At 37.8% G+C, this 72089-nt stretch overlaps 2 protein-coding genes across 2 annotated transcripts; both read left to right on the top strand.

Annotated features, from left to right (window-relative positions):
* The first annotated feature begins 39631 nt into the window (after nt 1-39631).
* On the top strand, nt 39632-42502 carry LOC127102811 (uncharacterized). Its single transcript, XM_051040142.1, has 5 exons — nt 39632-40272; nt 40649-40775; nt 40878-41123; nt 41263-41364; nt 42014-42502. The coding sequence occupies exons 1-5, from the start codon at nt 39632-39634 to the stop codon at nt 42500-42502; spliced, it is 1605 nt and encodes a 534-aa protein (XP_050896099.1).
* Nucleotides 42503-43492: 990 nt separating this feature from the next.
* On the top strand, nt 43493-46509 carry LOC127102810 (berberine bridge enzyme-like 4). The gene is made up of 2 exons (XM_051040141.1): nt 43493-43547; nt 44759-46509. The coding sequence occupies exons 1-2, from the start codon at nt 43493-43495 to the stop codon at nt 46408-46410; spliced, it is 1707 nt and encodes a 568-aa protein (XP_050896098.1). The 3' UTR covers nt 46411-46509.
* The last annotated feature ends 25580 nt before the right edge of the window (nt 46510-72089 follow it).

Here is a 72089-nt window from a genome sequence, read left to right as displayed (position 1 = left end):
ACTCTATGCGAGGACAAAATTAAACAATCACAAACATTGCCTCTTAAGGAGGACTTCAGACAGTTGCCTGGCCAAGTAACAGGCCAGGTCTTCCAGACTACATGAAGTAAAAGAGACATACCTCAATGCAAATTGCTTATATAAGCAAAGCAAAGCAAAAAGTTCACAAGGAACTAAGCAACTAAAGTACCTGAAACAGTCAAGCAGATGTTAGTATGCAACTTCAAACAAAACAAACAGAAACAGACACCAATAGTCAATTAGAGGCACATGGATATGCAAGGCACAAAGCTTAAGGCATGTGAGCCAAGCAACCTACAAAACAAAGAGGTTAGACAATGATATTTAGGCAAGCTTAATCAAAAGAATTGGTCTCAATGGCCATTTGATGGTCAACCTGAAAACACAAGCTCAAAGGTGAGTAACAGGACCACTAGGGCAAGCCTAGGGTCAAAAATGAATGAGAAAGTCAAAACAGCAAGGGGCAAGCATCCAAAATCATGTTCAAATAATTAGGAAACAAAACCAATTGGGTTCACATTCATATCAATCATCATCATCATTTCATGAACCATTTAGGTCAAAGTATGGCAAATAGAAGCTCACAGAAGTCAACAGCAAGACTTAACTCAAAAGCAATCTTAAACATTTCCAAAAATCACCAAATAAATCATGGTCAATCCTAACACCTAGCATGGTAAGCATGTCAAATTTCATCTCATTTGGACAAGTGGAAGGCAGTCAATGAAAATCAGAAAGTCAAAGCAATTTTGAACATGCTTAAGGAAGTCAACCAAACATGCATCAACTTAGAAAACTCATAAGTCAAGAATGGTGTATGATAAATGAATGGGATCAAAGCCATGGCAAAGATGAGGATGTCTAGTTATCTCATGTAAAATTTCATGTCCATCTAATAAAGTATGAGAATTTCACAAATGAAATGGGAACATGTGTCACACAAAGTCAACATTTGACCAACCAGGGGAGAAAATCTCAAACAATTAGGAAATGCCACAAATAATTCCAAGAAAATTCACACGTAAACTAGACATACAAGAGTAGGTTCATGCAAAATCTGGGATCAATTGGAGGTCAAGAAGCATGGTAATGAAAATCATGAAGTTGGACATCAATGGTGTGACACAAATTGTCACACCCTAATTCAAAAATTCATAACTCACAAACCAGCAATGATAAATTCACAAACTCTACACCAAAATCACCATGAGTGTGTCTAGTTTAAGCACAAAACATTTGGGAGCCATTGGATAAAGTATCATCATTTCACAATTGATTTGGCAAAGTGTACAAAATTTGGTCACATGTCACAAACCCTAGCAACATTTAAAAACCATCCATCAAAAATTCTGGAAAAATAATGATAAAAAAGTAGAGATCATGATGAACACAACACAAAAAATCCCATTAAATTTGGATTAAAAATGAACAAGTTATGATTTTTGTAAGTTAGGCATGGCAAATGAAACAAACATTACAAAACAAAATGATTAATGGAATAAATAAAGAAACAATGGGGGGTCAACGCCCCGGTCAACGCGCCAACATGGCCAATAGCAGGACGGCATGGCAGCGCTCTTTTTTTAATATATATTTTAGAAGGCGTTAAATAAATGAATTGGCATTGCGCCCCAGTGGTAAAACACTTGGTATTTGAAGCAAGGGTCTGGGGTTCGAATCCCCCTCACCCCAGGCCTTTTGGCATTTATTTGGAAACAAGGCAAGGCATATACAGTAGCAACATTTGCAGAAAAAATACTTACAGTAACAATGTGTTCATCACTACAAATCCAAGAAATTTTTTTTTTTTTCCAAATTCAAAAACAGATATATCAATACGTGCATCTTCCCTCACACATTCACAATCCAACAACCATTTACGTTAATTCGAACTCATATGGAAGAATCAAACAAAACATCATTCACATGTGAAACTTTAAAACAACATAACTTGCTAAATACTAAACCATTTTCAACCATTCAAAGCTCATAATGATCAGGGAAAGGAGATCTACAAAGTGTATATCATGATTTTGGGAAAGGTGAGAGTCGAAATTTTACCGAGTTGGAAGAGCAGTGCTGATTCGGTTGTTATTCGGCCATGTTAACGCGAAACAGGTGCTTTAAAACCCTCCTAATGATGAATGGTGAAGATGCTTTGGCTTGTAATAGCTTGGAATGGCTTCAAACTTGGACTGCCATGGATGATGCTTGAAGAAAAACAGTCGTGGAAATGGCCTTCCAGCTGGAGAATGATGGTTGAAACAGGTCCACAATGTTGTATGGATGTTGTTTTTGGCAAGGCAATGCTCAGTCCTTTGAGAGTTTTTGACAGGTTTTGGAAAAAATGCAAAAATGTAGTTTTTTGAGAGAATGAGTGAGCCAAGTTTTTTCTGTGATATCTTGTGGCTGCTACTGAGGTTTTTTTGACAGAAAAATGATGAAAAAAGTCTGTTATGTTGTCTTACAAATCCAAGTCCATGAAAAGGTGGGATAGAGTTAGTAGAAAGTTGTACTTTTTTGCCAAATTTCAAGCAACTAGGGCATGGGCTATGTACTTCATGGGAATGGGCTTGCAAACACATTTCAAATGACATTCCAAACACTTCCCAATTGGCCAAATGTGCTGAAAACTTTTAATTCAAAAAGTCAAACTTGAGTCAAACTTGAATTTAAATGGAACAAGTCAAAAAATGCCATTTTGATTGGCAAGGTTTTGGTGTATGAAATTTATATTTTTGGAAAGAGGGGATCAAATGTGACTTGTAGGAAAAAACCCCACCAAAATTGGCCAAACGGTTTGAGAGATATGGCCTTTTGAAGTTCAAGATTTTCTGAAATCGATTCGATCATAACTTGCCAACCACACATGGGAATTGAGAGTTCTTGGACTTTTTGGAAATGGGAGAACAAGATCTTCAACTTTCATGTTGGGCGAAAATTCATTTGAAGCTTGTATCATGATGTAAGTTTGAGGATCAAGACTTTCCATTTTTGGTAAGTTTCAATTACAGGTCCAGTTTCCATTTTTGGAAATTTTTGATCTGGCTTCAAATTCTTCCATGATGGTGTTTGACATGATATATGAGGCCTATTTGGACATGAATAAGATCTCTCAAACCATTTTCATTCATCAAATCACTGATTAAATGGACAGTTGACCAACAGTTGACTTTTAGGGTTTCCGGCTGACTGTGCATTGACTGATGACTTCCAAACCCTAATTCCTTGAGACCTTGACTTCAAATGATGTCCCAAGTTGTATGGACTCTTGATTATTGATCATGGTGCCCAAATTCCACAAGAATGGCCACCATCCACTGCTTTGACTGACTGTTGACTGTCTAGGGTTTTTGACTGTTTGTGCATGAACTGATGATCTCCAAGCCTTCAACCCTTGACTTGAACACTTCAAATGGACCTCCTAGTCATGTGAACTTGCTGGACAAACCCTAGGGCCTTGGCTCCTTGAGAATTGTGCCTGCTTGCTTGGTTGACTGATCTCCTGATCAGTTTGTCCTAATTTCTTGACTGGCTTGCACTTGAGGCAAATGGGACAATGCAATGCTATGCAATGGACCATGATATGCTATGACCTAATATGAAAATGTATGTACAATGATGGGTGCAAATTTGAGGTGCTACAGCTGCCCCTATTCAATCAGCTGGGAACCCGAATGGATGAGAGCAACGGCTGTCAGACTTTCAGGGTAAACAGGGATTGAATACCAAGAACCGTAGAATTTGCACAATACAGGGATCCACCAATGGAAACGTCCACTGGGACTTAATATTTATTGCTGGGTATATATTTTTTGGTTTTTGTTTTCAAGGGGTACGATCACATCCAGACATCGCAACGACGGTGAATGGGAACAACAATCACAACTAGATGCCAACGGACAACTAGGAAAAACTCGACGTTTATCAAGACCAACGGAGAGGTAACCAGACATTAATGAATGACTGGGAGGGATACAACCATACGTCAACGGACGAAATGGGAAAAACTCAACGTTTACCAAGACCAACAGAGAGGTAACCAGACATTAATGAATGACTGGGAGGGATACAACCATACGTCAACGGACGAAATGGGAAAAACTCATCGTTTACCAAGACCAACGGAGAGGTAAATCCACATGGGGACAGGTACAACTAAACATCATCGGATGACTAGGAAAAACTCGACGTTTATCGACACCAACGGAGAGGAGGATACTTCACTTGGGAAGGAGGACACAACCAAATCATCAACGGATGATCGGGAAAAACTCGACGTTTATCGACACCAACGGAGAGGAGGAAACCCTACTGGGGAGAGTGAACACAACCAAATCATCAACGGATGATTGGGAAAAACTCGACGTTTATCGACACCAACGGAGAGGAGGATACTTCACTTGGGAAGGAGGACACAACCAAATCATCAATGGATGATCGGGAAAAACTCGACGTTTATCGACACCAACGGAGAGGAGAATACTTCTTCGGTCTGAACACCGGAAAATTGGCCTTGTGCCATGAGTATATCGACCTGATCGTCGGAAACTCCTTCGGTCTGAATACCGGAAAATTGGCCTTGTGCCATGAGTACATCGACCTGATCGTCGGAAACTCCTTCGGTCTGAATACCGGGAAATCATAAGTACATATTATCTATAGCCGTCAAAACGTAGATAATACACTCGCATGGAAGATTATCCATAACCGGGTTGTAGGTTGTCAAATGGATAACGACCGAAAGGAAGGCATCTGGGTACCAGACTAGGTATGCAAAAGATGACCAATCAACAGGGGATAAAGCTGCTAACTCGGAGCAAGTATCCAAAAGGAAGGGGAAGACCCAATGGGGACAATACTGCTTGATCAAGGCAAGTATCCAAAGGGGAAAGAATATCAATATCACAAACCGGATATTGATGACTGCAAAGAGGGGATTACATCTACCGGTTTGTGGGCAGAAAACCACGGAAAAGTAGCCAGTCATCGATAGGATGAGCACAAAGGGTTAACTCCAACAAGGGGATGAAAGTGGGATTTTACAACTACCAGCTAGTAGGTAGAAAACCACAAAGATAGGACTTACAACTACCAGTTCGTAGGTAGAAGCCAACAAATTCCGCTGAGGATGAAATGAATGAATGCCGGTTAGTGAGCGACTATTCATTCATGCCCCAGGGCAGCACAAGAGACAGTCAACAAGAAGCCAATTTAGGATCGATCCAAAAAGGCAGACTGAATCAAGACTCATCCTAGTGAGGAAAGAACTCAATAGGGAAAACCCATCCCATTAGGGAGGGAACGGAAGCAACCGTCATCCACGAGGATGTATCTCAGTGGGGAAATGGCAGGAAAAGATTGACACTTTCTGCTTAAGGGGTAGACTCTACATGGAGAGATCAGACACACCCATATCTGCTTAAGGAAAAAAGACCCAAGCTGGCAAGACGCTAACAATTGGGGAGTAACACTGCTGGGGATACTCACTCGACTGAGGAATCACTTGTTGGGAAAACACCAACCTCTCAACCATGCTGATGAACCCAATCCTGAAGCCGATCCAATGGCGCGATGCTAAACTCTTTCCAACAACCCAACCTCGGCTGGTCGCCACGGCCTAGGGCTAATGGATATGCTTGCAATGTTGATGCATGAGTTTTTTTCTTGCTTTACACAATGCCCCATGATTATGGAAATGCTATGCACTAATGATGCGATATGCTATGCTTATCTAAACGATGAATGCATAAACACACGTCTCCTTCAGAGACAACATCGGGGAACTCCAGGAACTGTGCTGGGGATCCTATAACCATGTCAGCTTCCATTCTGCTGGGGAAAGACAAACCTTGCTGGGGAAAAACCAATCAACACAACCTCTGCTGGGAAGACAGCTTCAGACTTGGAAAACAGTCATAACTCCGCTGGGGATACGGCCACCTGTAGGCTTGCTGAGGAGACACTGATCTCGAATCTGTTATGGAGGTAACGCTCTCACACCTGCTGGGGAAATACAACTTATTAGACACGGAACACCTGTCGAGTCGCCGAACAGCGGCATCCATCGTCCACCCACGGTGTCGGCCTTCCTCTCTTACGAACTCCCAGGCGCTTCTGGACTTTTCTGCTCCATCATCTTGTATTCCAAATCTCGTCCGTACTCCACGGAGGTTGAACTCTTGGGATTCATACATACTTTCCAATCATCAGACTTTGAAGAGTCTTCTTGATTAACTTTCCAGGATCATTGTCGTAATCCTTCACCGTCTTCTCACGGTTCATCTATCCCTTGCCCCTGGTTGGACTCTGAGGGGATCTCTTTGTCAAAAGGGTTTATGTTACAACTTGGCAAGTGAATGAAGATGTCTAACATCACCTGCACAAGAGATCGTCAGATAAAAACGTGCCCCAGGTATGCCCCAGGTGTTCTGATATTTCAACACTTAGGTCACTCAGACTTCCAAGTAAGATTTCCAGATTTCAATCTCACAAGCATGCATCAGAAGGGACCTCTATGTTTCAAAATGCAAATATTCTTATCAAAATGAATAGATGTTTTCGTAATCAAAACAGTAATGACACAAAAACAAAATTTGTTTGATCGAACACACGCTTTATTTGACTGGAATAAAAGATGGCTCACAATTGAGCAACACACAAAAAGCAAACCCTGGAAAGAGGTGATTGCACGTAAAAGAAAAAATTTATCCTAATGGCAACGTGAAACTGCGATCTCATCGGGTTCCAACTCAGTTACACCTCATATGTCCTTAGGACTTTCCGCACCTTCTATCTTCTGAACAAGACGCTTCCGATTGGTCTCTGTCGGGGATTATCCAAGTCATCATGAGCACAAATGATCATGCTAGACGCAGTTGTTCGTTTCATTCCCTCTTTTGCCTGGACCGCCCTTTCGGGTTTCAGTCCACCGGGATACCCTTTTTTGCCCAAGTCGCCCTTACGGGTTTTCAACTTGCCGGGTGTACAGTTCTTTTCTTTTATTTTTATCCCTAACTTTTGCCCGAACCTTTCTCTTTTTCTTGGTTCGCCGGGATGCCCATTTTTTGCCTGGACTCTTTATTCTTTTTTTTTGTCCAGCGGGTTTCTTTCACGAAGTATTTTCTAACTGCGTCCGCATTCACAGGGAATGGAAAATCGTCGTCATCCGTGGTCATTAACAACAAGGTTCTGTCAGATGGGACCCTCTTGACCACGAACGGACATTCATAACTGTTTGTCCATTTGCCCCACCATCGTCTTGAGGAGGAAGGATCCTTTTCAACCAATTCTTCCACGTGGTACGCGCGAGGTCATACTTCTTGGTTAACAACATGCTTCGTTTACCGGGTACAACTCCCCCATGCCAGGTAACTGTCAGCCCCTTCCTTCAGCTGGGCTCAACGTGTCATTCCGAGTCTTTATCCATTCAGTCTTCACTGATTTCTCATATTTCTGTGAGGTAGACACTGCCCCAGGTAGACGCACATCCCTAGGTCCAATATCCAGGATACAAACTTTATGTTCAGCCACCATTGTTGGTGCAACCAACTGTGATCCGGGAAGCACCACCTTATTCACCTCGTCTCTTTCCCCCTCAGACATCGGAATCCGTTCGGATTCGGGGTCAGACCCCTCCTCCGGGATCAGTCACTCTTCAATCTTTCGATTTGAGTACCTCGAGATGTCCTCATCAGGGACCTCAAACTTCCTTGGTTGAGAACCTTCCATGGGTTGCTTTTAGCTTCTCAAACACTTATCTGATCAGATCCATTTTGGACATCCACAAAGTGGTATGAATCAACATACACTGTCTCAGTCGGCGAGCAGCCTATGCCGAAGTACATCAAGTTTTTTCGAACAGTGAGTGTATTGTTTCACAGTCGATGAACTTTTTGCTTAGGTAAATTGCATACTCTTTTCGACAAGACTAGTCATGCTGACTCAGTACGCACCTCATAGACCCCTCGAGGGCTGCCGGGTACCAGATTAACCATCATCCCCCTGGGAAGCATCGGAATCAGAAGTTCCTGCAATTTATCTCTTTTTTTTTTTTTTTTTTTTTTTTTTTAGCAGGATCGACCTCGATTCCTCTGATTCGCTCATAACAAGCCTCGGTAGCTTGATGGACAACACTCCATAAGTGCACTGATTCAGACTCAAAAGTATGAGTTATCTCAAACGGTCAAACAACTTGCCCTAAGTCTACCGGATGCCCCTGTTCTGCTTGGGACTTTGCCATCATGTCATCAACATGGAATTTGCTTTCACGATGAATCATATCACGGAACAAAGTCACCGTAGACCTCTGATACGTGGCACCGGCCTCACGTGACGGAACGACATCAACTTAGAACAAGAAGGTGCCCCTTGTGTGATGGACCTGGTTTACTTCATATCATCTGGAAACAATTCAATCTGGTCTTGGCCAAGAAGCCATCCATGAAGATAAACACTGAGACCTGAGCCATATGATCAACCAATACCTCATTGTGATGTACCGGGAATCCATCTTTCTGATTAGCTCTGCTCGCATCTTGATAGTCTATTCACACCTTCTCTCCTTCTCATCCTTTGTCGGCCTCAGCTTTTGCTTTCTAACCTCGGCGGAGCTTGGAGTAACAATCTTGAATCGCTCCTCGTGCGGTTGAATCACCTTCTCCTCTTGTTTCAATGACCTGGCTAATTCCAACAAATCACAATCTTCTTCGCCTTTTTCTCTGGCATGATAGATCGAATTGTCGAAGTCATACAGAGGTGTAACCAAATCGTTATCGGTGAGATCAGGAGGGTAATCACTTTGGAACGAGACAAAATCAAAAGGAAAGAGAATGAAAAACGTTGCCATTTTTATTTGTTTTTTTCCTTTTTAAAATTGCAAAATTAAATGAAAAACAGGGAACACCGCTTTTAACTACAAAAACATCCATTCATTACTGATGCAAAAATGTTGCATAATGAAACACATGAGATGGCCCTTACAATGGACCATTACGTGTCGGGCAACACGTATGGCTTTCATGCAAACAAAATTAAAACACAGAAATACTACTCTTCAGAATGAGTGACAGTGATGCTTTTGGAGTCCTTCCAATTTCCTGGTACGCACGACTCTATCCACAACTCGAGTTCGCGGTCGCTGTCAACATCTTCAACCACTGAACGGGCATGACCAGGATCCAACATCCCTGCACTGACGAAGGTGTATGGTGGGCGACATCCTCTATTTGGTCTAGACAACTCTAAATCCGGCTGATATCCGACCCCAAACATGTCTGCTTTTATTACGATGTCAATGATCCTTCCCCAGCCTTGCGCCTCTTTGTTTCTCACCACTTCCAGAGCTTGTTTATAAGAAGAAATGGATAGCTTCTTCTTTTTCTCAGCAACAAAGGCCTTCTCTACCTGGACGGTTTCAACTGCCAGACGGGGTGCTCCACACCTTACATCGTCCATTTCTACTTCCTTCATCTTCTGGGTCGTGTCTTTCATCAATACACTTCCCTCTATGGTGACGATCGCACAAGAATTATCACTAACAGGGAAAACTCCATCCTGCTCCAGAGGTTTTGGGACCACAGCCATTGGAACCTTTAGCTGATCCTCCTCAGTCATCTCCAATCCTTTCTTGGCCTTCTTCACCATCTTGACTTTTACAGGACCCTTTCTGGGCACAGGATTGACATCTCCCTTCATAATCTGGGCCAAGTTAATGGTCTCGGAGTCCACCATGTCCTGGACGACATGCTTAAAAGCTCTACAGCCCTCAATGTTGTGTCCGGGTGCCCCAGAGTGAAACTCGCACTTGGCATTCTCATCATAGTTTGGTGGCCTCTTCTGCCGTTCTATGGGAATCAATATCCTTGGCCGTACTAAAGCAAGATCCATCAACCTTTGGAACAGAAGGGCGTAAGTCACGGGTGGTTCCTCAAACTGACGATCCTCTTTCTTCTTCTTCACCTGGCTTTCAGCTCTCGGTGTCTTCTGTTGAGGTGGCAGTTGTTGCTGTTGAGCAGGTGGATTACTGACAGGAGTGGTTACAGTGGCAGCATAAGGATGATAACGATCTTTGCTACGTTCTTTCTTTGCGGGCACACCAACTGGCTCAAACTTCTTCTTAAATGGACCACTGTCGGAGGGTTTCTCTGCTACAGTACCAGAAGGTTTGTTCACTTCAGAGGACGGAGCCTTCTCCTGAACTTTCTCCACTATCAGCCATTTCTCAATCCTTTCCAATCTTTCAGACATGGCTTTCTGTCCTAAGGCAAGCCCTTGCACAACACTGAACAACTCCCTCATCATCTCTTTCAGTTCAAGGGTATCGGCGTTGAGAAGATCCATCAGCTTGGATTTGTTGACTCTCAGCAGGTTATCTGAACAGACGAGCTATGCGTACCGGTTGAATACTGAAACCTACAAAACAGCAAATGGGTTAGTATGACTCACACATGCAATGTTTGTCCGTACCAGGAATATTCAGTCCTCTTTTTTTCTGGTTTCATCGAGACAGATAAAATTTCATCAACAACATTTTGACATCTGGATGTCTCTCAACCGGGGTTTTTAATTTAAAAATAATGGACCCTGAGTACGGACAGACATGAGTTGGATGCAGATGAATGCGAGATGATATGATGCAAATGCATGAACGCAGGCCTTTGTGCCACCAAGTCAACTGTAGACCCTCTGCTTTTCTGAATCAGTCAATCTGTGGGATCAAGTCACCATAAATCCAACTTGGGGGGGGGGGATTCCGAAATAAACGGAACCGGAGATTATATCACTTATCTTTACAGGAACAACCACTAAACGGGTGACAAACGGACCCTCTGAACAAGTACTCTCAACTCAGCCCGGGGATCCGAAATAAACGGAACCCGCTGATAACCCATGGACAGAACTCTGGCGTCCCAGAAATAAATGCCCCATAATTCACAGTCACCATCAGTACCAAGAGTCACCAACAAATCAACAATCAATCAGCAACTGTACCTGTAATGATCAAACCCTCCCCACTCACGGGTGTTATCTAGGCCAGGGTAAAGTCGAAGAGAAACGCAGCATAAATAACCTTTCGCAGAATACCATCATATACACACCTGAAGTATGTAACGACAATATCCCACCAGGGTCTGAACTGCTCGTGATATCAATGTTCTGCTAAGTGGCGCCATACCACCCGCTTCCCATGAATCACTCTATTCCTAGGTTTCCTAGATTTCACTCATAGCCTGGGTATTGGGCCTTTTACCTCAAGTAACTCCCACCCCTCAAACAGAGAAACACAGACAGCACAGCAGATGAATATGAATGAAATGCAAACATTAATGCAAATAATAAATGCAAACAATAAATGTACATATATACAATGAATGCAATAAATACAACAGCAAACAGCAACCAAAATCCTAACCTAGGGAGCGCTAGGAGAGACTCGCTCAGGGAAGATGGACCAGCAGAGGTCAACTTCTCTATATCCCCAGCAGAGTCGCCAGCTGTCGCATCACGCGAAAAACCGGCGGGAAAACAAGAACAACAGAGCCGCCACCGTGCGTTATTTATCCCAAAAGAGGGAAAGGAAACGCTCAGAGTAAACCTAGGAAAGAACATGGTCTCGCGACCAAAGAGAATGGGTTCGGGAGTCGGTTATGCGAAGGGAAGGTATTAGCACCCCTACGCATCCGTAGTACTCTACGGGATCCACGCACACTAGAAAGGAAATTGGTTGCTAAACACTGCTCAAATACTCACACACACTGGCTGAAAGAAACGAAAGAGACTGACTGAAACTGAACTCGGCAGGATGTCGCATCCTGGGCCTACTTAGTCTATCAGGCATAGACATCAGAGTCCAAGTAGTTCGGACTGGGGAGACGACACATGCTCGCTAGGATGTCGCATCCTATGCATACGTATCTTCTCGGACGAGAGAAGAATCAGAGCATTCGTAGCTCGGCTGACACACACACAAACAAAACACAGGCAAAGGCAAACGTGGAGCCTGAATGCCAATCACTGGACTTATATCAGCATCCGAACCAAAACACACACAAAGAGGCAAACGTGGAGCCTGAATGCCAATAGCTGGGCTTACATCAGCATCCGAACCAAAACACACACAAAGAGGCAAACGGGGAGCCTGAATGCCAATAGCTGGGCTTACATCAGCATCCGAACCAAACACACGCACATTGGAACCTAACTGCCACTCGATGGTCTTACATCAGCTTCCAAGCACACAACAACACAACAAGTTAATAGGGAGTCGGGGACTCGAGCCTATAACTGTCAAGCACACACTCAAACAGACAGGCAACAAATTGCTAAGGAGTCAGGCACTCGAGCCTAGCAAATGTCAGACAACACACACAAAAAGGAAAAAGGCGAACAAACAAACTAAAAGGGAGACTAGAGCTCGAGCCTAATAGTTGCCACGCAAACAAAAAGAAAAAGGGCGCCCGGAGAGATCAGCTCAATCTCCTGCCTACATACTTCATCTGGTATGAAGATCAGGGCGATGTAGCTCCCCTACGGAGGGATAAAGGACTAGCCTAACCAGATAACAGAGGGAGACACAACTAGGGAGACTACGACTCGAGCCTAGATGTTATCATGCAAATTCGTCCCTAAGTTAAGGTTTCTAGCTAACTGGCACAGGGAGCCAACCTATCCTAGTCATGACTTGCACAGGGAGCAAGCCACACACACACTTAACTTGCACAGGAAGCAAGCCAAGCAAAACCTACTTGCACAGGAAGCAAGTCTAAACTAAACCTAACTTGCACAGGAAGCAAGTCAAACAATCCTAACTTGCACAGGAAGCAAGTCAAACAATCCTAAAAGCACAGATAGCACACACTATACACAAGCAAGTGGCTCAAACAAGGGTTAGGTTTTAGTCGAGGGGTCATATCAACCTCAACAAACAAACCTCTGGAACTGGGTGAATGTTGCTCTTAACCTTGCCATTGAGGGGCTAAGGTGAAGCAGATGAAAGGATGAAGTGAGGATGAGACCTCACAGCTCTTATCCCTGGCCTGGGAGAGCTCAAGACAAGAATGTGTGGGTTCAGAAAGTGGGAACCCTTCTACACATTTAAAACTGACTCGACTGTGCGATTGCACAAGATCTTGGGTTGGTATCTGCAATGCATCAACACAGTGGTGTGAGCAAAGCAGATGACACACTGAATAGTGGGGGATAGATTGCATATCCCTACCTTCCACCAATTGCCTCTTCACTTAGGAGGTCTTTGACTCTATGCGAGGACAAAATTAAACAATCACAAACATTGCCTCTTAAGGAGGACTTCAGACAGTTGCCTGGCCAAGTAACAGGCCAGGTCTTCCAGACTACATGAAGTAAAAGAGACATACCTCAATGCAAATTGCTTATATAAGCAAAGCAAAGCAAAAAGTTCACAAGGAACTAAGCAACTAAAGTACCTGAAACAGTCAAGCAGATGTTAGTATGCAACTTCAAACAAAACAAACAGAAACAGACACCAATAGTCAATTAGAGGCACATGGATATGCAAGGCACAAAGCTTAAGGCATGTGAGCCAAGCAACCTACAAAACAAAGAGGTTAGACAATGATATTTAGGCAAGCTTAATCAAAAGAATTGGTCTCAATGGCCATTTGATGGTCAACCTGAAAACACAAGCTCAAAGGTGAGTAACAGGACCACTAGGGCAAGCCTAGGGTCAAAAATGAATGAGAAAGTCAAAACAGCAAGGGGCAAGCATCCAAAATCATGTTCAAATAATTAGGAAACAAAACCAATTGGGTTCACATTCATATCAATCATCATCATCATTTCATGAACCATTTAGGTCAAAGTATGGCAAATAGAAGCTCACAGAAGTCAACAGCAAGACTTAACTCAAAAGCAATCTTAAACATTTCCAAAAATCACCAAATAAATCATGGTCAATCCTAACACCTAGCATGGTAAGCATGTCAAATTTCATCTCATTTGGACAAGTGGAAGGCAGTCAATGAAAATCAGAAAGTCAAAGCAATTTTGAACATGCTTAAGGAAGTCAACCAAACATGCATCAACTTAGAAAACTCATAAGTGAAGAATGGTGTATGATAAATGAATGGGATCAAAGCCATGGCAAAGATGAGGATGTCTAGTTATCTCATGTAAAATTTCATGTCCATCTAATAAAGTATGAGAATTTCACAAATGAAATGGGAACATGTGTCACACAAAGTCAACATTTGACCAACCAGGGGAGAAAATCTCAAACAATTAGGAAATGCCACAAATAATTCCAAGAAAATTCACACGTAAACTAGACATACAAGAGTAGGTTCATGCAAAATCTGGGATCAATTGGAGGTCAAGAAGCATGGTAATGAAAATCATGAGGTTGGACATCAATGGTGTGACACAAATTGTCACACCCTAATTCAAAAATTCATAACTCACAAACCAGCAATGATAAATTCACAAACTCTACACCAAAATCACCATGAGTGTGTCTAGTTTAAGCACAAAACATTTGGGAGCCATTGGATAAAGTATCATCATTTCACAATTGATTTGGCAAAGTGTACAAAATTTGGTCACATGTCACAAACCCTAGCAACATTTAAAAACCATCCATCAAAAAATTCTGGAAAAATAATGATAAAAAAGTAGAGATCATGATGAACACAACACAAAAAATCCCATTAAATTTGGATTAAAAATGAACAAGTTATGATTTTTGTAAGTTAGGCATGGCAAATGAAACAAACATTACAAAACAAAATGATTAATGGAATAAATAAAGAAACAATGGGGGGTCAACGCCCCGGTCAACGCGCCAACATGGCCAATAGCAGGACGGCATGGCAGCGCTCTTTTTTTAATATATATTTTAGAAGGCGTTAAATAAATGAATTGGCATTGCGCCCCAGTGGTAAAACACTTGGTATTTGAAGCAAGGGTCTGGGGTTCGAATCCCCCTCGCCCCAGGCTTTTTGGCATTTATTTGGAAACAAGGCAAGGCATATAACAATGTGTTCATCACTACAAATCCAAGAATTTTTTTTTTTTCCAAATTCAAAAACAGATATATCAATACGTGCATCTTCCCTCACACATTCACAATCCAACAACCATTTACGTTAATTCGAACTCATATGGAAGAATCAAACAAAACATCATTCACATGTGAAACTTTAAAACAACATAACTTGCTAAATACTAAACCATTTTCAACCATTCAAAGCTCATAATGATCAGGGAAAGGAGATCTACAAAGTGTATATCATGATTTTGGGAAAGGTGAGAGTCGAAATTTTACCGAGTTGGAAGAGCAGTGCTGATTCGGTTGTTATTCGGCCATGTTAACGCGAAACAGGTGCTTTAAAACCCTCCTAATGATGAATGGTGAAGATGCTTTGGCTTGTAATAGCTTGGAATGGCTTCAAACTTGGACTGCCATGGATGATGCTTGAAGAAAAACAGTCGTGGAAATGGCCTTCCAGCTGGAGAATGATGGTTGAAACAGGTCCACAATGTTGTATGGATGTTGTTTTTGGCAAGGCAATGCTCAGTCCTTTGAGAGTTTTTGACAGGTTTTGGAAAAATGCAAAAATGTAGTTTTTTGAGAGAATGAGTGAGCCAAGTTTTTTCTGTGATATCTTGTGGCTGCTACTGAGGTTTTTTTGACAGAAAAATGATGAAAAAAGTCTGTTATGTTGTCTTACAAATCCAAGTCCATGAAAAGGTGGGATAGAGTTAGTAGAAAGTTGTACTTTTTTGCCAAATTTCAAGCAACTAGGGCATGGGCTATGTACTTCATGGGAATGGGCTTGCAAACACATTTCAAATGACATTCCAAACACTTCCCAATTGGCCAAATGTGCTGAAAACTTTTAATTCAAAAAGTCAAACTTGAGTCAAACTTGAATTTAAATGGAACAAGTCAAAAAATTCCATTTTGATTGGCAAGGTTTTGGTGTATGAAATTTATATTTTTGGAAAGAGGGGATCAAATGTGACTTGTAGGAAAAAACCCCACCAAAATTGGCCAAACGGTTTGAGAGATATGGCCTTTTGAAGTTCAAGATTTTCTGAAATCGATTCGATCATAACTTGCCAACCACACATGGGAATTGAGAGTTCTTGGACTTTTTGGAAATGGGAGAACAAGATCTTCAACTTTCATGTTGGGCGAAAATTCATTTGAAGCTTGTATCATGATGTAAGTTTGAGGATCAAGACTTTCCATTTTTGGTAAGTTTCAATTACAGGTCCAGTTTCCATTTTTGGAAATTTTTGATCTGGCTTCAAATTATTCCATGATGGTGTTTGACATGATATATGAGGCCTATTTGGACATGAATAAGATCTCTCAAACCATTTTCATTCATCAAATCACTGATTAAATGGACAGTTGACCAACAGTTGACTTTTAGGGTTTCCGGCTGACTGTGCATTGACTGATGACTTCCAAACCCTAATTCCTTGAGACCTTGACTTCAAATGATGTCCCAAGTTGTATGGACTCTTGATTATTGATCATGGTGCCCAAATTCCACAAGAATGGCCACCATCCACTGCTTTGACTGACTGTTGACTGTCTAGGGTTTTTGACTGTTTGTGCATGAACTGATGATCTCCAAGCCTTCAACCCTTGACTTGAACACTTCAAATGGACCTCCTAGTCATGTGAACTTGCTGGACAAACCCTAGGGCCTTGGCTCCTTGAGAATTGTGCCTGCTTGCTTGGTTGACTGATCTCCTGATCAGTTTGTCCTAATTTCTTGACTGGCTTGCACTTGAGGCAAATGGGACAATGCAATGCTATGCAATGGACCATGATATGCTATGACCTAATATGAAAATGTATGTACAATGATGGGTGCAAATTTGAGGTGCTACACCTCTCCCTCCTTCTTCTTCGCAAATCCCCCATATCGCTTTGTAGAAGAGCCTTCATCTCTAGTCAGACGTCCTTCACGGACTCCTTCCTCTAGCCTCATTCCCATATTCACCATTTAGGTGAAGTCCGAGGGAGCACTAGCAATCATCCTCTCATAATAGAAAGAACTCAAGGTCTTCAAAAAGATCTTGGTCATTTCTTTCTCCTCGAGGGGTGGCACGATCTAAACGGCCAAGTCACGCCACCTCTGGGCGTACTCCTTGAAAGTCACCTTCTCTTTCTAGGACATCGCCCTCAGCTGGTCCCTATCGGGAGCCATATCCATATTGTACTTATATTGCTTGACGAAAGCTTCACCAAGATCATTGAAGGAGCGGATGTTCGCAATATCCAGACCCATGTACCATCTGAGTGCAGCACCAGATAGGCTGTCCTAGAAGTAGTGGATAAGGAGTTGATCGTTGTCTGTTTGCGTTGACATCTTGCGAGCATACATCACAAGATGGCTGAGAGGACAAGTGTTTCCCTTGTATTTCTCAAAGTCAGGCTCTTTGAATTTTACAGGGATTTTGACATTAGGCACGAGGCACAACTCAACAGCAGTCTTACCAAAGAGGTCTTTACCCCTCAGAGTTTTCAGTTCCTTGTGCAGCTCAAGGAATTGGTCGTTCATCACGTCTATCTTCTCATAAACATCCGGGCCCTCAGACGGCTCAGAATGATAGATGGTGTCTTCTACTCTTGGCAAGGTGTGCAAAACGGGAGGTGGCACAGCAAGGACCGGGCTAGATGCCGGCAGAGAAGCGAAGGTTGGAGCAATACCCTCAGGCACAAAATTGGCGGGCATTCCCCAAGGGAACCCGGCTGACATAGCAGGCGCAAAGTGAGCTGTTGCGGCAGGCACAATTGAAGAAGCGACCTCTGATATAACCGTCCTCTGGGGAGGAGTTGCAGGAGTTGGAGACGATTGGCTCTGGGAAGCCAACACTTACTCCATCATGGCAGTCAGCCTAGCTACCTCCTCTTCCAGTTCCCGGTTCTCTTGCTCTAGATGATCCATCAGCTTGGGAAGATTTGCTTTGGTGTTATACCGGTGCGTCAGCTTGTCTTCAAAATAAATGAAGAGCAAAGAGTTAGACCACTGATCAGAGCTGAACAAAACCTACTTATGCATATGATGCATGCAATGTTTGTGCGTATGATTTATTTTTAATCAGAGGAACTTTATAGAGATCTATTTGCAAATATTTGAAAATATTACTCTTTTAAGACATATATGGAATACTCATAGCAATAATATTTGGAATTTTTTTTACACCAAAGAAGAAATACAGTCTTGGTAACCAAATACAATACAAGAGAAAAGGAGAAATGACATCCTATGGAGCCCTAGAAACAATCGTCCAAAGCTCTCGAGACCAGAAGATAAGCTGCACGAAGCCTCTTCACCTCTCTCTCATAAGCTGCTTCCATATCAGCTTTCTCCTTGGCGAGTCGATCATACTTCCTCTTCAAGAACGTGGATGACTGAGGAAGAAGATAAGTAACCATGTCATCAGGCTCATCAATAACCGGATGCTCCAGAAATTCTATCACAACATCCTTATCTCTAAGCTGCTGAAGTAGTTCCTCTCGCTCACGAACCCATGCACGCGAACAGTCTCCATCTCTCAACTCCTCTACTCCTTGGTTAGAGAGGGTTGAAGGCCTAACCATAACCATAGGGGTAGGTGTCGGATAATCGTAGGGCATGCGGTACTCAAGCGCTCTCTTCCTCACCCAAGAGGTGTAGGGTTCTAAAGCAATACAATTCTTCGGACCAAACTCTTTCCTTCCCTTCCTATGGATCTTGCGCCAGGCGCGGACCATTCTACCCTTCAAGTTTTGGGGATCTTTACCCTCTTGAAAGAACACACCTTCCAACAAAATATTGATAGGTTTATCCTTTAAGGGGAACCCAAGCTGACGGCAAGCTAACATAAGGTTGTAGTTAATCCCATCACATGTACCAGGAAGAGGCACATTGGAGAATTCACCACAAGAGTCAATGATCTGGACACCATCATACACACGGTTATACCAAAAGATATCATCATTAGTGAGAGACATAAGTCTCGTAGACCACCGTAGGCATCCTTTGTTCTCCTTGAAGGCGAGCGTCTGAGGCAAGTGCGAAATAAACCACTTGTACAACAGAGGCAAACAACACACAATGGTACCACCACCCTTTGCGTTCCTCATATGCAAAGAGAAATAAGTGTCCCCCAATAGAGTCGGAACAGGATTAAGAGTAGAGAAAATCCTAATAGCGTTCACATCCACAAAATTGTCGATGTTGGGGAATAATACTAGCCCATAGATAAGAAGTACAAATATGGCTTCAAAGGCGTCTTCACTCATGGCCTTCCCAAACAAAGTAGCTTGGGCAATGAGAAAATCAGATGGGAGACCTTGAATTCCACCTTTGGTAGTCATATGAGCAATAATCTTAGATACATCTACGTGAAGCAAGTAAGCAATCTCTTGGGAAGAAGGAACCCTCTCCAAGCCACTGAACGGAAGCTAATCCAAGATAGGTATACCCACAAGATAGGCATACTCCTCAAGTGTAGGCAAAAGCTGGAAATCCGGAAAAGTGAAGCAACGGTACATAGGATCATAGAACTGCACTAGCACACTCATCAGACCTTCATCCACCTGAGTAGAAAGAATAGACAGAAGCTTCCCATGACGAGCTTTGAACTCCAAGGGATCTAATACATAAGATGTCAAACTCCTTAACTCTTTCAAGTCGGGTTATCTGAAACTGTACTTCTTCGTATTCCTTCTTTTCTTGTCCATGTCTAAAAATTTGCAAATAGACCTCTTAAGTTCCTTGAAAATTTTCTCATTGATGATATGGATGCAAATGAATGCATGGATGCATGGATGCAACAATCACACTCAAGGATTAAACAAGTCACGCCACACAAACGTCACGAGATGGATCAAGTCATCCTCAATATCAATCATCCATTTTGGTGGATTATGGTTTACACCTTATCAACACCCAAGTTCCATTGATATGGAGGATATACGAGAACGGATCAACCGCAAATCAAGGGTTTGTTGCAAGTCACGAGCATGGAGTCTCGGTTAAGAACCACCCAAAGGGAGTGTACTATGGTTAAACCTGACAATCATGTTCTAAAAAGGTCCACATAGTTATCATCTCATCTTTTGGATATTATCGGATAAAACGACTACTCGTATTCCAAGAATATTCTCAAGAGAGACTCTTATGAGTGTAGTATCGCGTAACAATCGTATCAAATCTTACACTTGAACGACCTTCGCACTACATCCTAAAGTAGGCCAAGATGGGCTAGGTAATCTAAGGTCCTTGGCTTCTAAGGTTTATATTGGAAAGAGTAATGCCTAACCACGACTACTCGTGTGACATTATTGATCCCAACAAGACCTCCACCAAATGAATGGGCTTGCAAGTCAACTTGCTAAGGAATAACTCCACACAAGTCAACAAGACTATGCCATTCTCCTATCATAAGTGCACTCGAGTTCGGGTATAGAACTCATCTCACAAGAGACCACCAAGCACACAAGCAATTGAATATATCAAGCAAATCATATATTACAAACAATACATTCATCCCAAATTTGCACAAAAATATGTCACAAGTAAATATAAACATACAATACAACAAGCAAAAAGTAGGCTAAACCCACTAGGAAGAACTACGTGTCCCCAGCAGAGTCGCCATTTTTCTGTAGCGGGGTATTCATTACCTTTAGATTTATTGACTAAATCAAAAGTAAACATACAATTCGAGTCGCCACTGCACTTCTATTTATCCAAAGGAAAGGTTAGAAAGCGAACAAAAACCAAGAAGTTTTATCAAATTAAAAACTAATAAAAATGTCAGAGATATGGGTAAGGGGGTTGGTTATGAAATGGGAAGGTTTTAAGCACCAAAAACATCCTTAGTACTCTAAGGGAGCCCTTTTTGCAAGTGTGTATTTGTGAAAAGATTTATGCAAACAAGATTGGGGAGATGAGAAGAGAATGTACATATTTACAATTTTGTTGTTTGAATGGATGAACCCATTGCCTACGTACCATCACAAAGGTGGGATCAAAACCTCGTAGTTCGGGGTAAAAATCTCAAAAATATGGGTGAATTGATTTGATCAAAAGCCTTAAGGTCTTTTGTTATCAAAGGGAGAAAACTCAACCTAAACCAACAATCCACTATGAGAGGAGAGCTTCAACATACTAGTGAGGGATCCACCCTATAATAAGTATGGAAGACTTATAGTCCAATAATTAAGGATAAGGTGAGGTTTACATCAACCACTATGATAACTCAACCTATGACTAATGCTTATGAAAAGGTTTTAACAAAGGTGGCCATTGGAACCACAAAAACAGCTTGAGGTGAGTTGTATTTACAAATTTAAAGTATTCACAAAATGAAGTCAAAGTTGACTTAAGATTCATTCAAGATAAGTATTAATGAAAGGAGTTTGAAAAAATCAAAGGCATAAGGCCTAGGTTTCTAGTTTGGAAATGATGTCAAAGTTTGCACAAAATGGGTTTGGCTTGGGTTATAGTGGAGAGAAGAAGAGAAGGGCTAGTCCTAAACATGCAAAGATAAGAGAAGAGATAAAACCCTTGGAGTTCCCTTTCTTGAGATCATAAAGATGATTCAAGATGCTCCTTTCCTTTGGACTTAGCATTCAACTCAAGCAATCAAAACAAATATTATATTCAAGCTCCGAGGATCTCCATTTGGCTTGTCTCTCTTAACTTGGCTATTCATGACAATGGTCCTTCTTACTATCTCAAGTTTGGAATCCCTATCACACAAGAAGAAACAATCAAAAGGTTCACAACACAATAAGAGAAATGGACAAAGAGTGAGTTTAGGTTAGGGGGTCCTTTGAAGTCAACTTTTAGATTTAGCATTCTAAAGGCATGAGGCCTAGTTGCTCTTCAACAAGTTTAGCATTCTAAAGGCATGAGGCCTAGTTGCTCTTGAACTCTTTTAAGCATAGGTAAGGTCCTAATTCTAAGTCCTTTCTCATTTTTTGCATTGGGTTCACACAAACCAAGACAAAACAAACACAAAGCCACAATATATTTATAAACAATAATATGCTCAAATGAGCAAAAGGAAAATGGCATAAACATAAAATATGAGCTCAAATGAGCAAAGGGAAAAAGGCAATATGAATAAATGAGCAAGAAATTAAATTGCACTAAAGTAAATTGCAAGAATTAAATGCTTGAATTAAAGTTAGTGTTAGTAGTTAATGTTAGTGTGTCATAAGACAATTTAGCGCTATGTTAAGCAATCGTAAGTGGACTAATATAGTAGTCACACCTATCTGAGGCCGGTGAATAAAACTATAGGCAAATAAACACAAGTTAGAGATCATGACTAGTAAGCCAAACTTCTACAACTTGCCATGCCAAAATAAAAGAAGAAATGCCTTGTATGGATTTTAGGTTCTTTGCTTGACCAAGAAGCAACCTATCTTGGACACAAAGCAACTCACTTGATCTTTGATCAAGTTGAGTTTGATTTGGATCAAAGAAGGTTAAGCCTCTCATATGTCAAGACTAACCACAAATCATTAACTCATTGGCCAAAATAAAAAGAAGAAGAAAATAGATGAAGATGAAATGAACAAAATGAGAATTCAAATGACATAATCAAAACACAGTGATCAAATGTGAATGAAATCATCATCAACCAATGGTAAACAGAAGAGAAATGAAGATGAGAAGTCAACAAAGTCAAACATATTTTTCGTAGTTTTTAGAATTAAAATAAATGCAAAATTAAAATGAATAAAGTATGGTCAAACTTCAAATTCAATTCAAATCAACTTGGATATGTCCAATTGAATCATCATAAGTCTAACACGGTCAAACAAGTATTGACAAATTTTCTCAACATTTTTTGAAAACAGAAACTATTTTAAAACAATTAAAAACAAAGAAAAATAACACAAATAAATTAAAATCTCAAATAAGTCTCAAATCAATTAAGAAATTGATGAGAATATTTTTCATGGACTTATCATGATCCATATATGTTAAGAAAATATTTTTGGATATCAAAAAGTATTTAAAATGAATTAAAACCTATCAAAAACAAAATAATTCACAAAAAATATTAAATGGAATCACAAAAATAATTAAAAATCAGATTATGAAACTAGATTTTTCAAGAAAATTTTTAGTGTTGGTCTCATATTTTTGTGATTCCAAATAAAATATTTATGAATTTTTTAATATAAAGAAGAATAAAAGAAAATAAAACAGAAATTGGAAAATGCCAAAAATCCAGGGTGCTTGGATTAACCTCATTAATTGACGTGGACAAATCTAATGGATCAGAAGCGCGCTTCCATGGTAGGCAAGAGTCAAGCGCGAAACACATTGGATTTAAAAAAGTCAAAAGAACTAAAGGCCAAGATTAGATCAGATGAGTGAGATCCAAGGGGCCAGGTGATTCTACGTGGGGGCGGTGGTGGAAACCACCGTCTTCTCCGGTGGACCAACAGATTCCGGCCACCAGTTGCAGGTTTTTAAACCTCAACCAAAATGCACAATTGTGGTACCAAAATGAAGCTAGGGTGATGTACATCACCCTTGTAACCTTGGATTTCTCTCAAGATCTCTATTGAATGAGAAATCTGAGCTTGAATTTCCAGGTATGCAAACTGAAACTTCTCAAAACATGAAATCAAAGCCAGCACTGGTTTGCCTCTTGCACGAGGACTTCAGAAAACCATTTGAACACAAGCAATTTGTAACACCCCTTTTTCTACCCCAAAATACTTAACATATCATCAGAGTAAATAAGCACGCATATAAACAAGAGGGCGTCACATCGACGTTTTCAAAAACTAAAAGCTTTCAAAAACCAACATCATTCATCATCAATATACAATACACCTGGTCATTTAAAATAATACATTTCAATTGTCATGAATATTCAAGCATATGCGTTCGCAGCGGAAAATAATGAATACTCATGTATTTCATAATATGATCCATGTCCCATACCATGATCATCTCCCAATAATCACCTCAAGATAAAATAAAACAAGTAATAACATAATGCATATCCAAATAAGATATGAGTTCAATACTACTAATCTACCCCGTGTTACATGACCAGAGCATTGACTCATTACCTAGTCTTCAACTAAAATACGGAAACTCTCCGGCTAATCTCGAGTGAGCTACCGCTCACTTACTTCGGCAATACTACTCTGGAGTATCTGCACGATACCCATGTAAAGGTAACATTCAAACAGAAAGGGTGAGAATTCAAATCATTATGAAGAAGTGTAATAAGGCACAATGATTAAATCAACAATTAAAGGAATTCATCACACTTCATATCACCATGTAAATAATATTAACCAACGTTTATTTCACATGTTTCAAGCACACATAAAACTCAAGGAGTATAATATTCAAATCCAATATTATATTCCCAAAAATACACATAACTACGATTATCACATAATCACATACTTTGCCAAGTTATGTATCCAAACATCATCAAATTCAATTACCATATCTCATACACACATCACAATCACAATAATGCATACCCTCGACTATCACATAACTCTAATGTGACTCAATGCAAGACATGTGACTCTATGCATGCGGTACCTTAATGTGAACCCAACGTTTCACCGCTTTCCGATTCAATATCTAGAATCCAAGCCACCACGTCTATTTCCAATTAAGGATCAACGTCTGCTACGCCTATTTCCAATTAAGGATCAACGCCAATATGGACCCAACGTTCCACCGCTTTTCGATTCAACATCTAGAATCCAAGCCACTACGTCTATTTCCAATTAAGGATTAACGTATGCTACACCTATTTCCATTCAAGGATCAACATCTAATACCATGTGAACCCACAGTTTCACCGCTTCCACTATGAAGCCGACCATGCCATGAATGAATGTACAAATACCAATACATATGCAATTAAGATCATCTCTACCATCTTAACATTCCACATATCACCATAATTCAACTCTATGAATTATCCACCAATGGTACATATACACATTCATAACAATTACACGATTCACATAATATGCAATTAAGATCATCTCTACTATCTTAACATTCCACATATCACCATATATAAACTAATTATCAAATACGCAGAATTAGATTTCATTCCAAAACAAATACAACATTTAAAATCTCAATTTTTCACTTCTCAAACAGTGGTAACCGGTTAACGCTCGGTGAGTAACCGGTTACTGTAAAACAGAATTAACATATTTTTAAGCAAGTAATCGGTTAACGCTCGGTGAGTAACCGGTTACTGTAAAATAGAATTAGCATATTTTTAAGCAAGTAACCGGTTAACGCTCGGTGAGTAACCGGTTACTGTAAAACAGAATGCAGAATTTTCTGCGTTTTTCATCGTTGGAGGACTTTCGGATCTCCGATTTCGATTCCGTAAAAAGCTACACGTTCAGAAAATTATAACTCATACAATACCCTAATTATATAACGTTAATTTTTCAGTTTTAACACAATGAAATCACCACAATCAAGAGTACTCATCAAACCTAATAATTCCACAATCATGCAATTAAGGATTTTAACCTAAACATGCTTCTACCCATTGAACCGATCATACTAACCCATAATAATAAGGATTCCCCCCTTACCTCTTCAATTTTTTGGAAACCCTAGTTTCTCTCTTGTTCTTCCCCTCTTCTCCTTACTTTTCCTCTTCTCTTTCTCTATTGCCTTCAATGATCAAATGAATCATAATTCTCACTCTCATACCTCTTATTTGTAGTATTACATTTGGGCTTAAAGCATGATACCTCTAATTTAATTAATAGGCCCAATAAGACTTAATATTTAAATATCTCTGATTTAATTCAAATAAATTAAACTAACACAATATACACACTAAGTTAATTAATATAATTATTTAATTATATCTCATATCAACTAAATAATTAATTAACACACCAAATTAATTAATATAATCAATTATTATGCTACCTAACAACCAATTAATTAATCAACACTCCAAATAAATAAAATAAAATATAGTAATAATAATATAAGAAATAATTACTAAAATTGGGTTGTTACACAATTCACATTGTATGGTGAGATTCAGATCAAAATAGTTTGAACATCTACCTTTGAAGAGCAGCTTTGTGAACCACGATCTACTCAAACTCTTGCTTCCAACTTGATCAGGAGATGATGATGATGCAAGGCTTAGAAATTGGAACCTGAAGATCAACCAAGGAAGTTGAAATTCAAGTTTGAATTGAGAAAATGAAAAATCAGAATTCCTTTAGTGAGGTTGGGTTTTCACTTCTGCAGAGTTTCAGGTTGCCTTGAGGTTGAGATTTGAATGAGGCAAGGTTCTTATTTATAGCTGAGCTGCAAGCAAAGTGGGGGAAAACCCGTGTGCATGATCATTGGGTCCTCCATGCATGGGCCTGTACAGGCGCATGTGAGGCCCAAAATCAATTGGAAATGCAGACTGATATCATACCAAATGGAAATGGACGTGCAATTTGCCTTGTGTTTGCTTGTGCATGAAGATTCCAAGTGAATTGCATATTTGGTCACAAATGTTCCCCTCTTCGAAAGTCACACATAGAAAATCCAAACATAGGGATGTGAATAATGGTTGGAAAGGTCTTGACATAAGGAACAAAATCTATGTTGGGAAAACATCCATTTGGAGTTTGGAAATTTGTGAAAACTGGCCATGAAGTTTGATGTACAAAACATGTCTTTGAAAAGTTGGCCAAAAGTGACCAATTTCAAGACCTTATGTTTCAATGATGCAAGCCTCAAATGGAAAAACGTGCAACATAAACGTTGTAGATATTTTCAAGATGATTAATTTGGACTTAAATGTTGCATCATTTGGATTTTTTATGAGAAAGTTATGGGCACTTAAAGTTGGACTTTTTCAAGATTCAATGGCTTTGGTCCAAAGTGACCTATAATGTTTTGTATTATCACATGTGTTTATTTTAGGATTATGAAATTTTTTACAACATAACATTTGAATTAGACATATTAAGATTTCCAATGCAATTTGTCTCACCTAAAAATCATAAAAAATGAAGGAGTTAGGTCCTTGGGAAGTTGACCCAAAATTAGGGTTTCAGTCAAAATAACCTATAATGTTTTGAAATGAATGATGACCTTCCAAGTTTCAAATGAATTTTTGATGAACATGAAAGTTGTTCATATGGTTCTTAAGAACATTGTTACACTTGGGGTAATCTTCATTTGACAAACATATCAAAAATTAGGTCTCAGTGGATCTTAGTTTGGTTTGATGAATTGACTGGTCAACTTCTCAAGGCCAAACCTCAAATCTTGATTAATGAATGATTGAGGATACTCAAATAGGATCATATATGCATGAAATAACGAATTAAAGAACTTACCTTGATTGAATTTGATCATTGGTTGAGGTTGTTTCATGAGCAAGGCACAATCAATGCATAGTTGAATTAGGGTTTCCTTGGGAAACAAGCCTCAAGCCCTTTGGTTTATCTTGGTCAAATTGGAAAATTGAGATACTTGGAAGACATATATGATGATTGAGAGCTTTGGGAACCATTGTCATGCTTGCTTTCATCTTCACTGAGCCACTTCATTGAGCATAAGAGCTTCCTAGGAGCAAAGGCACATGTGATCACTTGAGCTTCAATAACAAAAGAGGTTAGTGACATATTTTTGTGCTTTTGATTAGTAAACAAAATAATAAAAGCAATAATATACAATTCAAGCATGCTTGGTGTTCTCAATCCACTCACACAAGTCCCAACCCAAGGGTCAAGGAGCCAACATGCTATGATCCTTGAGGCAATGCAATGAGCAATGGTATGATGCCATGAGGGATCTTAGGGTCAAAATTAGGGTCTTACAGCTAGCAGTCTTCTTTGTCTTCTCATGCGTCAGATGAAATACTCATTGATTCACTCAGAATAAAGCATTAGACATAATATCAAAAGAACAATTGTATCAAGACCATTTAGCGGATAAGTTCAAATAGATCCCAATACTTGCATCAGATGAAGGCTCAAATCACAATAACTTGGTCTTAAAACATTGGCATTGGCCAAGTCCTTTTGCATAGGGAATGTTGCCTAATCCTAAGTCCAAAAGTTCAGATCAAGCTCAACAGTCCACACAAACATTGTTTAGGGTTTTTGTTGTTCATTAGGTATTTTAAGGTCCTAAGACCACAAACACAAACAAAATAGACAAACAAATATACACAATCACAATATATGGCTCAAATGAGCAAAGTGAAAATGGCATAAACATAAATAAGTTAAATGATATGTAAATGACAACGAATGGTAAATGACTTGAAATTAAATTGCATAAAGTAAATGACTTGAAAGTAAAGCAATATTAATAAGAATTAGTCAAGTGTTAGTCAAAGTTAATTAAATGTTAGTAGTGTTTTGCTTTTCAATTGATTAAGTCATTCGTTGGAGAACACTTAACCATCTACTCACAAGCATGGATCCTTGAACCAAGACATCTTCCAAAGAAAGGAAAAAATGTCAAGTTTCCGTGCAATACCATGAAAGATGAGAGACTTACAATCTCACTTACTAGAATTTTATGCCTTTAGGGTCAAACTTAGCTCTATGTTAAGCAATCGTAATTGGACTTATGTAGAAGTCAGAACTATTTGAGGTCGGGCAATAAAAATTTAGGTGTTAATGCATGTTAGAGATTTGGTATGATGAACCAAACTCCTAAAACATACCACACACTAAAAGAAAAGATCAGGAGGTATGAATCTATCTCATCCATACTTGTATTGGTTCATCTGACACAAGGTCATTGATGAACCAATTAGCCTTAGGATATTAAGATTTCATTGGTCAATGAAAGGTATGGGAAAGAATGGGAATGAAGATGAAGGGTGAGGGGAAATGAGAGAAACACAAATTGATAATGGGAGGAATTTTATGAAATTAAAATCATTCATTCATTTTGGGAGATGAAATGTACATTTCATCAATTCCATAAAGCCAATAATTTTAATCCAACAAAAGTCAAATCAACCTTGACCAATGCCCAAACAAATAGTCAAACACCACAAGACCATCAAAATGGCTCAACATAATTTTTACATAATTAACCAATTAAAAATCAAATAAAAAATGCATTAAAATACAAATTAGTTTGGTCAAAACCTAAAACTTCTTCAAAACACCAAATAAATGGCCAAGAGATTTATCCTAGGTCAAACAAGGTCAAAGGACCTTAGACAATTTTTTTTATGATTTTTGAAAAGTTAGAAGTATTTGTAAGCAATTAAAAATATGCACAAAAACATTTAATTCATGAAAAATATCAAAATTAATCTAAAAAATAATTTTAATTCAGAAAATGAAAGAGAAAATAATTTAAAGATCTTTTGGTGAAAGTCCCATATTTTTTGGATTAAAAATGAAATTAATATGAATTAAACAAAATAAATGGATTAAATGAAAAATCAGAAGAAGAAAAATTCAAAAAAACAAGGGCCATCAGATCTCCCTCTATAATTGAGGTGGCAAATCTGATGGTCACACGCTAAGGTGCACCAAACACATGAGTCAAGTGCGCTGCAACATGAGTCAAACAAAACAAAGGTCAGGATTAAAACGTTGGACCAAGATCAGATGATTGAGGTCATGCCAACACACCGCCGGAGCCCTAGCTCCGGTCATCTTCTCCGGTGAGGTCCACCGGATTGGTCCAACCAAAACTTCATGAAAAATGAGCACACTAATTTAAAGAGAAAATGCTCGAGCATGAATCTGACCTCAAATTCTTCCAATTTCAAGTATATTGAAAGATACATGGATTTGAAATTTGAGGTTCATGATCTGAGTTGCTTCGATTTAACCTCAAAGCAACTCAATCTTGTTGCCTACATTGGTAGGTCTTCAGCAAACCAAAAATCACAAAGAATAGTGAAGAATTGAGAGAGAATCGAAGAGATGAAGTTTTTGAATTTTCACCTTCGAGTAACTCTAAATTTGCTTGATAATGATCTGGATTTGCTTGATTCCTCTTGCTTGCAGTGATCAATTGAGATGTAAAGGGCAATGAATTCTTAGAGTTTGAACTTTAAAATAGAAGGTGAAATTCAAACTCGATTTCAATAAAATCCTCAAGAAATTCTATGGAGTGAGGGGTCTGAGTTGTCTTGGCAAAGCTTGGGCAAGGTATTCATGAAGTTCTGAGCTTATTGCACTTCTATTTATAGACAATTCAAATACTTTCTACACACTTTCATTTGAAATCCAAAAATAGCAATTTGCATCATGAGCTTGCATGGGGGTGTACAAAGCCCAAAGAACGATTGGAAAAGGTCCAAAATCGTGCGCATGTGATGCTGAAAGCAATGCATTAAGCCATGCAATGTTGAAATGAAATTGAACATGAGAATCCTCCAAATGGTACCATGCATTGCATCCATGAGCAAATCCTTCAATATTGATCCAAATGAGATGATCTTGAATATTTTGGAAAGGTGAGATCAAGGGGAACAACTTTCATGTTGAACACATTTCCATTTGAAGCTTGTATCATTATGAATTTCGAGGCGGAACTTTGGAAAATCAAACATAAATGAAATTTTTCTAAGTACCAAGTCAAATGTTTACTTCTTCCACCTTGAATAACTTTTGTTATGGACTTCAAATGGAAAAACTTCCTTCATCAAAGTTGTAGCTCTTTAATACTTATTCAATTTGGTTACAAATTAGACTTAATTTGGATTTGGCATGAAGGATTTATGCATTTTAGAAGTTGAGGAAAATCACTTGTTCAATGGTGATGGCCCAAAGTGACCTATAATGTTTCCTCTAGGAACACGCCCTTGCAACTCAAATTCGAAATTTATCACAAAATAAAAGCTTAAGAATACATGTTGAATTTAATCATGAAACTTGTATGGCCTTCATCTCATAAAAATTGGGAAAGTTATGTTCCTTGGAAGTTGACCTCCTAACTAGGGCACAAACAAAATGACCTATAATTTTTCACCATAAAAAATGACTTTCCAAGAAAAGCTAGCTCTTGATGTCAACATGAAAGTTGTTTAGAATGTTGTAAAGAGTAAGTTTTATCTTGGAATCATTTTCATATAACAAAAACTGTAGGAGATAGGGTCTAAGGAACCCTAATTTTGACTAGTTGACTTTCTCTGGTCAACCTCCTTGAACCAACTTGTGAACTTGAAGTTATCTTGATCGTTGGGACAAATGGAGGATCATATATGTGTAATATGATGTAATGTGAAGAATCCCTTGAAATATTTGATCAAATGGTCAAGAAACTTGCTGAGGAAGTCACACAAGATACCCAGATGAATTAGGGCTTCCAAGGCAAACAAGCTTCAGACTCTTGATGATTTCTTGATCAAAATGATATGTGAAGATCATGGGGACCCATATATGATGTCTAAAGTCAATTTTAACCATCTATTGATTAGTCTCCTTGCATTGAGGGTCTTAAACCATATATATGAGATTGATGAGGCATTGGTGGACACACACACTACCTATAAAAGCAACAAACTATACATTGACATATTTTTTTGGTATTTTGGTTAGTAAATAATGAAAAACAAAGTATGATACAATTAAATATGCTTGGTGACCTCTTCCAATGTAAACCCAATGAATGAGGGGTAAGGAGGACGCCAAGGTGTGATCCCAAAGCCAATGCATATGATAAGATAACAGGAGGGATCTTAGGGTCAAAATTGGGGTCTTACAACGGTCTAGATTCTATGATAGGATTCTTAAGTTTTAAATAGAGAAGTACATGGATTCAACCTCAACCATAACCCCACTATTTTGTATTGTGCTATGATCATCCTTTGATTTTATATAAAATGAAAATTTACAAATGTCGTATGCAGTGCAATTTATTATATTAAATTTAGGCATGTATGAAATCCATTTAATTGTTTAGGATGCACTTCCATTATTAGAAATCCTATCATTAAACCAATTTAGGAAACTCTTATTATGCTCTTTCAACAACCACTTGTCACTACCCTAGGAGATTTTTTCTTGATAAATCTTTTTTTAGCAGATAAGCAAGGTTGAACTTCATCAACGTTATTCAATATATACAAATATTCATGAAGAAATACATCTCAAATCATTAACTTAACATTTAAATCTTAAGTCTGCTTTGATATCTTCCATTATGACGATACTTTGGAATTCCTATAGAGTCTGCTTCTAACAAATAGTTTGAACATAACTCAATAGTTTCTTTTGCGATGCACCTTTCAACAAAGAAAGTTTTCGGATGATGATGGTTCTTCATACACCCTTTAAATATCTTCATGTATTGCTCTATTTGATACATTCACCTTAAATAAGTTAGACCATAAAATCTGATTTCTTTAACTAAATGAACCATTAAGTGAACCCTAATGTCAAAAAATGACGGAGGGAAATATATATCCAATTCACACAAGATTATTGCAGCATCATCTTCCAACTCATCTAATTCTTTTTTATCAAATACTTTATTACATATAACATTAAATAATAAGCACTGTCTGGTTATGTTACCCTTACATTTTTTGCTAGAATGTCACGGATAACCACTTATTGTAACAAGACATGACAATCATGAGATTTTGAGCCAATTAACTTGAGATCTTTCATTCATACAGGTTTCTTGAAATTGATGAGTACCATTGAGAAACTTTGATATCATGCAAACACTCACAATTTTTTTTCTTTTCTAGATAGAGTGTGATATGCCGGGAGAAAATATGTAATTTTTCCTAATTCTTCTAGAGTCAAATTTTATCGTATACCCATCACCATTATATTTAGTCGAGAATTCTTATCATCTTTTATTTTTCTTTAAATATTTAAAAGTATTCCAATCAAACGGTCATACACATTTTTCTCTACTTACATTACATCAAGACAATTTTAGTTTGTGTTCTTTCATTAAGTTTTTTAATAAATATTTAGTAAGACTATATAATGCCTAATTTCATCTAATAAGAATTTATTTTGCATTATTTTATTTAATATATTGACTTTTTTTATTCATACAAAATAATTTAAATATAACAAATTATGTAACATGTTCTTTACATTGACGTATTTATTTATTTTAAATTTATATGAATGATTTTAAAACATTTTAAAAATATATTTTCATCTTAGAAGATATTTAAAAAAATTAAAATATAAAGACGAATATATCAATCGCTAAAATCATTCATTAAAGCAATTTCAAAATCGATCCCTAATTTTAAGTCGTTGATTTCGTAGTAGTTGCTTTATTAGTCACTAGGCAGCCGTTTTTTTAACATTTTCGGTCTCTAATTCAAACATTAAAGACGAAAGGGAAATGCTGAAGAGTGTCCTTAGGACACTTGTTAAGAAATTAAAATGATAAGTTGAGTATTATTTAACTGATTAAAAATACTACTAGAATATGTCATTTTAGCCTCCTAGTTTAGAGTCGGCCACCGACACGGACACTATTAGTGTCGGCTAAGCCTACGTTAACGGACTCTATCTAGGTACATTTTTTAAGACCGGTTATTTTTTTATTAGTGTCGGCAAAACCGACTCTACTTGTTCTGTTATCTTTAAAGAATGTTTAATTAATTTATTTAGAGTCGGTGCGACCGATTCTATCTAGTAGCATTATTTTTTAATTACTATTTATTTACTTAGATTTCGCTTAGCCGACTCTATTCTTATAACATATACATTTTTTATTGATTTATCTATAATATATATATATTTTTTAGTTTTAAGTATTTTATTTATTATTTAGAGTCCGCTTGGCGGACTCTATGGAATTTTCTATTTCGGACCAAAAATTACACAACAGCTTATTTCCCTCTTTCCTTTTCCCTCGTCATATTTCACTCTCCCTCCATTTCATTTCACAAAACCAAAACCCTAATTCCATGGAGTTTTGGTTCGTCAATCCCTAATTCGTGAATCCCTTTTTCCGTTAATCACTTTTTTCCCTAATTCGTGAACCGATTCGTGAATCCCTAATTCGTGAATCCATTGAAGAATCCCTAATTCCCTAATTCGAAATCCCTCGTTAAAGGGTTTCTGAATCATCAAAGGTAATGCATATTCATCTCAAGTCATTTCCATGGAGTTTGGGTTTAATGAGTATGAGATAGTCATATGTTTTATGTTTTCTGAATGTAGGTTTTCCAGAACTATCGGCTTTGTGGATGCTGGAAACAACTTTTCTTTGCAAGTTTATTATTGTTTCCAAATATGTTTAAAGTCTCCTTTAAGTCTGAAACTACAAAAATCAAATTATTTGCTAATTGGTTTTCTGAATGTAGGTTTTCAAGAATGCTCATCTTACTTAGTGGAGGCAGTAAGTAGTTGTTGAATGCAAGTTAATTTGGAACCGAAGCACTATATCATCCGGGATTTTACAAAGACAACTATTTCTCAAGGTTAGTAATCCCTATGTTAATTTGGAACCAAACTGAACAGTTAGTGTTTGCATCAGTTAGTGTTTGCATCAGTTAGTATTTCTCAAGGTTGGGGTTATAATTTATTTTGAAGGAAATGTTTTTTCTGGACTCAAATTTATTAACTGTTTGCATCAGTAGTGAAAGTTGTGTTTGTGAAAGCTGTATAGTTTCTATGATACTCCTGTTATGAACATATGTGTGGTGTTAAATGTGATTTTGATTGCTCTGCTATATAGTTTCTACCTGTGTTTGTGAAAGCTGTATAGTTTCTACTTGTATCTTATAAGCATCACTTATTTTAAACTAAATGGCAACTCTATGTTCTATCAAGATTATAAAAATGTGTTGCATCCGACTGGTTAAGTTTCAAATAGTTTTGCATCAGATCCGTTAAGTTTCTTGCTAATTTAACTTAGCCATTTTACCTGAATAGCGATGAGTGGGATTAGGAGAAAGGAGCAATAGTGAAAAGAAATCAAAACTGCAGGAAAGTAAAGCATATTTCAATTCACTACATCATTCTTGAACTTCCATTAGAATGTCTTGTTTCCTACTGCTAAGATTATATTCCTAGGCATATTAAACAACATATATATATATATATATATATATATATATATATATATATATATATATATATATATATATATATATATATATATATATATATATATATATATATATATACACACACACAATCACCTACAACCAATCAACCAATAAATGAATTATTCTGTACACAATTTCAACTAATTGTAGATTGGGTGTTACAGGTCTGAATTCAAGATAACCATGTGCTGATATTAATACACCCAAGGCCATAGTTGCTGAAACTTATAATCTAATCCAAAACCTCTTCAGGGAGTTTTAAGAGGTTCTTTAAAAATGTGTTCCATTATTTTAACTCTCTTGGCCACATGTGTTTCATCTCTAAAATAATGTACTCTTAATAATGATATTTGGTTTTAACTCTAAAATAATGATATTTAGTTTTAACTCTAAAATAATGATATTTGGTTTTAACAATATCATTATGTTTCCTTGAGTACATTATAAACATAATGATTTTTTTTAATTATGTGCATGTTTAAAATAATAAAGTTTTAATAGCACTAAACAAGCATAGTAATGTATATTTTCGACAGTATTGTCTTTAGTCCAAATGAGGTAGCATATGCTCCATTTCAAAAACAAATTTCAGAACATATTTATTATATATGGTTCTTCCTTGTAGTTGTAGGATAATTATATCAGCCATTCATTTTTGTTTAATATATGTTTTAATTTTCAGTGGTTGACGAGTTAATTGTTTGCCTTATAGAAAATGGATCATACTTGGATGTACGATAGAGTATATTCCAATAGACACAGATTGAAAGAAGAGTATGTTCGTGGGGTTAAAGACTTCGTAAAGAGGGCTTTGAAACAACCTATTTGTAAATCTGAGGGAGGGATAAGGTGTCAGTGTATAAATTGCAAGTGTCTTAAGATAAGAACACCAACTAATGTTAGACTTCACTTGTATCGAGATGGATTTCAACCAGACTATTGGATTTGGACTCAACATGGAGAAGTAGAGCTCAATGTTAATACAAGGAATGATTCAAATAGTAGTGAGCATGTGCATCATGATGACCAAATTGAGGCAATGAATCAGATGGTGTATGATGCTTTTAGGCCTTATGGAGTATTCTCTCACGTGAATGATAACATAGAAGTTGAGGAATATACGGAGGATGAGTTTCCCAACGAAGATGTCAAACGATTTTATGACAAGTTAATATCTTTCAACAAGCCCATTTAAGAGGGAGCTACCCAATCAATATTATCAATATCTACTCAACTTCTTGAAATTAGGTCTAATTGGCATGTTCCACAAAAAGGTATAGATTTTGTTGCACAAATGCTTAAAAGTGTATGTCCAGTCAAAAATGCTTGCCCGAGAACTATTACCAAGCAACACAGTTGGTATCTAAGTTAGGGCTAAAGGTTGAGAAGATTGATTGTTGTAAGAATGGTTGTATGTTATATTACAAGGATGATAGCAAGCTATCAGAGTGCAAATTTTGTAATGCTCCTAGGTTCATTCCTCGCAAGACTGGCATGGGAAAGTACAAAGATATCCCAGTGAAGAGAATTTTCTACTTCCCAATCATTCCCAGATTACAAAGATTGTATGCATCAACTGAGTCGGCAACTGAAATGAGATGGCATCACATGAACAAAAATAGTTCCAACATCCTTCGCCACCCGTCAGATGGAAAAGCATGGAAACATTTTGATAGTGTATATCCTAACTTTTCTAGGGAACCCAGAAATGTAAGGTTGGGTCTGTGTTCAGATGGTTTTACTCCTTACATTCAAGCGTCTGCTTCTCCATACTCATGTTGGCCAATAATAGTTACTCCGTATAATCTCCCCCCTGAAATGTGCATGACCAAACCATACTTGTTTTTGGCATGCCTCATACCCGGACCTAAAAACCCTAAATTAAAGATAGATGTCTACTTGCAACCATTGATTAATGATCTACATCGATTGTGGTCCAATGGAATATTGACCTATGATATATCTACAAAACAAAACTTCATCATGAAAGCTTGTTTGATGTGGACAATTAATGATTTTCCAGCCTATGGTATGTTATCTGGATGGGGAACACAAGGTAAATTGGCATGCCCTCATTGTATGGAACATACTGATGCTTTCACCTTGAAAAGTGGCCATAGGAATTCCTGGTTTGACTGTCATCGTCGTTTCTTTCCATCTAATCACTCCTTCAGAAGGAGTAAAAGAAGTTTCCTAAAAAATAGGGTTGTGACCAATGATCCACCTCCCATTTCCACAGGGAAAGATATATGGGCGGTAATAAGTAATTTTTCAAAAGTTATTGAAATTGGATGGGAGGCGAAATGGAAAGAATTCGAAGGGTATGGAGTGGATCATAATTGGAAAAAGCGAAGTATTTTTTGGGATCTCCCATATTGGAAGGATAACTTGTTAAGGCATAACCTCGATGTGATGCACATAGAAAAAAACGTCTTTGATAATATATTTAATATTGTCATGAATGTTAAGGACAAAACAAAGGATAATGAAAAGGCAAGAGAAGACTTGGCTAAATTATGCTTTCGCGGGGACTTGGAGCTCCAACCCTTAGAAAACGGAAAGAATGGTAAACCAAAGGCTAGTTACACTCTAACCAAATCTGAAGCCAAGTTGGTTTGTAAATGGCTTAAGGAATTGAAAATGCCAGATGGCTATGCTTCAAACCTCAGTAGGTGTGCCAATGTAGAAAAGGGTACGGTGCATGGGATGAAGAGCCATGATTGTCATGTTTTCATGGAATATTTACTCCCAATTGCATTCCATTCATTGCCAGATTTGGTTTGGAAACCATTAACTGAGCTAAGTCGATTCTTTAAAGATCTTTGTTGCAATACGTTGAGGATGGACGACTTAGTTAAGTTGGATGAGAATATTCCAATTATCATATGCAAGTTAGAAAGGATTTTTCCACCAGGTTTCTTTGACTCAATTGAGCATCTTCCAATCCATCTTGCCAAAGAAGCAATTCTAGGTGGTCTAGTACAGTACCGATGGATGTATCCATTCGAAAGGTAATTGTTGTGGTTGATTTTATTAAGTTATTGCATGTTTATCATAAATTAATAAACGTGGAATGATTAAATGTGCAGATTTATGGGAGTCTCAAAGAGGGCGGTGACAAATAAGGCTAGAGTTGAAAGTTCCATATGCAGTGATTATATACATTGCGAGACAAATTACTTTTGCTCTCATTATTTCAAATCTTTCCGTTTGTTGCCAACCATAAATCTTAGTAACAAACCTCATTTAGACAATGATGACATTCTACCTACAATGTCCATTCTACAAAGTGGCGGTCGACCAAGTGGGAAGTCACGAAAATATTTTCTATCTGATAAGGAATGGAAGTCTTCACATGTGCATGTCTTGATAAATTGTGATGATGTTAAACCATATCTTGAGTAAGTGTGCATCATAATATATTCAATCAAATTATTGATGCATATCATAATAGATATTTACTTATGAATCGTGTGATTTATTTCAGCATATTCTTAGAGAACCACTCTCTAGATATAGAAGATTCATCTGGGCGCATACATATAGAGTTTCCCATATGGCTGAAGAAATATGTAAATGAGGAGACAAATGGAGTTACTAACCAAGATATAATTTCCTTGCCTCGCAGTCCTGCGTCGATGGCCATATCATGGAATATGTATTTTATCAATGGGTACAAGTTTCATACTGAAGAATGGAGCAAAGGTAGAAAAACTAGCAATTGTGGTGTGCACGTGAAAGGTCTTGCAGAAGGAGGAAATACTGATTTTTTATGGAATAATCAAACATATCTTTGAGCTAGATTACTTTGGTCTGAAGCATAAGATTCCAGTTTTTTATTGTGAATGGTTTGATCCAACAAGGAATACGGGCACAAAGGTTCACCCACAATATAAAACTGTGGATATTAAAATGGATAAACGTTATCGTCCTTATGATCCTTTCATCCTTGCGCAAAATGCAAGACAAGTGTATTATGTCCCATATCCAGAAATGTGTAGAGATATGCGTAGATGGTGTACGACAATCACCACAGAACTAAGGGGTCGCGTAGAGATTGACAACATAAAGGATGAAGTACCTTATCAATCTGATGGGATGTTACCTGCGCTACCCAATGTAGAAATTGAAGCAATGTCTTGTTTGCGTGACATGTCACAATTAGATGTGTTTGAAGAGATTTTTGATTGCTCTACTAGTGAAGCAGGTAGAGGGTATTGATGAAGATAAGCGTGTTGTGACGTGAATGAGGGTTCAAATAGAAACAAAAGGGTGAAGCAGAACTAAATTTCTTTTCTGCATCACCAACATCATCAAAAACAACATCGTTGTGATAATGTTTGGCAACTGCATTTGAATTATCAGAAACAACATTGTTTCTTTTCTTTTACTTTTAACTTTGTTTTGGTCTGCTATATCATTTTTCTTCATTTCTCTATGTGCTGAACACTGTATTAAGTTTTGAAGATTTTCTTTCTTTGCTTGTTTATTAATTGGCATTTTTATGTTAAGAGTGTGAGACTGACTAATCCTTTTATTTTTATGACAACGGATGACTAAAAGAGGTGGAAAAGCTAAGGTATTAGCACCAGGAAAACTTCAAGAAAAACGAAATCGCATAATTAACAAGAAGCATATCGTTAGGAAACCTGCTCAAACAACATTGTCTGTGCAGGATGCATCATCGGCACCAACACCAGCTCAGGCAGCATCGTCCGTGCAGGTTGCATCGTCAATGCCAACATCAGCTTCGCAAAAATCGTCTGTGCAGGCTGCATCTTCGATGCCAACACCAGCTCAGGCAGCATCGTCCGTGCAGGTTGCATCGTCAATGCCAACATCAGCTTCTAAAAAATCGTCTGTGCAGGCTGCATCGTCGATGCCAACACCAGCTCGGGAAGCATCGTCCGTGCAGGCTGCATCGTCGATGCCAACACCAGCTCCAACTGTAGTACCTGTTCATGCCACTACCTCTGAGAAATTTAGTTTTATGCCTACTCTGACTTTAAGCCATCAAACAATGGTTGGCCCTCAAAATATAAACCTTCAAACAATGGCTAGCCCTTCAAATTTGGCAGAGGAGGAAGATGTGGATGCTGATGAGGATGAGGCGGTGGGTCAAGAAACTGTTACCCCTCTTGTGCCAACAATAGATGAGAATGGAAAAGTTATTATAAAACCATCTGGTACTGGGTAAGTCATATATATTCTCATAATTTAATAATTTAGTAGTTTTATTATTGTATTTTGTCTGAAATATATATAACCTGTTAAGCAAGTTGAGAATATTACTATCCATATGATTCTTAATGCAGGTTGTATACTTGACATAGTCTTTCAATATTACAATCCATATGATTCTTAACTTTGTTATGTTCATATATTATTTATAGTCTGCATCATGAATCTTATTTACAGTATGCATCATGAATCTTTACTTTGACATAGTCTTTCATAATTATCAAGACATTTAGTTATGTTCATATCTTATTTACAGTCTGCATCATGAATCTTTCAATAATATTAAGCTAGTGAGTCTTATTTAGTTGAATCTTTCAATATTTTGTAGGCTAGTTTCTGCCAAAGAAGTTGCAGGTGCCATTAATTATGCGATACGCAAACAATTTTATAAACCTATACATCATTGGTCTGCACTCGATCTTGATACGAAAACTGATTGGTTTAAGTTGTTTGGAGTAAGTATTTATTGACTTTTGTCACTTAAGTTGATCAAATTATATTTTAAAAAGTAACTAATTAGTTATTAATACTAATTATGTGATTTTAATTATTTTTAGGAGAAGGTTTCGTGGGATCCTTTCGATCATGCATTTGTCTATAGCGCCTTTGAAAAAAAAGGAAGAAAACGATTAAACGACATGTTGGGGAAGGCGAGGAGAAAAGGGACTCGACCTTCATGGATTGGTGATGATGCTTGGTTGAACTTCAAACTTATTGGAAAAAGACCGAGTTTTTGGCTGTGTCTTCTCAAAACAAGACCAATCGAGCTTCCGCAAGAGGTGGAGCAGTCCACACCACAGGCCGTAAGGCTCATATTGATGTTGCACTTCAACTTGTAAGTAATAAAATCCTAACAAATTATTATTATTATGAAGATTCTTTATATCTTGACAGTTTTACTCGTATTCTGTATTGATTATTGGATTATTTGATTATTTGTAGTCACGTGAACTTCAAAGGGATCTGCGTCCCGATGAGTTATTTTTAAAAACACATAAGAGGAAAAATGGTGAATGGGTTGATAGTCGTGCTGCATCTACTTATGTAAGTTCTCGTAAATGTTACTGCATCAATATTTGCATCCATGCTTGAAACATATTATGTAGCTGTTAAGTATTCCTTATGGCGCTGTTAATAGAAAATACAGTTGCAACATGCTTGAAATGTTAATAGAAAACATATTAATATGTAGGAATAGATGGCTACTATAACTGCAAATGCTCCTAACACATCAGAAGCAACACCTAGCAAAAAATATAGGAAATTTAAGTCAGTAAATTATGATAAATATAAATATGTACATTTTGAGGAACTGTATTTGAAACACAGCAGAATTTAAGTTAGTAAATTTAAGAAACACAACAGAAGCAACACATCAGAATTTTTCACTTGTGTATAACAAACATAAATATGTACATTTTGAGGAACTGTATTTGAACACAAAAGAGAAAAAGAAATTAATAGAAACTTCACACCAAACTAATTATAAGAATGTTTCCAAAAGTGTTACCAATATCGCCGCCATAAATTTTGAAATTAACACTAGTATTCAGTACAAATACATATATTATGTAGCTGTTAAGTATTCCTTATGCTTGAAACATGCTTGAAATAGAAAATACATATATGAATGATACAGTTGCTTGTGTTATCTTGCTGTTAAGTATTCCTTACTTTTTCTATTATACAAAAGACTTTTAAAGAGAAGTTTGATGCAGAACTTCAGCCAACTGAAGAAGGGAATGGAAAGGTTGTTCAAGTGTTAGATGGAAAGTGTGTAAATCAGCTATGGACAGAGGCTGCTGGGGGCCGTAACCGTGGTCGGGTTTATGGCGCTGCAGATTTAGCTATTAATCTAAAACGTGGATCAAAAAGTTTTACCAAACAATCTCAAACTCCTCAACACTCTATGTTTGGGATGTCATTAGAAGCTGAAAGAGCAGCTAGAATTAGAGCTGAACAAATTGTCGAGGCTACAACGACCCAATTACAAGAGGCTACCGAGGCTGCAAAAGCTGCTACCGAGGCTGCAAAAGCTGCTACCGAGACTGCACAAAGGATGGAGAGGGAGATGAATGCTTGGAAGGAATTTATGATGAAGAAATTTGACACTTCAACTTTTGTATCACATTCTCATCATTATGATGACGATTTGGATGATCAGTCATTAGATGAAGATTGATCTTGTACTTTTAGTAGAACGAATTAATCTCGGATGTGATTACTTTTTGTGTATGTTTTTTGAAAGTTAATGTGGGTAGAACTTTTGTAGTTTCTTTCACGAATGTTTGAGATTGCTTCCAAATGTTTTACCATAAATATGATATTGTTCGGTTGATGGAGTGGATTGAAAAAATTTGTTTGAGTGAGGTTGATTTTCTTCGAAGTTGAAGTCATGTTGCAACCCGACTCTAAACATATTTATTGTCCTTTTTTGTTGACTTTAGAGTCGGTGTATGCAAGGATAAATATAATGATTGACTTTTCTATGTTGACTTTAGGGTCGGTGACACGGACGCTATATGTTTTTTCTTGAGTTTTATAAATTGACCTTAATGCTAGTCGGTCGATGCTAATAGAAAATGTTGACTTTTGTTTGTTGACTTTAGAGTCGGAGAGGGCAACGCTAAGCATAATTATTGACTTTTCATGGTTTTGAAACAATATAGTGTCGGTCTCATTAGTGTCACCTTAGCCTCGGTTTCACCGAGGCTACGTAGCCTCGGTGTATCTTTAGCCGACATTACCCAGTAGCTTCGCAACTTTTATTCAAAGCCCGACACCGACGCTAAACCGACGCTAACCACATATTAGTGTCTATTTTTTCACCTTTAGCGTCTTAAAGTGGCCGACGCTAATAACTGTTTTTCTAGTGGTGAAAGATATACTTATTTTTTAAATATACGTGTATTCAATACACTGAAAACATAAATAATGAACCTTTTAAAAGTTATATGTATTCAATAAACTGAACATAATATATTTTTTAATCTAGAATTCTTAATCACTAGTCAGTACCCCAGAAGCACATGTTACCATGACCAAGACGAAATTATGAATTTTACACCTATCAATAAAATTAATGTTTAACTATAAAGTAAGGAATGAGAACTAAATAAATAAATTAACATTTTGGTAACCATTAAAATTAATTGACATTTTGGTATCATTAATGACACAATTCTACAATTTAAATACTAATTCATTTTTAATAGATCTAGATATTGGTGGGTTAATGTCCACTTGTAGAAATTTAAATAATAATATATAATAAAAAGTAAAATTCTCTAGTGCCTATCCATTTGCTATCACCATATATATATATATATATATATATATATATATATATATATATATATATATATATATATATATACTCAAATTCAAAATTTTACACATTCGGAGCATTTCAATCATTCATAAATATTATTTAAATATAATTAAAATAAAATTTAATATTTATTAAAATGTTTATCTTTTATTTTAATCATTTGAAAAGTAATACAAACGGATGATTGTAATGCATTGATAGTGTAAAATATTTTACACCAATATTGCATGACAATTAATCTCTTAAAATTATAGTCAATTAAAATATAATTTGTTAATGCATAGCAATTAAATTTTATATTTATATAATATTATTTTTATTTTCATAAAGTGAAAATTTTAAGCCCGTCATAGGAACTAGTATTTTCTTTTGACTTAACATTCACAAAGACTTTTTTTGGAAAGAAAATATAATTTTTGTTATCCAGTTATTTAATGATGAAAATTCATCTTTTAAAGATAAACGAGTGGAATACTGTAGATTCAAATCTAAGACCCCACACCTAATAATATGCACAGTAAGAATTCTAGACTATATAATTTTTCTATTCATTTTTCTTTTTATTATTATATGCTCCTAATAATAACAAAGGATGAATTTATAAAAATAATAAAATAATAATTTCTTTAATACTATATATATATATATATATATATATATATATATATATATATATATATATATATATATATTGTATTAAAGAAATTATTATTTTATTATTTTTACAAATTCATCCTTTGTTATTATCAGGAGCATATAAAATATATATATATATATATATATATATATATATATATATATATATATATATAATTTTATTCTAAAATTGATACTATTACATTACTTCTAATTTTATATCTGGCAAAAAAGTCAATATTTCATAGTACTATATTATAAAAGCAAAACTACACACACACAATAATTAAGACATACACTTTATTTTCTCTTTATTAAATACTATGTATTTATATTTTCTTTTTTTATTAATATTTGTTCATAGAAAAATGACTAGAATGTGTATATTAATATTTCTTTATTAAATGACTCGAAAAGAATATTATTATGACCCTTTTGTTAGAAAAGTAGAGTATACGTCAATATAAATAGAGTGCAAGGTTCTACAAAGAAAATCCCAACAAAGTAGCAAACTTCAGTGTTGTAATATCGAAAGAATGGGGAAATCATCTTTTCTCTTCGCAATCTTAACAATTCTCATGTCTATGTCTATTTCAACTGCAATATCAAAATCACCCATTCAAGATTTTCTCAATTGTTTTTCAAATAATTCTCATGTGCCTGAAGTCATTTACACACCAAACAACACCTCATTTTCAACCATCCTCAACAAGAGGATACATAACAAGAGATTTAAAACAGCAACAACACCAAAACCTTTGGCAATTGTAACCCCAAAAGATGCTTCTCATGTCCAAACAACAATTAAATGTACCAAAAGTAACAACATTCAAATCAGAATCCGAAGTGGCGGCCATGATTATGACGGTTACTCTTATGTATCAGATGTGCCTTTTGTTTTACTTGACGTATTTCATCTCAATTCAGTTGATGTCAATGTACAAGAAGAAACAGCGTGGGTTGAATCAGGTGCAACAAATGGTAAGATTTATTATAACATTGCAAAGAAAAGTAATTCTCTTGCTTTCCCAGCCGGGGTTTGTTTTTCTTTAGGTTCTGGTGGTCATTATTCTGGTGGTGGGTATGGAAATTTGATGAGAAAATATGGTCTTTCTGTTGATAATATCATTGATGCAAAAATTGTTGATGCCAGCGGAAAAATCCTTGATAGAAAATCAATGGGAGAAGATCTTTTTTGGGCCATAAGAGGTGGTGGTGGAGCAAGTTTTGGGGTTATTCTTTCATGGAAAATCAAATTGGTTCATGTACCTGCACAAGTTACGATTTTCAAAGTGAAAAGAAAGATGGATGAAGGTGCAACTGATGTTGTTTTCAAATGGCAATCAATTGCACCAAAATTAGATAAAGATCTTTTCATTAGAGTGCAACATGAAGTTGTTCAAATTGGTAAAACCGGTAAAAAGACCGTGCAAGTTAGTTTCATTGGTCAATTTTTGGGGACAGTTGAAAGGCTTTTACCTTTGGTGAGTAATGGTTTCCCTGAATTAGGTTTGAAGAAAAGTGATTGCATTTCAATGCCTTGGGTTAATAGCACTCTTTTTTGGTATTTTATGCCTATTGGTACTCCACTTGAAGCATTATTGGATGAACCAAAAGAATCTGAAACATTATATTTCAAAGGTAAATCAGATTATGTGAAGAAAGCTATTCCAAAGGAAACAATAGAATCTCTATGGAAATTGATGATTAAAGGCGAAGAGATTATGTTTATGCAATGGAACCCTTATGGCGGAAGAATGGAGGAGATATTGCCATCAGAAACACCGTTTCCTCATAGAGCAGGGAATTTGTTCATGATTGGATATTATCATAATTGGGTTAACGGATCTCGTGGGGATATTGAAAGTCATTTAAAATTTTCAAATTCAGTTCATGCATTCATGAAACCCTATGTCTCAAATTCTCCGAGGGAGGCATTCCTAAACTATAGGGACTCTGATATAGGTGCTAATCATCCGAGTAATACAACAAAAATTGACATTGCTAGAACTTATGGAAGTAGTTACTTCAAAGAAAATTTTAAAAGATTAGTGAGTGTGAAAACAAAGGTTGATCCAGAGAATTTTTTCAGATACGAACAAAGTATACCTACTAGCACATAGTAAAGTGATAAAATGTATGGTTGAATTCTTCGGAATATTTGAGAAGAAAAGAGTTCCAAAGAAATAAATGACATTATAAAAATTCTTATTAAGTTTATATATTTTACATATCTTTCTTTAAGTTATAATAATAAAAACTTTTATTGTATTGTTTTAGTTTCATTATTAAGTTTTATTATTTCAGTTATTTTTTATGATAAATTATTTAGTCAAGATATGAGTTTTTGTCAAATATTTTAATAAGGTAAATCATATAGTTAAGTCAAAGAAAGAAGCGTGTTTTAGAATTTTTATATGATGAAGAGAAAGAAAACATGTTTTGAGATTGTTAGAAATCAAAAAATTGAAAAGAAGTTTGGTATGAGCCGTTCACATATATCGGATTTGGTAAATTCGATTCCTGAATCCGTTCATTAATGTTAAAATATTTTATATTAATTTAGAGATATTCTAAGATACTCTAAATTAATATAATTTTTTTATAAGATATTTATAATATTTTCAATTAATATAAAAGATTTTATACTATATTTATAATATTCTTTTTAATATAAAAGATAATGTAAAATATTTACAATATGTTAAACTAGTAAAAAAATATATTATAAAATATTTATAATATTTTTGTTCTAACATTTAATGGGTTATGGTATGGACCCATTAAGGATCCGTTGGAGTTTTGTCTCTATCATTTTTCATAACATAATCTCCAGAACTTTATTAATTAAAGATAGAGAGAAGAGTTATGAATCCTTGATTAACTTAGAGAGATACTAGTAGAAATTCTTGGGAGTTTTTGGAATGTGAGAAACCTTTAGAGGCATATTAGAAGATTGAGAAACACTTCTAAACATCTTGGTATTGTGTGATTCATATATTTACAATTGAAGAGATTTGGAAACACTTGGGTAGAATAGGGCTTTGTTTTTGACAACTCAAAGGACTTTTTTCTTTTAACTCATTTGTAATCTCTTGTAACAATATTTGGAAGTATAGTGAATTGGAGAGCCACTCTCTCTGACATAGTAGATTATTTGATCGAACTATTTATTTTGGATTTGGAGATTGAAATTTGAATTTAAAACAAATCAAATCATATCTTTTGGAGGTTTTTGCGGAAAAACGAATTAAAACTAAATCCTCTATATTTTTGGACGTGATCAAAGTTTTTTTCCAAGGAGAAAATCCTATATTATGCATTTCTATATAAGGAGACTCAAACCTAGCATTAAAGGTGTCCAAGTATTGAACACTTTATGTGTTAGGGTTTATACTTGGAGTCTTTATTTGAGTTATTGTTGTGCACCACTCTAGCACCTAAATTTATATCTTAAGGCATATAGTTTGGTTTGTTAGTTGAGTTGTAATACTTTATTCCTAGATACTAATTATATAAGCTTGAAAACAAAGTATTTGTGTGGTACAGTTGTCGCATCTTTTCAATCATATTCATATTGTAATTGTTTAAACACTTGAGAGAGTGTTCGAGTGAAAGTGACAGGGTTCTCATATTTAGAGGAAGTTTAGAAAGAAGCTTCACATGTAGTATTAGGAAAGTTTCCTTCAACTGAGAGAGTTCAAAGTAAGCTCATTTGTCCTTCTGACTATTGGGAATGAAATAGTTCCAAGAGAGTCTTAAATAGAAAGTCACTAGGATTAAGAAAATGAATTAAACAACATGGGGTTGTTCCTATAAAACTAAATGTACTAATTCAAAATAGAGAATTTCCTTTCTTGGGTTGGAATCCCCCCATGCGTAGGCGAGGTTACACCAAATTGGGTTAACAATTGTTTGTGTTCTTTATTGATTTAATTGTTATTAGCTATCTATCTTGCAAACTGGTTTTTACTGGCATACAATGTCCCAAATATCGTGTTTGACGTTTGTTCACATAATTTGTCATCTATCAACAAGTTGTGCACGTTGTCCTATGCATATGGTCCAACATTTGTTCCTGCTTGAATAGAATTTCAATTGGTATTAGAGAAGGCACCGTATTCTGTTTAGGTGTGCTCCAGAGTTCTTATTCTATCCAAGATGAAGAATTTCAAAGAAGGAGAAGCATTTCATCATCCAAAGATTCATTATGGTCATAAGAATCCTCCAAAGATTTTAGCCAGAGACAATTATGAAAATTGTGAGGACCAAATAGATTTTGATACTGAAGAAAAGCTCAGGCTTGCTAAGATCTTTAATAAAGTCGTAAGAAAACTAGATAAGAAATATTTGAATAATGTCTCTACAAATGTTCAAGACATTCAACAACACAATTTCAAGAGGTGCAAAGGAAAAGACGGTAAAAAACAAAATCTCAATTGGATCCAATATCTTAAATGAAAATATTTTGGACATATTCAAGAAGAAAATCTAAGAATTGCATTGTTATTTAAGGAAATTCAAACCTAAGTTTTGAGGTGCGCAAGAAGTGAACATTTTTTAAGATACCGTGTGTTAGGATTTTCCTTTTGAGTCTTTGCATATGCACCACTCTAGAGTATCCTTTCATATCATAAGTCTTAATACCCCAATTTTTTCTGGGTATTCTTAAAACTTTCATGAATTCGACTTTACTTTACTTTGTATTCATCTGCATAGAATAACATGTCTTTCATCATGCATAATATCTAAAATGTTAATCAGAATAAATTTTCAGGTCTACAGACAGACCGGTAAAATCATTTTTCAAATGTACGTAAAATGAACAGACGAAAAGTTTAAATATCAGGCCTGCAAACGTCAGTTTCATTAATCTACGGTTCACATAGTTCAACTTGGTGTGCTCGTTTAGTTTTTTCGATTCCGTTTGCGGTCATATTTTGATCAGCTTGAGCCTTTTCAAATGAGTGTTTTTTACTTCAAAATTCAATCAAAACATGTATGTTTCTTATAAGTTTATTTCGCGCTGATCATTTTGGTGCATTCAGCTTAATTTTTCGGGCATTTTGACACTAGATTTTTATTCATTTTATTTTTATCTCTGTGTCAAAGTGTTCGAATTAAATAGAATTTTCTACCATTTCATTCTATTTTTATTGTTTTTATTTAAAGAGGAATGAGTTTTATTTAATTTCATTTTAAATTCATAAAGCTTCGAAAATGGGCATTCTAGACATTTTTAAAATTGATTAGCATTTGTATTTCTTTGATTTGATCTTGACCATCAAATTCAAGTTAATCAAAGGCCCATGTTTGTAATCCTTGTTTATTTCAATCATCCAATAAAAAATCAGATAATAAATAATATTAATAATAAAGAAAAATTAGAAAAATAAAAAGATCTCACCATTCACGCATGGACACATGATCACCAGTCCCCCCACAAATGTATGTTTTCCAGCTTGCATCCAAAAAAGAGAATTTTCGCTCCTTCCAATGACAAATTGCCACACGCCTTTTGGATTAAAAAAAAGAAGGCAAATTCGGGGATAGAGGAGACTTTTCTTCCCTAATAGAAAATTCACTTTTCTCTGTCCATAAACCAAAAGATTCCTCTCACCTCTCCGACGATTAAATTTTTATACCTCTCACCTGCAACAACCAAAAACCTTACCCTTCTTCAACAACTAACAACAACAACCTCATCAGTGACACCCTCAACCTTCTCTCTCAAGACATTCTTCTCTCACCATGAAACCAAACTCAAACCATTAAAAATTCTCTCCAAAAATCTCAATGGAAAACTAAGAGAAGCTTTTGGATCTGCCGCCATTGTGCACTAACGTCGTCTCCGGAATAAACCACGATCTAAACAGCCCTTACTCTCATCTTCTACCACATCCAACTTTCCCATCCATGCTCCAAGCAACCACCACGTAACTTTCTAGAATTAACCACACAACCACCCTTGAACTCATTCTTCAACAACCTGAAAATAACCCTTAACCAACTTCATTTAACACTCACAACAAACCATTCAACCACAACATCCTTAAACTTGTCGCTCAACCTTAAGCCGCCCACGACCACCTATACGTTTTAACCACAACTACGAACCCATGAGTCCCACACTGAGCTTCAAGATTCAACATCAAGGTTGGTATAATTATCAGTCACCAACATCAAAACCTATAATCGCCTCTTTCACAATAATAACAACTCATGATGTGTGAATGAATTTATGCATTATCACAATTGTTGGTGTAAGCCCTAGAGGTCAATACTTTTGTTACTTGTAATGAATTATTTATTAATAATAAAAGGTTTTTTATTTATTATGTTGTTTAATAAAGTACCTAGAATATCTAGTCCATTTAACGTATCAAGTGTGACTTAATCATGAGACCCCATTAAACATAAGGACATTATTCTTAAAGTATTCGTAGTCAAGATTTATTGTGAAGTGGGATAACATTAAAGCATTAAGACTATTATGTATATGAACTGATGATCACATCTCATGGATCATGGATAAGGAGTTATCAAGTCTTAAACATAGGTATGAATATTATGAGTAATATTTATACTGGATTGACCCGCTATGAGAATACTATATAGAATGTTATGCAAAGTGTCATAAGTTATTCTCATGGTGATAGTGGTGTATACCACCCTTCAACCTGAAACCACTATGGACCCTAGATGTAGAGTCGAGTGCCTTATTGTTGATCTAAAGTTGTCCGTAACTAGATGACCATAAAGAGAGTTGATGGGTACTCCACGAAGCATACTGAGGGACATGAGTGACCTAGATGGAATTTGCCCATTATGCGTAACAGGATAAATGTCTAAGGACCCAATATTGAACTGGACAATGATGACACGGTCTATGCCTTGTGTTCAATATAGACATAAGGGCAAAAGGGTAATTGTACACATAAGTATTATCACAAAAGGATTTGTCAAATCATATGACATTTTCGTGTCATGGGTAGCAGTGATGTGTTGCTAGATACCGCTTAATATTTATTATATTAAATACGTGATTTAATATAATTACCAATGTCGCGAGAACCTATAGGGTCACACACAAAAGGACAGATTGATGAGAGATAAAGTAAATAAGGAACACCGTAAGGTACGATACACTTAAGTCAATTGTAGAACATCGTAAGGTACGATGCACTTAAATAGAATACAAAATATTAAGTTTATATATTTTACATATCTTTCTTTAAGTTATAATAATAAAAACTTTTATTGTATTATTTTAGTTTCATTATTAAGTTTTATTATTTCAGTTATTTTTTATGATAAATTATTTAGTCAAGATATGAGTTTTTGTCAAATATTTTAATAAGATAAATCATATAGTTAAGTCAAAGAAAGAAGCGTGTTTTAAAATTTTTATATGATGAAGAGAAAGAAAATATGTTTTGAGATTGTTAGAAATCAAAAAATTGAAAAAAAAATTTGGTATGAGCGGTTCACATATATCGGATTTGATAAATTCGATTCCTGAATCTGTTCATTAATATTAAAATATTTTATATTAATTTAGAGATATTCTAAGATACTCTAAATTAATATAATTTTTTTTATAAGATATTTATAATATTTTCAATTAATATAAAAGATTTTATACTATATTTATAATATTCTTTTTAATATAAAAGATAATATAAAATATTTACAATATTTTAAACTAGTAAAAAATATATTATAAAATATTTATAATATTTTTGTTCTAACATTTAATGGATTATGGTATGGACCCATTAAGGATCCGCTGGAGTTTTGTCTCTATCATTTTTCATAACATAATCTCCAGAACTTTATTAATTAAAGATAGAGAGAAGAGTTATGAATCCTTGATAAACTTAGAGAGATATTGGTAGAAATTCTTGGGAGTTTTTGGAATGTGAGAAACCTTTAGAGGCATATTAGGGGATTAAGAAACACTTCTAAATATCTTGATATTGTGTGATTCATATATTTACAATTAAAGAGATTTGGAAACACATGGGTAGAATAGGGCTTTGTTTGTGACAACTCAAAGGACTTTTTTCTTTTAACTCATTTGTCATCTCCTATAACAATATTTGGAAGTATAGTGAATTGAAGAGCCACTCTCTCCGACATAATAAATTATTTGATCGAACTAGATAAACAAGTTACTATCTCCTTATCTTTTATCTTCTTCTGGCTTATTTTGATTTTGCTTTTAGTTTTGGCAGGTTATTGTGTTGCTTTAAGGCATTTATTTTGAATTTGGAGATTTAAATTTGAATTTAAAACAAATCAAATCATATCTTTTGGAGATTTTTGCGGAAAAACGAAATAAAACTAAATCCTCTATATTTTTTTACGTGTTCAAAGTTTTTTTCCAAGGAGAAAAGCCCATATATTGCATTTCTATATAAGGAGACTCAAACCTAGCATTTAAGGTATCAAAGTATTGAACACTCTATGTGTTAGGATTTATACTTGGAGTGTTTGTTTGAGTTATTATTGTGCACCACTCTAGCACCTAAATTTATATCTTAAGGCATATAGTTTGGTTTGTTAGTTGAGTTGTAATACTTTATTCCTAGATACTAATTTTATAAGCTTGAAAACAAATATTTGTGTGGCACGATTGTCACATCTTTTCAATCATATTCATATTGTAATTGTTTAAGCACTTGAGAGAGTGTTTGAGTGAAAGTTAGAGGGTTCTCATATTTATAGGGAGTGTAGAAAGAAGCTTCACATGTAGTATTAGGAAAGTTTCCTTGAATTGAGAGAGTTCAAAGTAAGCCCATTTGTCCTTCTGACTATTGGGAGTGAAATAGTTCTAAGAGAGTCTTAAATAGAAAGTCACTAGGATTAAGAAGATGAATTAAATAACATGGGGTTATTCCTATAAGACTAAATGTACTAATTCAAAATAGAGAACTTCTTTTCTTGGGTTGGAATCCCCCCAGACCTAGGCGAGGTCACACCAAACTGGGTTAACAATTGTTTGTGTTCTTTATTGCTTTAATTGTTATTAGCTATATATCTTGCAAACTGGTTTTTACTGGTATACAATGTCCCAGATATCGTGTTTGACACTTGTTCACATAATTTGTCATCTCTCAACAAGTTGTACACGTTGTCCTGGGCATATGGTTGTTAGATACCCAAAAGTGCTTATTTGAGCTATCAAATATGGGTATCTTTCACTCCATTTCCTTGCTAAAGTGTTCGAAAACACCTTTGTTTTAAATGAATTGCAATACAATGATAAACGATCTTGGTACCTTTGATTTGTGTGTTATTGTGCAGGAATTAGGCATGAAATAATAGAAACTGAAGCCACAAGAAAGTTGGCAAAGGGACCAAAAAGGGATGCATTCATCAGCTTGCTCGCTAGGCGAGGGCTGTGGCGAAGAGCTCGCTAGGCGAGCGCCCAGCGAGTCCCCAGCGAAGAGCTCCAGTATTTTACAGTAGCAAACATCAACAAACTCTCTAGGCGAGCTTCCAGCGAATGGTGTAGGGAACACGTCCAGACTTGACCAAAAGCGCAGCCAGCACTCACTCGCTAGGCGAGCCATTAGCGAGCTCCCAGCGAGCAATTACAGTAGCAAAACCTCCTAAGCTCGCTGGAGCGAAGGGTGAAGTGTGTGCTTCGCCTAGCGAAGGTTTTGTTCGCCTAGCGAACATGCCAATCTGGCAAAGGTCATTTCTTTGGGCGCAGGTGCCACAGGTGCCTCATTTTGGGGCTCGCTAGGCGAGCCATTCTGCTCGCCTAGCGAGCATGACAGCTCAGTAGCAGCTCTATAAGTAGCAAGGGCTACTTTTTGGAGCCATACTTTTACACCTCCATACTTTTGTACTTTTAAAAGATATTTTCCAGCATTGCTCTAGAGATCTTTTGTGACCTAGAAATCATTTCTCTTCATCTCTTAACAATCTTTCACAAAAAGAAGGTGGATTCCCATCCAATATCGATTATTCGACTCGAATGTTGATCAACCTTCTTCCGAAACTTGTTGACCAAGCTACCATGAAAATGAGTAGCTAAGTTCTTCATTTTGTCAAGGTTAGATGTAGATGATCATTAGCTTTGTGTGTAAATGGGATGATCTTCATTTGTAAACTCTTTAATGGTGAATATATGGTGAAAACTTTGTTTTATTGAAAACTCTTTGTGTTGGTTTATGATCGAGAGATGTTTACCAACTCTTTACCTAGGTTTTCATCCAATCTTGTTTGTTAGCTAGAGATAGTAATGAATGATTTTGTTCACCATAAGGTTGAACCAAAAAGTTGTCATTTTGATAGATTGTGTTAGAGATAAACAATGGATCAAAATGGGAAAACTCACAATGTGTGTTAGAGATAAACACATTGGGAGGACTTTGTGAAATAGTTTATCATCTAAAGGAGTTTATAAGTTTTGTTGATCGAACATATACATGCAAAGTGATTGTCGAACCCTAACTTTGGCAATATTTCTCAAATATTAAAACCAAAACTTTTACCGCATTTTCTTACACTTTTATGCAAGATACCGTGACTAAAACCAAAAACCATTGTTACCTTAAGCTAAGAGTTAAAACAACTGTCGAAAGGCGGTGATATCTCACAATCCCTGTGGAGACGATAACAAAAACCCGACACTTAAAATTACACTTAACAAAATGGCGTCGTTAACGAATGGCTCTAAATGATCTTCAGAGTCAAAGTAGAGGCAACTCTTTGAAGAAGCCGGGAGTGCTTGAACTTGGGACGAACGATGCCATCCTTGCCCAAAACAAACTCATCTCACAACAAGTGGAACTCTTAACGCAGCAAATAAAAGAGTTGAGAGAACCTTCAAAAGCTAAACAAATAGCTTGTTGTGAGCTTTGCAAAGGTGAGCATGACACCGAATTTTGTCCACCTCCAGGGTTCGAAGAAGTAAACTACATGGCAAACCAACGGGCCTACCAACCGAGACAACAACAACAACAACCTTATCAACCACACCCTCAAAATCAACAACAACATTTCCAAGGGAATCAAGGGTTCCAACCTAGGAGTAACTATTACCATAACCAAGGTTATGGAGGTGGTTCTTCTAGCCGTCAAAACCCTCCCCAAAATCCTTATCAACCTCAACAACCGTCGGTCGTAACTTCTAAGTTGGAAGAGACATTGACACAATTTATGAAAATGTCAATGGCTAATCAAAAGAGCAACGACGCGGCTATAAAAAATCTCGAGACTCAAGTTGGGCAACTTGCTAAGCAACTCGTGGAACAACAACCCGGTCCTTCCTTTTCGGCAAACACGCAAACAAATCCTAAGGAACATTCTAAAGCAATCATGACAAGAACTGGGAGGGAGTTGATTAGTGAGAATAAAAAAAGAGATGGGAGAGAACAAAGAGAGGAAAAGAAAGAAAATGAGGAGGAAATATTGGAGGAAAATATTGATGGTGAAGTGGGGGAGTGGAGTGAGGAGGAAGAAGTTGAAAAGAACGAAAAGAATGGTGAAGTTGAAAAGAAAGAAAGTGTGGAAATTGAGAAAAATAAAAGTGATGAAGTAATGGTGGAGGAAGTGAAAAAGAAAAGAGTAAGAAGTTTTAGAGTTGCTAAAGGAAAGGAGGTAGTGAGCGCTACTCCAATCCAAAACCTTCCTTATCCACATGCTCCATCCAAAAGGGAGAATGAACAGCATTACGCCCAGTTCATGGATATTTTTAAACAATTGCAAATCAACATTCCGTTTTCCGAAGCCTTGGAGCAAATGCCCAAGTATGCCAAATTCATGAAGGACATACTTACAAAAAAGCGGAGGTATACGGAACTGGAGACCATTGTCCTAGATGCGAGCTGTAGTGCAATTATTCAAAGGACGCTTCCGAAAAAAGAGGTTGATCCGGGACGAGTTACTTTGCCGGTTAAAATTTGTGATATCTATGTCGGGAAAGGACTAATTGATTTGGGGTCAAGCATTAATCTTATACCTTTGTCTATTATAAAGAGGCTTGGCAACATTGAAATTAAGTCCATCCGGATGACGTTGCAATTGGCAGATAAGTCGACTACCCATCCTCGTGGCTTAGCCCAAGATGTTTTGGTTAAAGTCGACAAATTCTTTTTCCCAGTCGATTTTATTGTTATTGATATGGAAGAGGATGATGATGCTTGTTAGTTGTAAATTTACGTGTCGGGTTTTTGTTATCGTATCCACAGGGATTGTAAGATATCACCGCCGTTCGATGGTTGTATTAATTCTAACTCAATGTAACAATAAGGTTTTGGTTGGTTGTCACGTTATCTTGCATAAAAAGGTAATAAATTGCGGTAAAAGTTATGGTTTGAATAAATGAGAAATATTGCCAAAGTTAGGGTTCGATGATCACTTTGCATGTATTTGTTCGGTCAACAATCTTATAAACTCCTTTAGATGATAAATCATTTCACAAAGTCCTCCCAATATGTTTCTCTCGAACACACATTGTGAGTTTTCCCATTTTGATCCATTGTTTCTCTCGAACACAATCTATCAAAATGACAACTTTTTGGTTCAACCTTATGGTGAACAAAATCATTCATTACTATCTCTAGCTAACAAACAAGATTGGATGAAAACCTAGGTCAAGAGTTGGTAAACATCTCTCGATCATAAACCAACACAAAGAGTTTTAAATAGAAACAAAGTTTTCATCATATATTCACCATTAAAGAGTTTACACATGAAGATCTTTACGTTTACACACAAAGCTAGTAATCACCTACATCTAACCTTGACAAATGGATGACTTAGCTACTCATTTTCATGGTAGCTTGGTCGACAAGTTTCGGAAGAAGGTTGATCAACATCCAAGTCGGATAATCGATATTGGATGGGAATCCACCTTCTTTTTGTAGAAGATGGTTACAAGATGAAGAGAAATGAAATCTAGGGCATAAAAGATCCTAAGAACAATGCTGGAAAATATCTCTAAGAAAGTACAAAAGTGGAAAAATGCTGTAAAAACTAGGTATGGTGCTCAAAAGTGGCACTTGCTACTTATAGACCTGTGCTGGGCTGTCATGCTCGCTAGGCGAGCAGAAAGGCTCGCCTAGCGAGGGTCTAATTGTGGCACACAAGGCACCTGTGCCCAGAGAAACAGGGTCTGTTGAACTGTCATGTTCGCCTAGCGAACAAACCTTCGCCTAGAGAAGGACACGCTCCAACCTTTGCCCCAGCGAGGTTGAGAGGTTTTGCTACTGGAATGCTCGCTGGGGACTCGCTAGAGCCTCGCCTAGCGAGTGAGTGCTGGCTGCGCTTTTCACCAAAACTGAACGAACTCGCTACCACCTTCGCTAGGATCTCGCCTGGCGAATTTATTGGCATTTTACTGGAGCTTTTCGCTGGAAACTCGCCTAGCGAGGCCTTCGCTTCAGCTCTCGCCTAGCGAGCAAGCTGATGAATGCAAATTCTCTTTGGTTTCTTTGCCAACTTCTTGTGTCTTTCATTTTCTATTGTTTCATGCCTTCTACCTGCACAATAACACACAAATCAAAGGTACCAAGATCGTTTATCAATGTATTGCATTTCATGTTAGAACAAAGGTGGTTTTGACAAAAGAGCAAGGAAATAGAGTGAAAAATACCCTTAATTGATAACTCAAATAAGCACTTTTGGGTATCTAACAACTCTCCCCAACTAGATTCTTGCTTGTCCTCAAGCAAAGTATGCCTCTTGAAGGACAAGAGGATTTGCTTTAAGAAAAAGGTTTCTCCGAAGTTGGATAAACGGCTCAAACACAAGCGAAATCAGCCTATACAAGTTTCCAATGGTTCGAATACAATAATACACAAGAACTAAAACTTAATAGCAATGCAAAATATTTATCTATCTACAACAATATTATTCTGAATGAATCACCCTATCTCTCCTCTTCGAATAAGGAATGAAGAATTTACGCGTTTGCAACCGCGGGAATAATCTCACTCTCTAACAAACAATGAAGAAATCAAATAGATTCATACAATGTCTAACAATTAAAAATGGTACTGTGGAAGCATAAAGATCACTAAGGGCTTTTCGGTTGAAGCTTGGTTAGGTTAACAAACAAGGGTCATTTCTAAGGCCATTGAAACGAAAGTGCCGATGCAAAAGAGACATTCACAGTATTATTCCCACATCTCGACTTTGTTTCATTTGTTTCTTATTTGAAACCTTCACAACTCATATTCCACAACTCAAATTTTTTTTTATTTTTTTTTTCACTATTTTTCTTCCAAACAAGCATTCATTTTCATTCTTTTTATTTTTGTTCTTTTCTTTCGCATCATATTTACAAAACAGATGTTTCTTTTCTATATTTTCATTTTCAATGCTTGCTTGGTTTTTCATTTTTATTTTCAAGAGTTGTGGTACTTACCAATTCTCCCCAACTTATTTCTTACTCACCCTAAGTGAATGCTCTTAACTTTTTACGGCAAAAGAACAATAATCAAGATTTTCCGGGTTGTAACAAAAAGATTTTTGAAATCTCGCTTTATTTCAAGCTGAGATTCAAGTGTTTAAGCTCAAAGGGGTTAACGAATACTCTCTCTGCTCACAGGTAAGTTTGTTTTTGGATGTAGTTGTGCTCGAAAGAAAACAAGTGCCTTGATCATTTCTAATTGCTTCCACAATTTCACAATAATAAAAGACAAAGCATGAATCACATGAATCAACAAAATTTATTAGAATCCAGCATTTACGTGTACAATGGAGGTTTCCTCACAATTTGTGGTTTTAAGTTCTAGATGAAACATTCATTCAATTATGTTACAAAAAGACAATATTCAATTTACCAAAAAGAGTAAAGTTCCTAATGTATTCTAACATTCTAGCCGAAGGTAACCATGTACCTTAGCCTCATTCACTTGTTTATTCTTATAATTGCCATCCAAGCTCGGATGCACCTTCATTGGGTACTTCTTGAGGAGCAACCAATCTAGAAGGTTTGCCACTTAATCACCCAAAAATTTATTAAACAAACAAAATTAAAAACATAAATAAATAACATTACTGAAAATTTAAATTGTTCATGGGGGACAAAACACCCCGATAGTACAACACCAAAGTCAAAATACATAATCCGAAAATACAAATAAAAATAAACATAAAAACTGAAAAATATAGAAACTTAACCCTCTACGGGCTCAGAAATCCTCCTCACTACCGGCTTCAGAACCGGTAGCCTCATCATCAACATCATCATCATCATCATCATCAGCTGCAGCACCTGAAGCGCCTGCCCCCTCACCATAGACAGGCCTGTCCACAGGCCAGTTAGCGTTAAGCAGAAACTGCTCACGCGCCAACAATGCCTGAGCACCGGTGGGGTCATTTCCTTGCAGTTCTAACCTCTGTATACAGTTGTGCATATCTGTCATGGCACGCTGGGATGCCGCCATCCACTCAAAACTGTAATCGCACACAGCTCGGAGGTAGGGATCTAGTCCAGGAGTAGAAGTACTAGGACCATCAGAAGCCCTGGTACTCTCTGTAGCAGCACTGCCTCTAGCATTCTTCGCTCTACAATATTTGGCCACATACCGGTCATCGATAGGTGGCGGGATCCTTACCTGACCCCGAGACGGAAGTCTCACCCTTTCCTGAATGCATAAACTCATGATCAAGCACGGGAAAGCTAGGGGACAATTTACACGAGCCCCCGACTTTAGCCCGCTCTCTATCACGGACTTAAGCTCATTGGCGATGATCCTCGCCACATCGATCTGGACGTTGGTGAGGATAGAATGGACCAAATGTGCCACTGGGATCGGCATTGTAGAGGTGTGGGATTTAGGCTGGATGTTTGTCAGCACCAACAACAGTATCAGTTGAGCCATGGGAGTCATGTCCTCCCTGTGATACCTCATTGGAACCCCAGATGGGTTCAGCTCAACAGATTTCCCTGGTAAGAGCAGGGCGGCAGAAATGGCCGGAACATCCCGGTGAAGTCGTAAATCTGTATGGTATGTGTCCCTCTCTTCAGCTCCCAGCTGGAGCGGTTCCCCAAGGACTCGGTTGATGGCATCCCGATCAAATGCTACTGGACGCCCGGCCACTTTAGATACCCAAGTAAAGGGCTCGTCGTCATCAGGCAGTGCGTTAGCATAAAATTCACGCACTGTTGCTATGTCGTAATGCTCCAAGGGATTAATCAACCGATCCCATTTCTTAGTGTCAATCAACCCGGCAAAAGATCTGTTTGTGCCCTGTGGGTTGATTAGGAATCGCTTCTCCGGAAGAATTTTCCGCTTCTCCAGAGCGATGTACCTGGCGGCCTGCTTCGGGCCGACAAACTTATCTTGGTCAAACTGGATAGGCACAGTCCGGGAAGTAGTTGCTCCCTTTCTTTTCTTAGATGCTCCAGACCTTGACTCCATCTGCAAAATATGAGAGGAAACAACACACACCAAACAAACAGATTAGACATCAAAGCAATATTCAAAAGACTGACATGCTCGCTGCTGCTTCGCCTAGCGAAGTGGCAGCGAACGCTCGCCCCAGGTTCGCCTAGCGAGTGCTAGCGAACCTTACGGGTTTTGGGGTTTTTTCAGCATGTTCAGAGATTCTCCCCCAAAACCCATACTCAAATGGTTCCAGAACCTAATGATTTATCAAGTAAATAACCGTTCTATGCTATTGGGGATTACATATTTGCATTCAAAACCTAAAATCCCCAATTCTAAAACCTAAAATCCCAATTTGCAAAACCCTAAATACCACATGCAGACCTAAAGTTTCCCATACCACACTTTATCCTAATTGACATTCAAATTGGAAATATAAAGTTCAAACAAAAAGAAAATGTAGTAGGGCAAACCTTAGTTACAATGATTTGATTGAAATGAAGTGAGCAGGGTTTGCAATGGACCGAATAGAGATGGAGTGTTAGTGAGAGTGATGCAAATGAGAGAGTGTGGAGAGCTCTGTAAAAAGTTTCTCAGCAGGGTTGCAAGTCAGAAAAAATTTGTGTTTGGGGGCAAAATGGGTGCCCTGCTGAGATTTAAATAAGTGCTGTCATGCAGCGCTCGCTGCTGCTTCGCCTAGCGAGCAGCTGGCGAATCAGCTCGCTGCTGCCTCGCCTAGCGAGCAGCAAGCGAGCATGACAGCAATACCCTTTTCAAAGGCAGCATTTCAGGTTCATGCAGCAAGGTTTTAGCACTAGGAAACCCAACACAACACAACACAAAAAACAGTAAATACTTACAATGTTGGGGTGCCTCCCAACTAGCGCTTGTTTAACGTCGGCTAAGCTCGACGGTGCGATTCTCACAGAGGAGCATCAAGCGGAATTGTGCAGCTTCCGTGATCCACTTTGTTGTTTGAGCTACCGGGATCCATTTTGTTGAGCAACTTTCTCAAGGGCTTTGTTGTCTTCACGAGGTTCTTGATGAACCTTCGATAAAATCTAATACCACCCTTTTTCGGAACTATTTGCACAACGCTCACCCATTCACCATCTGCGATAGAACAATTCATCCCGGACTCCACTAATTTGACAACCTCCTTCTTTTTTAGCACCCGCATCAATTGATTCTCTTCGTTTGTGGACAAATTATTGCTAATGATAACGGGTTTAACACAGTTATCATCAAGGTACACATATTTCAAATGTGGCTCTAGTTTCGGCTCCTCCACTATATTGGTCATATCCACGCCTTCCCTTGTCTCTTTATGATAGACAAGTTCTCCACAAGCTTCTAATTCATTCAACCATGCTTCCATTTTGTTTTCTTTAGTTTTGGTCGAAAGTTGGTAGACTCCGATAAGAGGTCTTTCAGAAGGATTAGAAATATGGACCTGGTTTGCGACCTCCACTAGCTTCTCCTCTGTGGCATCGATTCGGAAAGAATCATGTTTATCATTGAGATGCTTTTTGGCTTCAAACAGATGGAAGGATACCTCTTCATTTTGGACCCTTACCTTCATCAAACCGTTATCTACGTCTATCATCATGCGCGCGGTTTTCATGAATGGTCGGCCCAAGATGAGCGGAGCATCATCATCCTCTTCCATATCAATAATAATAAAATCAACCGGGAAGAAGAATTTATCAACTTTGACTAACATGTCTTGAGCCACTCCATATGGTGCAGTGGTAGATTTATCAGCAAGTTGCAAAGTCATCTTCGCAGGTTTGATATCAACATTTCCCAATCTTTTGATAATGGACAGTGGAATTAAATTGATGCTAGATCCCAAATCAATCAAGCCATTACCCATGTAGGTGTCTCCGATGGTTACCGGTAGAGCGACTCATCCCGGATCGGATTCCTTCCTTGGGAGGGTTTTTTGAATGATGGCACTACATCGTGCATCAAGCAAGATTGTCTCAGGTTCCGTGTGCCTCCGTTTTTTTGTAAGTATGTCCTTCATGAATTTGGCATACTTGGGCATTTGCTCCAAGGCTTCGGCAAACGGAATGTTGATTTGCAATTGTTTAAAAATACCCATGAACCGGGCGTAATGCCGTTCATTCTCCCTTTTGGACGGAGCATGAGGATAAGGAAGGTTTTGGATTGGAGTAGCGCTCACTACCTCCTTTCCTTTTGCAATTCTCGAACTCCTCCATCTAGGTTTTTTCACTGGCTCCACCACTACTTCATCACTTGTATTTTTCTCAATCTCCACACTTTTTTTCTTTTCAACTTCACCATTCGTTTTGGTCTTTTCAACTTCTTCCTTTTCACTCCACTCCCCCATTTCACCATCAATATTTTCCTCAACTATTTCCTCCTCATTTTCTCTCTCAACTCTTTTTTTATTCTCACTCATCAACTCCCTCCCACTTCTCGTTGTGATCGCCTTACAATACTCCTTAGGATTTGGTTGCGTGTTTGCCGAAAAGGAAGGACCGGTTTGTTGTTCCGCGAGTTGCTTAGCAAGTTGCCCAACTTGAGTCTCGAGATTTTTTATAGTCGCGTCGTTGCTTTTTTGATTTGCCATTGACATTTGCATGAATTGCGTCAATGTCTCTTCCAACTTCGAAGTTACGACCGGTGGTTGTTGAGGTATATAAGGATTTTGAGGAGGGTTTTGACGGCTAGAAGAACCACCTCCATAACCTTGGTTTTGGTAATAGTTACTTCTAGGTTGGAACCCTTGGTTCCCTTGGAAATGTTGTTGTTGATTTTGAGGGTTTGGTTGATAAGGTTGTTGTTGTTGTTGTGGTCTCGGTTGGTAGTCCCTTTGGTTTGCCATGTAGTTTACTTCTTCAAAACCGGGAGGTGGGCAAAATCCGGTGTCATGTTCACCTTTACAAAGTTCACAACAAGCTATTTGTTTAGCTTTTGACTGTTCTCTTAACTCTTTGATTTGTTGCGTTAAGAGTTCCACTTGTTGTGAGATGAGCTTGTTTTGGGCAAGGATGACATCATTCGTCCCTAGCTCAAGCACTCCCGCCTTCTTCAAAGAATTTCCTCGACTTTGACTCTGAAGATCATTTAAAGCCATTTGATTTATGATGTTTGTGGCTTCTTCGGCACTTTTTGATAATGAAGAGCCACCCGAGGTAGCATCCAACAACGTTTTGCAGTTTGGTTGAAGTCCATTTTTGAAGATATGGATTTGAGTCAATTCATCAAATCCATGCCCTTTACATTTCCGAAGCATGGACTTGAATCTTTCCCACGCTTCATTTAATGATTCACTGGTTCCTTGTGAAAACACCGAGATGGCCGTCTTGGATTCCATGAATCGGTTATGGGAGAAAAATCTTTCGATGAATTTCTCTTCTAACACGTTCCAGTCTGTCATTACGGCTGGTGTTTGATCTAGGTACCAATCCTTACCTTTACCGAGCAAAGCGTGGGGGAATAATCGTCTGAACAACGGAAGCTCCTGAGCCTGATCCACTCCGGCAGCCAATGCTATCTCATAAAATTTTGTGAGAAAAGCAAATGGGTCTTCATGGTCCATTCCGGTGAATGGACTTCCATATAAAAGATTTAGAGTTCCCGTTTTCATCTCAGCTTGCCTTCCGGTGTGATTGGCAAACTGAGCGGTGTTCCTTGGACTGTTTATGCATGGAGTAGAAATAGGTGGTGGTGGTGGTTGCTCCATGTTTGGTATGAATGGTGGTGGATTTGTGGTCGAAGAACTTTCTCCTTGCTCTTGGCGTTGTCTAGCCTGTTGCCTCCTACGTCTCGTTTTGCTATTGAGCCTCCTTGCGGTTCTCTCGATCTCAGGATCAAAAAGAAGTTCGTCCACAGGGATTTGCCCTCGCATAAAACGTAAGCTGCACACTAAACCAAACAGATTACAAGCACAAGTCAAAAATTCACAAGCTAAAACTTAAACAACCATTGCGATGCTCGCAATATCAATTTACAATCCCCGGCAATGGCGCCATTTTGTTAGTTGTAAATTTACGTGTCGGGTTTTTGTTATCGTATCCACAGGGATTGTAAGATATCACCGCCGTTCGATGGTTGTATTAATTCTAACTCAATGTAACAATAAGGTTTTGGTTGGTTGTCACGTTATCTTGCATAAAAAGGTAATAAATTGCGGTAAAAGTTATGGTTTGAATAAATGAGAAATATTGCCAAAGTTAGGGTTCGATGATCACTTTGCATGTATTTGTTCGGTCAACAATCTTATAAACTCCTTTAGATGATAAATCATTTCACAAAGTCCTCCCAATATGTTTCTCTCGAACACACATTGTGAGTTTTCCCATTTTGATCCATTGTTTCTCTCGAACACAATCTATCAAAATGACAACTTTTTGGTTCAACCTTATGGTGAACAAAATCATTCATTACTATCTCTAGCTAACAAACAAGATTGGATGAAAACCTAGGTCAAGAGTTGGTAAACATCTCTCGATCATAAACCAACACAAAGAGTTTTAAATAGAAACAAAGTTTTCATCATATATTCACCATTAAAGAGTTTACACATGAAGATCTTTACGTTTACACACAAAGCTAGTAATCACCTACATCTAACCTTGACAAATGGATGACTTAGCTACTCATTTTCATGGTAGCTTGGTCGGCAAGTTTCGGAAGAAGGTTGATCAACATCCAAGTCGGATAATCGATATTGGATGGGAATCCACCTTCTTTTTGTAGAAGATGGTTACAAGATGAAGAGAAATGAAATCTAGGGCATAAAAGATCCTAAGAACAATGCTGGAAAATATCTCTAAGAAAGTACAAAAGTGGAAAAATGCTGTAAAAACTAGGTATGGTGCTCAAAAGTGGCACTTGCTACTTATAGACCTGTGCTGGGCTGTCATGCTCGCTAGGCGAGCAGAAAGGCTCGCCTAGCGAGGGTCTAATTGTGGCACACAAGGCACCTGTGCCCAGAGAAACAGGGTCTGTTGAACTGTCATGTTCGCCTAGCGAACAAACCTTCGCCTAGCGAAGGACACGCTCCAACCTTCGCCACAGCGAGGTTGAGAGGTTTTACTACTGGAATGCTCGATGGGGACTCGCTAGAGCCTCGCCTAGCGAGTGAGTGTTGGCTGCGCTTTTCACCAAAACTGAACGAACTCGCTACCACCTTCGCTAGGATCTCGCCTGGCGAATTTATTGGCATTTTACTGGAGCTTTTCGCTAGAAACTCGCCTAGCAAGGCCTTCGCTTCAGCTCTCGCCTAGCGAGCAAGCTGATGAATGCAAATTCTCTTTGGTTCCTTTGCCAACTTCTTGTGTCTTTCATTTTCTATTGTTTCATGCCTTCTACCTGCACAATAACACACAAATCAAAGGTACCAAGATCGTTTATCAATGTATTGCATTTCATGTTAGAACAAAGGTGGTTTTGACAAAAGAGCAAGGAAATAGAGTGAAAAATACCCTTAATTGATAACTCAAATAAGCACTTTTGGGTATCTAACAATGCTCCGCTCATCCTGGGCCGACCGTTCATGAAAACCGCGCACATGATGATAGACGTTGATGACGGTTTGATGAAGGTGAGAGTCCAAAATGAAGAAGTTACATTCGACCTATTCGAAGCAATGAAGCATTCAAAAGATAGAAGTGATAGCTTTCGCATCGATGTGATCGAAGAGGCAATTTTGGAGGTTTCTAAGCATATTCATGAGATATCTCCTATGGAGTTAGCTCTTGACGACTCATTTGAAGTTTTCACAGCTGAAGAAGAGCAAGCTCTTGATGAATGCTTAAGGAAACTTGATGGTTTAAACGAACTACAACCGTGGGAAGTTGAGGAGGAAGACTTGAAGAAGGAGGTTAATGACGAAAAAGCGCCTATTGAATTGAAAATGTTACCTTCTACTTTGAAGTATGTATTCCTAGATGAGACCGAAGCAAAGCTGGTCATCATAAGCAACCTTTTGTCAAATGATGAAGAAGCCCGTTTGATCAATGTGCTAAAAAAAATCAAGAAGCCATGGGTTGGACTCTTTCCGATCTCAAAGGAATTAGTCCTTCCTATTGCATGCACAAGATCTTAATGGAAGAGGATTTTAAGCCGGTAGCTCAACCACAACGCCGCTTAAATCCTACTATGAAGGAGGTTGTTAGAAAGGAAGTTGTCAAGCTGTTGGATGCGGGAATGATTTACCCGATTTCGGATAGCCTGTGGGTTAGTCCTGTGCATGTGGTTCCGAAGAAAGGTGGAATTACCGTGATCCGAAATGACAAGGATGAGTTGATCCCTACTAAAGTTGCAACGGGGTGGCGAATGTGTATTGATTATAGGCGGTTGAATACCGCAACTCGAAAAGATCATTTTCCACTCCCGTTCATGGATCAAATGTTAGAAAGACTCTCGGGGCAACAATACTATTGTTTCTTGGATGGCTATTCCGGGTATAACCAAATTGCGGTTGACCCGGCCGATCATGAAAAGACGACTTTCACATGTCCGTTTGGAGTTTTCGCATACCGAAAAATGCCATTTGGGTTGTGCAATGCACCGACGACTTTCCAAAGATGTGTGCAAGCCATTTTTGCCGACCTTATTGAGAAAACAATGGAAGTCTTCATGGATGACTTCTCGGTATTTGGTGGTTCCTTTAGTCTATGCTTGGCAAACTTGAAAACGGTGCTTGAAAGATGTGTGAAGACCAATCTTGTGCTTAATTGGGAGAAGTGCCACTTCATGGTGACCGAGGGGATAGTGCTTGGCCATAAAGTCTCTTCAAGAGGGCTTGAAGTTGATCGTGCTAAGGTTGAAGTGATTGAAAAGTTACCTCATCCGGTGAATGTGAATGGAATCCGAAGCTTTTTGGGGCACGCTGGGTTCTATCGGCGCTTTATCAAAGACTTCTCAAAGGTAGCTAAGCCTTTGAGTAAGTTGCTAGCTAAGGACCAGGTATTTCTCTTAACCGATGAATGTTTGCAAGCTTTTGAGACTTTGAAAGAAAAATTGGTTACCGCTCCAATTATAGTCGCTCCAAATTGGAATTTAAATTTTGAGCTAATGTGTGATGCGAGCGACTATGCAATCGGAGCGGTATTAGGCCAAAGAAAAGAGAAAAATTTTCATGCGATACATTACGCAAGTAAAGTTCTTAATGAGGCTCAAATTAACTATGCCACCACTGAAAAAAAATTACTTGCGATAGTGTATGCGCTTGAAAAGTTTAGGTCTTATCTTATAGGGTCTAAAGTCGTAGTGTATACCGACCACTCGGCGATTAAATATTTGCTCACCAAACCGGATTCGAAGCAAAGGCTCATCCGTTGGATCCTCTTGTTGCAAGAATTTGATGTGGAAATCAAAGACAAGAAAGGATCGGAAAATTTGGTGGCGGATCATTTATCTCGCTTAGTTAATGTGGAGGTTACCGCTTCAGAGAAGGAAATCCGGGAAGAATTTCCTGATGAAAAACTTTTCAAAATTCAAGTTAGGTCGTGGTTTGCAGACTTTGCGAACCACAAGGCTAGTGGTTTTGTGCCTCCCGACCTAACTTCGAACCAAAAAAGGAAGTTTCTTTCGGATGCCAAGTATTACGTATGGGATGACCCGTACTTGTTTAAGTTGGGTAGTGATAACCTTTTAAGGAGATGCGTTACTGGCGATGAAGCGCAGAGCATCCTTTGGCATTGTCACAACTCGCCTTACGGCGGACACTATAATGGGGTGAGAACGGCCACTAAAATCCTTCAGTCAGGATTTTATTGGCCCACTATTTTCAAAGACGCACATACCCATGCGCAAAGTTGTGATAGTTGCCAGAGAAGCGGTGGGATTGGTAAGAGAGACGAGATGCCTCTCCAAAACATCCAAGAGGTTGAAGTATTTGATTGTTGGGGCATCGATTTTGTAGGACCATTCCCACCCTCTTATGGTAACGAGTATATGCTTGTCGCAGTTGATTACGTTTCTAAGTGGGTTGAGGCGATCGCCTCACCTCGGGCGGATGCGAAAACGGTAATAAATTTTTTGAAGAAAAACATATTTTCCCGTTTCGGAACCCCCCGAGTGTTGATAAGTGACGGAGGGTCACACTTTTGTAATGCACCGTTGGAAAGCATTTTAAAACATTACGGTGTATCACACAAAGTGGCAACTCCGTATCACCCACAGGCTAATGGGCACGCCGAGGTCTCTAATCGTGAGATTAAGAGAATTCTCGAAAAAACTGTGTCAAATTCGAAAAAAGAGTGGTCACAAAAATTGGATGAAGCGTTATGGGCATACCGTACCGCCTTTAAAGCTCCAATTGGGCTCACTCCCTTTCAATTGGTGTTTGGTAAAACTTGCCATTTGCCGGTTGAATTGGAGCACAAAGCCTTGTGGGCTCTGAAATTTTTAAATTTTGAAAAGGATTTGGCCGGTGAGAAAAGGAAGGTGCAACTGCTTGAGTTGGAAGAGATGCGCAATGCCGCATATCACTCAAGTTGGTTGTACAAAGAAAAGGTAAAAAAATATCATGACAAAAAGCTTCGAAAGAAAGAATTTGTACCCGGAAAGTTGGTCCTATTGTTCAATTCCAGGTTGAAGTTATTCCCCGGAAAGTTGAAATCAAAATGGTCCGGGCCATTTTGGGTCAAAGAAGTGAAGGAGTACGGAGCTATTGTCATTGAGGACATGGAAAAGAAGGAGAGTTGGACTGTTAATGGCCAACGTTTGAAGGTTTATCTCGGCGGTCATGTGGATCGCGAGAGCTGTGCTATTTCGTTGGATGCTCCTCTGTGAGCATCGCACCGTCGAGCTTATCCGACGTTAAACAAGCGCTTGTTGGGAGGCACCCCAACATTGTAAGTATTTATAGTTTTTCTGTGGTGTCGTATTGGGATTTCAATTGTTAAAACCTTGCTGAATGTACCAAGAATGTTGTTTTTGAAAAAGCAAATGCTGTCATGCTCGCTAGATACTCGCTAGGCGAGGCAGTAGCGAGCGGATTCGCTAGCTGCTCGCTAGGCGAAGCAGCAGCGAGCGCTGCGTGGCAGCAGTCATTTAATTATCAGCAGGCCACTCTTTTGGGCCCAAATGCACTTTTCTTTTTACAACTCTAAACTGAAGCACACAAATCTCACAAACACTCTCTCACTTTTCATCTCACTCACAAACAACTCTCACAAACACTCAAACCCTAAACTGAAGCATTGCAAACCTCACTGCACTTCAAATTCAATCAATCTCTTTCACTAAGGTTTGCCCTAATTCCATTTCTTTATGTTTGAACTTTGTAAATTTCTGATTTGCATGTCATTTAGGGTGAATTTGGGGGAATGGGTATATTAGGTTTTGCATGTGGGTTTAGAATTACATGTATCTTAGAACGATTCTTTTCTTGATAGATCATTTTGTTCTGAAATAGATACCATGAGAACTTGGGTTTTGCCAAAATTTCACTGTAAACATTGCAGAACCCAAAAACCCGTAAGATTCGCTAGCAACTCGCTAGGCGAAGCAGCAGCGAGCATGACAGTAGTTGGAATTCTGGTTTTTCTTTCTAATCTGTTTTGTGTTTGTGTTGCTTCCTCTCTATGTTTTGCAGATGGAATCCAGATCCAGAGCTTCGAAAAAGAGAAAGGGCGGGAACACTTCCCGTCCCGTACCAATACAATTCGACACCGACAAATTTGTCGGGCCAAAGCAAGTCGCAAGATATATTGCTTTGGAAAAGCGAAAGATTTTATCGGAAAAGAGATTCTTAATCAACCCTGAAGGCACGAACCGAACATTCGCCGGGTTGATTAACAGCAAAAAGTGGGATCGGTTAATATCCCCCCCTGGAGCATTACGATATCGCAACAGTGCGTGAGTTCTATGCGAACGCACTGCCAAATGATGACGAGCCATTCACATGGACGTCTAGAGTGTCCGGCCGTCCTGTTACGTTCGATCGGGATGCAATTAACCGTGTCCTGGGTGAACCGCTCCAACTGGGAGTCGAGGAGAGAGACACCTACCACCAAGAATTAAGGCTTCACCGGGATACTGATGCAATTTCTGCTGCCCTGCTTTTGAGAGGGAAATCAGTTGAGCTGAACCCATCTGGGGTTCCCATGAGATACCATAGGGAGGACATGACTCCCTTGGCTCAACTGATTCTTTTGTTGGTTCTTACAAACATCGCACCCAAGTCTCATACTTCTACAGTGCCGATCCCAGTGGCACACTTGGTACACAGCATCCTCACTAACGTCCAGATTGATGTGGCGAGGATTATTGCTCATGAGTTGAAGTCCGTGATTGAAAGCGGGCTAAAGTCGGGGCACGAGTGAATTGTCCCCTGGCTTTCCCTTGCCTAATCATGGGTTTGTGCCTGCAAGCGAGGGTGAGGCTACCCTCTAGGGGTCAAGTAAGGATCCCGCTGCCCATTGATGACCGATACGTGGCCAAGTATTGCAAACCGAAGAATGTAAGAGGTAGTTCAGCTGCTGAGGTTACCGGGGCTTCTGATGGTCCGGGTACTTCTACTCTAGGATCCGATCCTTTCCAACAGGCTGTCTGCAACTACAATTGGGATTGGATGGCGGCAACTCAGCGCGCCATGCTCGATATGCACGATTCTATGCAGCTGTTACAGCTGCAGGCACGTGACCCCTCCGGTGATCAGTCGTTGATGACGCGTGAGCAGTTTCTGCAGAACGCTAGCTGGCCTGTGGACAGGCCTGTGTTTGGAGAGGGGGTGGGTGCTGGTGCTTCTTCTGGTGCTGCTGGTAATGATGATGATGAAGATGATGATGATGAGGCTACCGGTTCTGAAGCCGGTACTGATGAGGGTTATGAGTCCGTGGAGGGCTAAGTTATTTTATTTTTCATATTATGTTTTATTTCTATTGTATTTTCAGACTTGTGTATTTTGATGTTGGTTATGTACTTTTGGGGTGTTTTGTCCCCCATGAACAATTTTAAATTTCGAAGTAATGTATTATTTATGTTTTAAATTTCGTTTGTTTTAATAAATTTTTGGTTGGTTGAGTGTCAAACCTTCTAGATTGGTTGCTCCTCAAAGAAGTATCCAATGAAGGTGCATCCGAGCTTGGATGACAATGATAAAAATAAACAAGTGAATAATGCTAAGGTACATGGTTACCTCCGGCTAGAATTTTAGAATGCATTAAGAACTTTACTCTTTTTTTTAATTGAATATTGTCTTTTTGCAACACAATTGAATGAATGTTTCATCTAGGACTTAAAACCACAAATTGTGAGGAAACCTCCATTGTACACTTAAATGCTGGATTCTAATAAGCTTTGTTGATTCATTTGATTCATGCTTTGTCTTTTATTATTGTGAATATGTGGAAGCAATTAGAAATGATCAAGGCACTTGTTTTCTATCGAGCACAACCAGTTCCAAATACAACTTACCTGTGAACAGAGAGAGTATTCGTTAACCCCTTTGAGCTTAAACA

The sequence above is a fragment of the Lathyrus oleraceus genome, chromosome 7, assembly GCF_024323335.1.
Source record: "Lathyrus oleraceus cultivar Zhongwan6 chromosome 7, CAAS_Psat_ZW6_1.0, whole genome shotgun sequence".
NCBI lineage: Eukaryota > Viridiplantae > Streptophyta > Magnoliopsida > Fabales > Fabaceae > Lathyrus > Lathyrus oleraceus.
This window is presented reverse-complemented; position numbering and strand designations above follow the sequence as displayed.

Coding starts and splice junctions, on each gene's coding strand:
- LOC127102810 (XM_051040141.1), top strand. CDS start 43,493: ATGACACAATTCTACAATTTAAATACTAATTCATTTTTAATAGATCTA. Junction 43,548..44,758: donor TTTAATAGATCTAGATATTG/GTGGGTTAATGT, acceptor CAATATAAATAG/AGTGCAAGGTTCTACAAAGA.
- LOC127102811 (XM_051040142.1), top strand. CDS start 39,632: ATGACTAAAAGAGGTGGAAAAGCTAAGGTATTAGCACCAGGAAAACTT. Junction 41,124..41,262: donor AGCAGTCCACACCACAGGCC/GTAAGGCTCATA, acceptor GATTATTTGTAG/TCACGTGAACTTCAAAGGGA. Junction 41,365..42,013: donor GTCGTGCTGCATCTACTTAT/GTAAGTTCTCGT, acceptor ATTATACAAAAG/ACTTTTAAAGAGAAGTTTGA.